General features: G+C 39.1%; 1 protein-coding gene across 1 annotated transcript; it reads right to left on the bottom strand.

The window, feature by feature from the left end:
- Window positions 1-15,173: 15,173 nt before the first annotated feature.
- On the bottom strand, window positions 15,174-31,245 carry CLDN1 (claudin 1). Its single transcript, XM_043594590.1, has 4 exons — window positions 30,788-31,245; window positions 21,768-21,932; window positions 19,196-19,280; window positions 15,174-17,833 (listed from the first exon to the last, which is right to left on the bottom strand). The coding sequence occupies exons 1-4, from the start codon at window positions 31,008-31,010 to the stop codon at window positions 17,671-17,673; spliced, it is 636 nt and encodes a 211-aa protein (XP_043450525.1). The 5' UTR covers window positions 31,011-31,245; the 3' UTR covers window positions 15,174-17,670.
- Between the last annotated feature and the right edge of the window lie 40,844 nt (window positions 31,246-72,089).

Below are 72,089 nucleotides of genomic sequence, written 5' to 3'. Positions count from 1 at the left end.
CGAAAGGTAAATTGAGATTGAGGTCTTTGATTTTGTGGAGGATATTAACATCTAACTTGCATTCTATGTATACAAAAACAATTGAACTACATTGGAAGATAATGAAAAGATTTACAGGTACAACCAGGATTTTGTATAAGATACTTGATACCTACTATCAAGAGTCCAATGAGGAACTTTGACATTCTAAACAAGCAAGAAGCAGGTCCTCAAATTAAAAAGAATTTTTGGACAGTCATTCAGGAAAGGAAATGAGGAAAGGGTGGGGTCCTCAGTAGATTCAGAATAATGTTCAATTCTCCTTCTCTGGAAAGTTCCCTGACTTTTGCCTTGGGTTTTCAGCTTTGTTCAACTCCATAAAAGGCTAAGGGAAATCATTTGTTCCGGAGCTTTGACAAACTGGTCAATGGGAGGAGGAAGATAGCAGAAGGAAAGGTGTAGAATATATTTATGGGGTCAGGAGGAGACTTAAAATGTCCACACTCTTTAAAAACCATTTTCCAATTTGGAGCCCTCTACCTTGTGATGTTTAGGCCAAAGTCTAGCATTTGTGCATCATCCTGTAGATAGCAGTTTGGCAATACGTATGAAGGATTATAAAAGTATTCAGTAATCCCATTTATGTAAACGCAGCAAAGAAAATTTAAAAGTAGGGAAAGGGCCATATGCAAGAAGATGATTACCAAAGTGAAAATGAGAAACAACTGAAATGTACAGCTGTAAGAGAATACTTAAGTAATATGTCCCATTTTTAATGGACAGATATTAGGTGATAAAACAGTAACTATGGAGACTAAGCAGAAGCATGTAAAGTATTAATACAATAAAATGTTGAATGAAATGAGTAGAACACTAAATTAAAGGAATATTCTGGTTATAGCAATGAAAAAAATCATCTGCCGTGGACAGATACTGGACGATGGTAAGCATCTTTCTCTCCGTTGGCTTGCTTTTCTGCAGCAGCTCATAAAAGAACATCTATCATCTTGGAATTTTGGGGGCAGGGGGAAATCTGCCTTCTATTTCCTTCACCAATCCTTGCCTATGAGAGATGGGTGATTTATCTGATTGGTGATTTGGGGAAAAGAGGTCATCGCACATGTATAATCTAACATTTTCTCTTTTTTGGGTCCTGGCCAAGGCTCAGCCTTCAGACATTCTTTCCTCCAGCATCCTCCAGTGGGTAAGCATCTTGGGACAGGCCCTGCCCCTGCAGAGAATTCTTGACATTTTCTAACTCCACTGGCTATGACTAGGTGCATAAATCAATTCTATGGGGTAGAAATAGGATGTTCTTTTGGGCCCAAGATGTTCTTGATTAAGTATTTTCTAATCAAGCTTTACAGAAAAAAGCTGATATTTTTATTTGTATGAGAAGCATGGGATATTACTTTATTTTATGATCTAGGTAGAATGAGGATATTATTATCACCTTCAAGAAAACCAGAAAAGACAGAGATGAAAAAATAATAAAACACTAGCAAACTCAATTCAACAGCACATTAAAATGGTCATATGCTATGGGCAACTAAGATTTCTCTGTGGGATGCAAGGATAATTCAACATATACAAATAAATAAATGTGACCATCACGTTAACAAAATGAAGGCTAAAAATGATATGATAATCTCAATAGATGCAGAAAAAGCATTTGACAAAATTCAATATCCTTTCACGATAAAAAAATTCTCAACAAATTATGTATAGAAGGAATGTACCTCAACATAGTAAAAACCATAAATGACAAGCCTAGAGTGGACATCATACTCAATAGTGAAACACTGAAAACCTTTTCTCTAAAATCAGGAACAAGTTGGGGCGCCTGGGTGGCGCAGTCGGTTAAGCGTCCGACCTCAGCCAGGTCACGATCTCGCGGTCCGGGAGTTCGAGCCCCGCGTCAGGCTCTGGGCTGATGGCTCAGAGCCTGGAGCCTGTTTCGGATTCTGTGTCTCCCTCTCTCTGACCCTCCCCATTCATGCTCTGTCTCTCTCTGTCTCAAATATAAATAAACGTTAAAAAAATAAAATAAAATAAAATCAGGAACAAGTCATGGATATCCATTCTTGCCACTTCTATTTAACATATTACTGGAAGTCCTAGTGCCAGCAATTAGGCAAGAAACGTGGACAAGAGGGAACCTTTTTTGTTGGGAATGTTGGCGGGAATGTAAATTGGCACAGCCAACATGGAAAATACTATGGTTATGTTGATAACTAAGATCGCTAAGTTATGTAGATCTTCCAAAGGGATGGCTCATTTCATTCTACAACATTGACAAATTATCTTTGTTAATACTACCAATCTCATCAGGAAAGTCTAAGTATTGGTGAGCTGTCAAGCTCATGGTGGCAGATACATATTTTACAAATTGCAAATGGCTATACAGTTTTATTTGAAAGTGCAAATGGTATCATTGGCAACAAATACTCTCAGTTGTTTTCCATGAAGTGAGACTGTTGCTTATTTTTTCAAGAAAATGTTTGCCTAATACCCAAGTTCGAATAACCATAGTTTGTCTTTTAATCATTCTTTCAGGTAAAAATGGTGTCCCATGAAAAAAGCAGATGGTTCAGTTTTCAACTCAAATAACCATAAAATTGCTTTTCCTTCAGACAGCTTTCACACTTTGGTATGGAGCAGAGTGCTTTATGCAAACTTCTCATTTCATCACGTAGAATGTGTACTAGGCTTTTAGCTAAAGGTTGAGGTTTAACAAAATCAATAATTCTTAGCACTTCAAGAAGGATATTCTTCGATGAATGAATGGAACTGATGTGGCAGAGAAGAATACAGTGACTACAAATAAAGTTTGATGTCAAAGCATTGGTTCATGCTCATACACCGAAAGTTTTGAACCATCAGTGGAAAAGGCACACTAGTTTTGACTTCAGAAGACTGCTGAACAAGTCCCAGGGTCCTCCAGAAGACTGAACACCAAACTCTGAAAACCTATGAATTTAGGTGATTGTGCTGTAGAACTGGAAAAGATTTTAATTTTATGATTTCCTTTAACACATTGATAGGACCATCCTATTTGTGCAAAGATCCAATCTCATTATATCGGAGAGACCCAGTCTTACCATGGAGAGTAAATGTTGATAACAATACCAAAAGAAGATAAATGTAAATGGAAGTTACCAAGTTGTCTAAATGATTGAATAAAATGTTTTTTTTTGTAATTATGATACTATTTGTTAAGAGGAATGTCTTCAAATACTTGATTACATTTCACTAGAACAATACATTTGCAAAATATTTTATAAAAATTCAATTTGAATGATCAATAATTCAATTTTTTTTTTACAAATTCTGGTAAGTTTTTTTTTAAGTTTTTATTTATTTATTTTGGGAGAGAGAGAGTAAAAGCTGGGGAGGGAGAGAGATTGAGAGTGAGAAAGAGAGACAGAGACAGAGAGAGAGAGGATCCCAAACAGGCTTTGCAATGTCAATGCAGAGCCAACATGGGGCTGAACTTACAAAATGTGACGTCACAACCTAAGCCGAAATCAAGAGTCAGATGCTTACCCAACTGAACCGCCCAGGCATCCCACATTCTGATAAGTCTTACCTTTCAGTTACATATAAGTGAGAACTTTTGCTGAACCAGTCGCAAAGAATATGAGAAGATAAACTAAAATATATGTTTTCCCCATGCCATTATAAAGAAAAGAATAATAGTAGGTAAATTTCCTGAGTGACTATTATGGACAAGAAATATAACTATTTAATACTAACATCAACTCAAAAAAATTTGGTACTCATAATTCCCAGTTGAAGCTGAGGCAATTGAAGCTTTGAGAGGATTAATGACCTCACCAAGGTCACAGAGTAGTAAATGGAAAAGACTTAATCATTAAGCTATATTTAAGTGTCATTGTGGACTCCAGAACTGGTTAGGGAGAGGTAAGAAGGCTCATGTCTAAGTGGGTGCTCCTCATTCTTAGAACTGTAGCTGGCATTACTATTCATTGGCACTGACAAGCCTCACAAAATCTAATGCTTGAGTGTGTTCCCAGCAAAAGTCTCTCCTGAGAGGTTCTCAGGCACCAGTGTGTCTTTGATGTGATCTATGAGATGAGTCACAGTTACAGAAAGACTGATGATGTAGCCATAAGGCCTTGAGGCTGGGCAGAGAGAGAAGGGCCTGATGTGAGCTTTAGAAATGATGACAGCTTTCACACTTGGTTAAGGATCAAGACTGACAGGGGATCTGGAAGGTAGTTTTCTGGGGACTTGGCAGGAAAAAGAAATCTCTAGTGACAAATGGAATATAACCTCATAATGTACTGAAAGATAATTCAGAGAACAGAGCTTACTGGGGAGAAGTTTCTGACTTATGACATCCATGGCCCTGCATTTCAGTGAGCTTCTTGCCTTTGGAGGTAAAAGGGTTGATCACTCGTGCAGGATGCTGGAAGAAGGATTCAACATAGTCTAGATTGCACCATTGACCTCTAGGATCTCATTCAGGCCTACATGGAAGAAAATTTTGAGCAAAGAGAAAATACTGCCTTCCTACTTATCATTTTCATTTCCACAAGTTCCCCTCCTGGTGGTCAGTTCATCCCTGGAATTCTACAAGCATGTAACTAAGCAGGGCATTTCATCTTCTCTCCCATGCCTCTACCATCTCACAATGAGTATCTTAAAACAGAAATATAATACTATATCTTATACAAAGGATGTGGGAAAAACTAGACATAAAAAATTATTACTGTTCTTCTTTGTTAAGAATCCATGGAACAAGGTATAGGACAATGTTAAAGGAAAAGAAGAAAAGTTAATTACTAATTAATTAAGAAGTCATTGAATACCTGCTCTGACACAGTTGTAGCAGCTGGAAATACAGCAATGAACAAAACAGAAAAATTCTCGGGGTGCCTGGGTGGCTCAGTTGGTTAAACAACCAACTTCAACCCAAGTCATGATCTCATGGGTTCAGGCCCTATGTCAGCTCTGTGCTGACAGCTCAGAGCCTGGAGACTGCTTTGGATTCTGTGTCTCCCACTCTCTATACCCTTCCCTGGCTTGTGCTCTGTCTCTCTCTCTCTCTCTCTCTCTCTCTCTCTTTCTCTCTTAAAAATAAATAAATGCTAAAAAAAAAATAAAAACAAAAAAAGAAAAGTTCTCCATTTCTATGAAGTGTGCATTCTGTCAGAGACAAATGATATGCACATGAACAAATAAGCATATACTGTATCTATTGTAGATAAGAATTATGGATAAAAGGCAGATACGATGTTAGACAGTGATGAGGGTCTGGGTTACATGTTGTTGTGTTTAGATTGGTCAAGAAGCGTTTTTGTTTTTTTTTTTTTAAATTTTTTTTTTTCAACGTTTATTTATTTTTGGGACAGAGAGAGACAGAGCATGAACGGGGGAGGGGCAGAGAGAGAGGGAGACACAGAATCGGAAACAGGCTCCAGGCTCTGAGCCATCAGCCCAGAGCCCGACGCGGGGCTCGAACTCCCGGACCGTGAGATCGTGACCTGGCTGAAGTCGGACGCTTAACCGACTGCGCCACCCAGGTGCCCCAAGAAGCGTTTTTGAACAAGGTGACATTTGAGCAAAAACCTGGATGCAATGAGAGATGAATTAACCATGTGGATAGCTGAGGGAAGAGCTATGTCGTCAAATGGTATGGCAAATGCAAATGTCCTAGGTTGGTAATATGGATTTTGTAGGGGAAAAATATTTGTGGTTAACAGAGAATGAGTGAGGGAAAGGAGATGACATCAGAGAGGGAAGCAAGGGTCATATAATACAGAGGTCCTTACAGACAATGGGCCAAGGTATGGGATTGGAATTTTATTCCAAGTAAAATGTAAAAACTGTGGAGGGTGTTAAGCAGAAGAAAGACACTTATGATTTGGGTTTTAAGATAATCATGCTGTTGCCTAGAAATTGGACTCCAAGTAGATGAGGATTAAAGCCCAGTGAACAATGAAAAGGTCTAATAAAACATCAGTAGTCTAAATGAGAGACTGTGGGGCTTGGAGTTAGGCGGTGAGAGTTAGATTTGAGAGGTAGATTTGAGATCAGTTTTGAACTGCAGCTCACAGGATTCAATGATGGATTGGATATAGTGTGTAAACCAAAAAATGCAGTCAAGGATATAGCTAAGACTTTGGCCCATAACACTGAAGAGGCAGTCACACTTAGACTGAGAATGGAGAGACCTTCTTAATTTGGTTTGCTTTGGTATCAGGAATTTGGTTTTGCCCATGTTTTGTTTTGAGATTCCTATTCGACTTATGGTGGAGATGTTGAGTAAAGGCTATATGTCAAGTTTGGGGTTTGGGGGGTGGTGCCTGAATGGCTCAGTGGGCTGAGCATCCGACTCTTGGTTTTGGCTCAGGTCATGATCTCATGGTTTGTTCATAAGTTGGAGCCCCGTGTCAAATGCCTACTCTGTGCCAGTTACTGAGCTCCACACTTTGTTAGATACTCTGACAGTCCCAAGGTTGAACTTGGGGTTGGCAGTTCCACAGCATTTCACAGAAACTATGATTCAGTTACATTCATCCGGATGCAGGGAATTAAAAGATTTGTGAGGTGCAATAAACCCAGGGGAAGAAAAAAAAGCATGAGTGTTACAAGTTTCTGAGGAAAAACAAGTCTTTATAAAAGTGATTTTCCTTTCTTCAGGGAACCTATAGCTTAAGTTTCACTGAGAGGATTAATCCTCATATTTTCTTTAAAGGATTTTTTTTTCTTTTTCCTGAGCTAGACTCCCCCACGGTGAAGTAGCAGTTTAAATTTTAAAAGATTAAATAATACAAGGAACTTCATCTCAATCTACTTAATTTCCTAGGATTCTTGGCCCAAATACTAGGCTGTTTTGTTAATGCCCAACAACCTAAGATCATGGGGTGGTTGAATCTATTTGTGCAGCCAGCTAAGCGATAGAGTAAAAAAAGACCAGGATTTGGATTCAGATGTTCTAAGCGTAAATCTTGGCTCCATCATTAATTTTGTGAATTTGGTGAAAACTCTCCCCCCACCCCCACCATCTTCCCAGATCTCACTTGATCTATTTTTATATGCGGAGATTGGTAATTATATTAGGACTCTTTCAGAAGCAAATGACAAAAATCTAAGTCAAAGGCATTAAGAAAATAAAAGGGGCACCTGGGCGGCTCAGTTGGTTAAGCATCTGACTTCAGCTCAGGTCATGATCTCTCAGTTTGTGAGTTCGAGCCCCATGTCGGGCTCTGTGCTGACAGTTCAGGGTTTGGAGCCTATTTCAGATTCCGTGTCTCCCTCTCCCTCTGCCCCTCCCTTACTCTCCCTGTTTCAAAAATAAATAAACATTAAAGTTTTTAAAGAAAAGAAATAAGTAGTGTACTGGCACCCAAAAGTCTAGAGTTACAGCTATTTTTGGTGTGGCTGCATCTACGGGTTGGCATTACGTTATTAGGCACTGTTCCTCTCCATCCTGCAGTGCTGCGTTTCTTATAGAGATGACCTTATTTATTATTTATTTTTTGGCTTTATGTTTTTCTTTTTTCATCTAAAAAATTATAGAAAAGGAGAGTTTTCCTCACTAATAATTATAATAAAGAATGAACAAAAAGAATGAAATCTCTTTGGCCCAACCTGGTTCATATGTTCTGCCTTAAAATAATCATTCACTTGATTAATGAATTTATTTACTAGCCACTACTTGAGTTATACTACAGGGTAAACTCTATGGTCCTAGACTCTATGATCTAGTGGTGAACAAACATAAAACTTACATAAATATATAAATCTCCTGTCTTCTTTGGGTATTTAATCAGAGGAACAGTCAGGCAATACACTAACACATGAATAAGTATACAGTATAACATTCTGCCCTTGCTGTCATGTTAGGAAAAATGAAGCAGGACAAAGGAATAGAGTGATGGGGCACCATTTCAAATAGGATGATTAGATAAGACTTTTCTGGTATGGTGAAATCTTGCAATTCTGAGAAAAGTGAAGCTCAGAGAAAACCAATAAATTAAAGATGCTTGCTTGTTGCGTTACAAGGATGACAATGAGACAAGAGGCTGGGGCAGAATGATTTAGGAGGATAGTGGTAAGTTACAAGGATGGGAAGACACCTCGGGTCAGATTTTATTTTAAATTGTTTGGAAATTCTGGAGGATTGTGAAGAGCAAAGATAGGAGAATTACCTAACTTATGTTTTCAAAAGATCCATCTTTTTACTATTTGGAGAATAGACTGTAGGGCACAGGACTGGAAGCAGGGAATCATTTGGGAGGTTCTTCTACTGGTCTTGGTAGGAGATGACTATGGTTTGGACTGCAGTAACAGATGGAGAGAAACAACCTGATTCAGGATGAAATTTGAAGGTAAAGTTAACAGGGTTCATTGATGGATTAAATCTCTTTCTTCAAGAGAAATATTAAGAACCATAATGTAGGAAGAATCCATCAGACACACCAATCTTCCTAGTGATGAAATGCAGATGGAAAATTGGATATGCACGTCTAAGGGAGTCTTGGTTATTTTTCCTCTATATTCTATAATAATATTCATAACAATTATTACAGCTTTGCCAGAAATGTGGAAGATACTGATGTTCAAAAACATTGTAGATATTTATACACCTATGTTTCTATCCTGTTGGGTGGTAGGATAGGCCATCTGAACAATACTTACAGAGAGTAATATAGGATATTTATCTGAAACAAACCATAGTGCCATTACTAGGAGGAGTGACTACTGGACATTAAAAAAAAATCACAAGAGATGTCCAGTATCAAAAGATGTCTAGTGCCAAATTTTCTTAAACTCTAGAGCTTGTATCAGATCTTCCCTTTAATTCTCAGAGAAAAAGTTATTTAATCTTTGTAGATAGGGAAGCACCTACTCAAATTTCTTAATCTGAAACTTGAATCTTTGCATATGCCTTATCTTTACTACACTTTCTGTTCACTTTTGCTTTAAGTATGCTGAGTCGCTTAGCATAACTTATGTGTTTTGTTCACCACATTGCTTGCCTTTTCACCTGTGCACATCTTGCCCTCCACTGGGAATGCTTTTCTTTGTTTTGTCCTGACCATGCCTTGGTGCTTCTCTCTCTACCAGCTTTCTCAACTCTCTAAAGTTATTAACTGCTCCCTGCTTCTGGGCTTCCTTTAGCACTCAACACCAACAGTTTCACCTCTTATATGCATGCAATCATGGTATGCCCAGGTATTTGCTATTCAAGGATTTCTATCTCAAGTTAAAATTGCCAGATCACAGTGAAAGGAGCAATTCTCCCAGGTGTTTTGAAATTGGCTTTCTATAGTTAGTGGTTTACCAGTTCACACTTGTAAATGAGATTGAGAACCCATTCCTTCATATCCTAGCCAACACTTGGTGTTTTTAGGTTTTAAGACTTTTACCACTCTGAAGAATAGGAAATAAATGGTTTTTCTCTGGTCGTTAGTGGTCATTCAAGGTTTCTCTCACAACCTGAATTTGTATCCTGGTTGATTAATTTTTTATTTCTCTCATAATTTCTGTTTTTGAAGCCCCTGTGTATGGCCTTCTGTGCTATTCACTGCGCAACCTCTATGGTACATCACTCATGTAGACCACAGTGAGGATGGTATCATTCTGGGTTTTTGCAAAAAGGTGGCCCTGAGGCAAAGGCTATGTTTTCTTCATCTCTATACTTTCTGTTTGGATCAGAATTTGGCACAGAGTAAGCACTAACGTGCAGAGAGGACAGTTTCACTGATAACATTTCAACAAAATTGCTTTGCTTCCAACATCTCATGAGGATGTAAAAGAGTAAAGTTGCTGCATCTAGACATTTTTAATGTTATGTGCATTTTATGTTTTATCATTTTTTTAAGTCACATCATCAGGAAATGTGCTTGTCTTTATGATGTATTATGCTAACCTGGCTTTTTGATTCTGTAATATGGGTCTCTCAATTCTAAGTGGATATATTATTGTGAAAGACAGACACGGGGGTTGGTTAATATATGAAATCAGAGAAAAGACCCTACCCAATCAACTGTGCACTTGAAATTGTGAAGATAATGGCTCAGTTAAGCGTCTGACTTGGGCCCAGGTCATGATATCTCAGTTTGTGAGTCCAAGCCCCAAGTCAGGCTCTGTGTTGACAGGTCAGATCCTGGAGCCTGCTTCAGATTGTGTCTCCCTCTCTCTCTGTGCTCCCTCACTTGCGCTCTCTCTCACTCTTTCTCTCTCTCCCTCTCTCAAAAATAAATAAACATTAAACATTTTTTAAAAATAAATAGATAACGGTTTTCCTTTTTCCAAGAGAATTATGCCTGAAAAGCATAATCCCTTATATTTGTTCAGTGTTTTTGGTTTACAAAGGACATTCACATTATGTAATGTCATTTGATTTCTACTAAAACTCTGTGGGTTAAGTCACACACATGTTATTGCTGAGGTTGAGAGACATTAGTAAATTGGTTGAGGTGATCTAACTAATGAGACAAGCAAAATCTGATACTCAGGGGCAACAATGTGCTCATCTGTGTAACTAAACTTCCCAACTTGCTGTGGAATGTGACCACAGGAATACCATTTTAGCTAATGGGACATAGAAGTGAAAGCCTGTTGACATTTCTTTGTTTTATAACACATTTCTTTATTGTCTTTTCCAATACACTATTTGATACAAACAAAAGAATATATATGTAAGTTTTAAAGAATAATAATTATATATAATGAATACCTGTGAACCCTCTACCAAACCCAGGACTAGAACATAGCTAACAACATCCATGTCTGTAAGCTCTTCACTGATCTCACCACAGGCCTTCTTCCAGATGTAACACTGTATTGAATTTTGTGTCTATCATTCCCAGGATTTTCTTTCTCAATAGGTTGTCTCTTATGTATATATGCCTTAACAATATATTACTTAGTTTTGAGTTTTATAAAAATGGTATTATACTCAGTGTGTCCCTGTAGGACTTTTTTTTTTAATCACTCAAAATCACATTTCTAAATAACATAATCATTGAATACATAAAATACTTTATTTTATGTATGGCTGTACTGTTTTCATTTTCACTGCTACAAGATATTCTATTGTATGAATACACCACAATTTATCACACTCTCACCAGTGAACATTTGAAAGAATTCCAGTTTTCTTTCTATTAAAATTACTACATTGGTCAATTGTATTCATGTTTACTGGTATATATGTGATTTTTTCTAGTAGTTCATTGTTATAGGAGTTTGGATGTTTAAATTTATAATATAACAGTATTTCAAACTTGGTTGGACCAATTGAGAGACTCACCACCGTTGATCAACACTTGTATCATTAGACTTGTAAATTTTGCCAATCTATGGAGTATGCCTATGGCCTAAATTTGCATTTCACTAATTTTATATATAAGGTTTTTTGTTAAGGTTATTAATAAAGTTGGGCGTATTTTCATATCTTTAATGACCTTATATCATTCATCTTTTGTGAAATACCTTTGCATGAGTTTTGGCTATTTTTCTATTGAGTTATATATTTTAAATTGATTTATTGGTGTTCTTTTTATATTCTGGATATAAATTTTTTGTTTATTATATGTTATGTCATGGTTTCTCCTCCCAATTATGGACTATCTTTTTATGTTCCTATCATGTTTTTGATGAACAGAAGTTCTTCATTTTAATGTAGTTGTATATCTCCTTTTAAAATGGTTTCCATTTGTGTTTTATTTAATAAAAAAATTCTGTAATTAATGGTAAAGAATCTGTTCAATTTTTTTTCTTCTGAAATTTTTTAAGTTTTTGTTTTCATATTCAAGTCCTTAACCCATATGGAATTCATTTTTGTGCTAGGTTAAAAGAAAAATATCCATTTTGGGAGAATAAAGTAATTTAATTCAGGTCAACTTAGTTAAGAAATACTTGTCCAGTTTTCAAAATTTACCTTTTCCAAATTATATGTGTGTGTGTGTGTGTGTGTGTTTACTTTTTTCTTTTTGTGGGGAAAGAAAATCAAGACAAAAAGTCATAGAGATGATGAAAAAACTGAAATAAAATAATTAATCAATTAAAAACAAATGAAGTAAAATTATGATTTAGCTAAGGACTTTCTGAAAATTTCCTGTAGCAAAGGAAAATAACTCAGGCTCTGTTTTATAATCATTTATCCTCTTGAGAGAATGTTATTTTTAAGTAGAAGGCTGTTCTTTAATAAATAATTTCTTTTGCATTAATGGCTACTTTGGAAGGTTACTTAAAAATAATAGAAAATGACAAGAAAAGAAGTTATTTTTCTAAAGAAATATGAGAATAACCTCTTAAAACTGCCTCCCTTTAACTCCTTCTCTCCCCTCAGCAAACAAACACACACCACCACCAACCAAAACCCTAAAACTGGAAAATAAAACCACAATATTAGAGAAAGGGTAATTAGACAACAATGTAATCTATGAAGTAGTTGGGTGTGTGTTTAGCCAGAAAAATATTTTGAGCATTATTGCTGAAGGATGACATTGTCCAGTGGTTTACAACCCAGTTCATGCATTGGAGTCTCCTGGAAAGCTACTACCTGGGACTTCCTCTCAGAGGTTCTGATTGCCCTGATCTGGGGTAAGACCCTAGAAATGGGACATTTCAAAACCATAGGTGAATCTGATTTTGTTATGGATAAGAACCATTGCATGGGGCCAAGCTCTTCATTTTACACATTAAAAAAAAAAAAAAATCAATGGAGCTCTCCATAGCTCACTGTGGCTGATCAATGGTGGAACCAGTGCTAGATTTCAAGTTTAGTTCTCTTCCCACGTAATAATTGTTCACCCTGCTCATTATCTGGATAGGGTCTTTTTTTCTTTATTTTATTTTATTTTATTTTATTTTATTTTATTTTATTTATGTTACTTAGTTAACATGCAGTGCAATATTGATTATAGGGACAGAATTCAGCAATTAATCAACCACACTCAACACCCAGTGCTCGTCACAACAAGCACCCTCCCTGATATACATCATCCATCTAGCCCATCTCCGACATCCCCTCATCATCCCTCAGGTTTTTCTCTATCATTAAGAGTCTCCTGTGATTTGTTTCCCTTTCTTCTTTTCCCCTGCCCTTTTCTATATGTTCATCTACTTTGTTTCTTAAATTCCATATATGAGTGAAATCATAAGATATTTGTCTTTCTCTGGTTGACTTATTTTTCACAAAAAATGGGCACATAGATCAATGGAACAGAATAGAAAACCCAGAAATGGACCCACAACTATATGGTCACCTCATCTTTGGCAAAGCAGGAAAGAATATCCAATGGAAAAAAGACAGTCTCTTCAACAAATGGTAATGGGAGAACTGGACAGCAACATGCAGAAGAATGAAACTGTACCACTTCCTTACACCATATACAAAAATAAATTCAAAATGGGTGAAAGACCTAAATATGAGATAGGAAACCATCAATATCCTAGATGAGAACACAGGCAGCAACCTCTTTGACCTCTACCAGAGCTACTTCTTACTAGACACATCGCCGAAGGCAAACGAAACAAAAGCAAACATGAACTATTGGGACTTCATCAAGATAAAAAAGCTTCTGTACAGCAAAGGAAACAATCAACAAAACTAAAAGGCAGTCTTCAGAATGGGATAAGATATTTACAAATGACTTATCTGATAAAGGGTTCATATCCAAAGTCATAAAGAATTTATCAAACTCAACAGCCAAAAAACAACCAAATTAAGAAATGAGCAGAAGACAGGAATAGACATTTTTCCAAATAAGACATTCAGATGGCTGAAACATGAAGAAATACTCAACATCACTCATCATTAGGAAAATACAAATCAAAATCATGATGAGATACCACCAGGACAGGGTCTGTTGGTACCCTACATCACTTAGCCTTGTCTGCATTCACAGACACTGGACTTATCATTGGTGTTCAGTAAGTATTAATTGAGTAAATTCATATCTCAAGTCCAATTGCCAATACTGGCCATATTGGAAAAACCTGTCAATGGAAGTCTAGCATACAAAATGCCATGAGGTTTGCAGAAGTTCAGAACATTGAGAATGTTTTTGATTATTTTTGGACTCAACAAGCTATTCCCCATAACCCTAGAATCTACACTGACTTCTGTCAGTTTCCATGGTACCAGCTAACTGTAGAGATTTTAGGGCATGCTGGGGACACATGGAATATGTCTAGGCTGGGAGAGGAGGATACTACAGAAATCTTACATTTCTGCCACATGCAGAGAGAAGGGAAAGTATCCACTACTGGATTTTATTAGGATATTAGCAACAGGTTTACAAATGGGGAATATAAAAATGGCATGGAGTTTTCCCTGAACCGGACACACATCTACATAGGAAGTGCTAAAAGATGGGGGAAATTGCATGGTTTGCAGAAAAATGGCATCCAACAAGGATGAGCTCACACAGAAGTGGGTGTCTACTCGGTATGATTTACAATCCAGGCTTTTCCCTTCAGAGTTCTTGTCAGGAGCACCTACGCATTTTATCTCCTCTCAAACTGCATGGGCCTGGACCCTACCCCCAGAAATTTAAATTCTACAGAAAGAGTTGGGATTCTGTTGCATCTGCTCAAATAGCTTAGATCAAACTGACTGACAACCTTAGTCTCTCACCCATCCTGTTGATGTCTGAATTTCCACACAGAGCTGCAATCATTTGTTTACAAGCCTATATCTTTAATATGAAAATTGCCCAGGGAGGGGTTACAATTAAGGCTTTATCAATTATTGATATTTTCAGATAATTAGTGACTGTTTCATCACTTGCTTTCCTCAGAGGTAGTTTTGATAATCATCACAAAAACGATAATGAATTTCTAGCCTACTGTCTGTCACTCTTCCACCTTCTGAGGAACACAACCACCTTACGCTTGCACAATGTTGTACAATGGCTATTTTACCATTTAGTCATCTTTTGTAGCATGTCCCCTATTTGTGGATGAGGAAAATAAAGCACCTTCTCTTGGAATTCTCTTCTATCACCAGCCTTGATGAGGTAGAAACTCAGTTTGAGAGAAATAAGCCATTACAGTGGGTAGAGTTACTCAACTACTTGATAGATGGCCCAGAGGCACAATAGCACTTTCCCAGGAACGTACAGTGAGTCAGATCCTATCCTAAACCATAACTTCTTCCAACCATGACGATCTTGAAATAATTAGAAAAAACAAGCTATTTTTTATTAAAAAAACACAGTTTATTGAAAAAGAGTAATGCTTTATACAAATTCCCATTACAAAACTCCAAAATATCTATTTGTCTGTTTCCAGGCACAGAAGAGGAGTACAAAAATAGCAGAATTGGATAAATTCTGGTGTACCAATTCTATTGGCCATTTTAGACTATCAATTTCTCTGTAGAGTTTAGCAACCAGTAGCCACATACATTTACACTCAGACATCATTAGGACGTATGTAAGTAGAAAGTCTCTTTGATTTATACCTTCTAAGAACATAGAGTTTCAGATTTGGAAGACACACTAAAATTTTCTGGTTCATATCCTCATATGATGCAGCCCTTTGGATAACTTCTCCATGTGGTTTCACCATGAATTACCATTCCCAATTCATTATGCCAGCTGATAGCAACACCTTGTATATGCTGGCCAGTTACTATAATTCAAAAAATCTTCCATATTTTGCCTTTGCTAATGCTTACACTCCTGTTTTACCCATTACATCTGCAAACTTGTGCTAAGTCAAGTCTGCATTACTGAAAGGAGAAGAGCTTAGCCACAAAAAGCATCAGGCCATACTGACTGAAGAAACTAAGACTTCCTCAGAATCTTTTCCATTTAGTAAGCTGAATTCCACTTTAGTGTCCCATCATGTGAGAGATTAAGGCAAGAAAGCCATTTCTTAAAATTTCTCTCTTTTCAGTGATTTGAAAAGCAACCCAAAACCTATGCACTCAAATCCTTAATTCTTTTTTCATAGAGTATTTTTCTTTTTACCTTATCAAACCATATTTACATGTATCCCATATTACTGGATCCCCACAACAGCCCTGTGAGGTAGGCAGGTCAGGAGTCACAATCCCCTTTTTACAGATGAGGCAATAAATCTAGGGCAGCAAAGTGCCTTGCCCAAACTCACGTAGTAATTGATAGCACCAAGATTCAAATCAGGTCTCCAGACACCAAAGCCAACACCCTTCCATTACATCATCTTGCTCAAGTGAAGTAGTAATTTCTCAGACAGGAACACGAAGAGCAATTGTTAAAATGGAACAGGGAACCAATAGCATGGCATACACAGCTGATAGAAAGGAAATGGACCAATAGAGAAAGGAAGGTGCTGGGCGATGTAAAGGCATTGTAGAGGTTGGGTTCAGTGACTTCTTAACAGCCAATTGAGCAAATAAAAACACTACTTAGGCATAGTTCATGTTCAAAGCATGAGAATAATATCAACTAATTGATATTCACACTGCCTCTACCAGCTGGTTAAGTATCATTATCTCAATTTGACAGATGGGAAAAAAGGAGAAAGATTAAGTGACTCGCTTACAGCTAGAGAGGGAATATTTGTCATCAGCTTATCACTACAGGAAGTTTAGCACTTCATTCAGACATGTGAGACATTTTTTTCTAGAAAGAAGTAAACTATATGATAATTACATATGAGAAAACAATATGGTTGAGGGGGTGTGGGGAGAAAAAGATAGTTTGGGGGGATATACAACTGTGAATAAGTAGCTTAAAAACTCAATCAATAAAATTGTGTTACAACACCTGGGAAAGTAGCACACAGCAACTCAATCAGACAAATATTTTCAAAGCAAATAAGAGTGTTGTAAGGCAGAGTACAGAAATCATGTGGGAAGGTCAACAGGAATATATCATCTGGTCATACAGAAAGATATTCTCCTAACGCTCTGATTTGTAAGAGATTCTTACTGACTCTAGGCATTAAATTGTAGGCATATAAAATGTGTTATCAGATTCAATATTAAGCTCAACCTAATGAAAAAAAAACAATAAAGACATGAAAAATGACTGATGACAAAGCACATAGTGTAAGACTATAATAAAAATAATATAAAAGAAGCACATGAAAAGGGCACATGTGAAGAAGTGAAAAAAGTCATACTTGATAAAATAGATTAGGGCTTCTGTCAAAGACACTAAAAACTCATGAAAGAGGGAAAATGATACTTGACCTATTATATATGTGTCCATAAAGAAGAAGAGAAATATACCAAATAAACTGCTTTTTTCAATCAATATAGAATTAAATATATTTTTCTTTTTTTCGATATACTTTAAGTATAATGGTACCAATATAATGATAAGAGCTTTTGTTATCGAACTTTTTATAGAAAAACATGTATATATACATATCTATATATATTTATGGAGCGCCCCCTCCCCACATTTGAGGTGATTACTCAGTGGGAAGCAGTAATAAAAATGGAAAAGGCTTCCCTCCTGTATTGAAGGAAAGGAGATAAAATAAGACTGAGCCATTTTTAGCAACAGGTATTTTTTTTTTAAATACCGGGTTATTTGTTTTCCGGTTTTTTTTTGTGTTGTTTTTTTTTTTTTGTTTTTTGGTTTTGTTTGGTTTGGTTTGGTAATACCACAGTTCAGACTACAATAGTCAAAAGTCTAAGGTCAATGACAGTATTACAATGTCCATTTTCTACTTCTTTCGATAGTGCTGTCTCCTTTTGCTTCTGTGTCACACGTAGTCTTTCCCACTGGAAGGTGCAGGTTTTGGATAAGGCCGTGGCGTTGGGTAAGATGTTGTTTTCCGGGGACAGGAACAGCAAAGTAGGGCACCTCCCAGAAGGCAGAGAGAAGCAGCAGCCCAGCCAGTGAAGAGAGCCTGACCAAATTCATACCTAAAAAGAAAAGACAATGCATTTGTTTAATCAATGAACCATTGAAAATTTTTATAATATAATTAAGGATGGAAATCAGTATCATATCCATTTAATATTTTTCCAATTAAAAACAAATCCCCCATGATCCCTTGGGGGAGGTACTCTAAGGTTTATGAATACATACATATAAGAATGTTTACATTACAGTTGTAGACACTTTGCAATAGTAGCTCAGGCAATATGGCATGCAACACCAGGTTAATCACACAAATATTTCCAAAGACTTTACCACATGTAGGAGACCTGTAAAGCATGTTTATGACTTGGACCATGATTCTCAGGCTAAAACTGAACAATTATGCTCTTGCCAAGTAGCAATCGTATCCTGTAAAGAAACTGCTAGAGAGCGATGGAGACTATTAAAATTTCAAAAGTTGATCCTAGATACCTACATACACTGAAGTCAGAAATGTATGGTGATAAAATTTTAGCCTACTGAGACTTTGCAATTTCCGTCCCTATATTGTAAGTCTTAGGGGATGGGCTCCAACAGGATCATGATCACTGCAGTATGTGTTCTCCTAGATGTGGGTGATTACAAGAAGAGAAGCACACCTTATCTCTCCAATCACTGTGATTCTTCATCCATTCATCCTAGCTCTAAACAAACAATAATTATACCTTAACATCCTGACTTTGAATGCAGTTATTAGGCCTTAATGATGTGAACACAGTGAGACAAAGAGCCTTGTCGCTGATCAAAGAGTGTTGTTACATGAGAGCTAAGAATCAGCTCTGTTATTTCTACAACTTGCAATTTTAAGAAAAATGACCTTAGCAAAGCCAATTTTATAGCTGTTATGGAACAGAAAATTTCAAAGTAGTATCTCAACTTATTTTTTTCATAAATAAGTTATATATTTTTTTCTTAAATAAAATTAAACTGTTGGGATTGAAGTACTATTCATTAACCTCTACAGTAGTACTATTTTTTCAACCAATCATAAACAGTGTGTTAACTTACAAATAATCAATCAATCAAGTGCAGTAAGTATTGGGATATACTTCAAAAAGCAAATGTTAAATATGTTAACATCTTTATTGATATTAAAAGAATAAACAAGAAATAAAGGTCCAGTATATACTTGAAAAGTATAAAGCTTGGAAATGTTCTACTTTTAAGCGAATTTTGTCATCAATATAGGCTGTTAAAACTCATTTTAACATCAGTTAGAGGCCTTTTAGATTATTTTCAAGTTTGACTAAAATTTCATAAACCTCCCAGCAAATCTGGGAAGTTACAGCACTAGTTGGACTTTGCAGAACATAAAAAGGGGATTTTCTCAGAGAACAAACTATTTTATGCATGAATAGCATTACCTGGCATTGACCGGGGTCATGGGATCATAAAATTCTTGAACAATTCTATTGCCATACCATGCTGTGGCAACTAAAACAGCCAGACCTACAGAAATTCAAAACAAAAGACTGTTAATCATTGTGGAACAATGAACATAAAATATACACCCATTTCATTTATAAGCATTTTACAAGAATTGAATCTCATCAATAGTGCTGACATTTTTAATTTAGTCAATTTTAATTTAGACAAGTTTAACTGAGGGAGCCTGGAGATTCAGACATGATTTATTCCAAGTATTCTGTTAAGAGAGGCAAAAATATTAAGTTGAAGTTGGGCATGGTTTACACTCTTCATATCATCTTATTCACTTACAGTCCAAGGTCACAGGTACAAATAACACTTCATTGGGAAATAACTCAACAGCTTGGTGTCAGCTAAGATCTCCTTCAAAGATATTGTTACACATTAATGTACTAAACTTTCTGATAAAGCCAATGTCCATATTAGTATAGACAGTCACTTGCAAAAGAGAAGATGAAAACCCTTCTCCATTTTTCTTGACCCAAATTCGAAATTTACATTTCTACAGGACCAAAAGGAAAGTAAACAACTAGATAGCAGGGAAGAGCAGGACCTGTCTCAGTATGGACCAAATCCTACTGCCCCACTGGCCAGACATGACAGATTTTGCCTTGAGAACTGGTGAGGTGCCATATGCTAGATCGATTTACGTAGCATGCCCTCAATTTCTCACACACCTCCTATTTCAGTAATACCAGGGAAACTACTTACTCAACATAATTACTTCTATCATTTATAAGAAGTATAAAATATCTCAGTATTTCTTATCCAAAGAGATTAAGTAGCTTCTTTTTGCAGTAATTCTATAAAACTATCATTATAAACAGATTAAATATGTCCATGCTACTCCCTCCTTCCCCTTCCCCTTCCTACTCCCCGCCAAAATTGGCCCAATCTAATTGTCTCTAATACTTGACAGAAAACACTATTGCTTTTGGCTACCGAGACAAAGGCTACCGATGACAAGGCTCCGGAACCTGCTACCCTCACTACCATAAAACAGAAGCAGGGGTGTTGCACTTACAGAAGTTATAAGAAGGTAAGCGAAGAAGGGGCACTATGCAGTTTATTCATAGCCTTTGGGACCAAACTGTTGGGAATAAAATGCCATCCGTGCTTTTTCTGACAGGAGCTAATTTGAATAAATTCAAAGACTGATCCCTTTAGCCAAATCTTTAGTAAAGCCACAGACACTCTTCCTTCACTATTGGTAAAATCCACATATGATGCTGGGCTAAAGGCCCTACAAAGTCTTTTGTCAAAGAGAAAATGAGAAAAGAAAGTCTAATTCTAGCTCTTCCTAATGGTAGATTATATCACTAGTGTCATTTTAAAAAACTATAATAGACTACTACATATACTATATAAGGTATATACACTGTTTATAATTTATATAGTAGTCTATTATTTTATATACACACATTTATACATATTTATATATGTATACATACATATAAACAATCTTATTTAATATAATTCTTATTATAGGCTTAAAAGTTTGTTTTTAATGTTTATTTATTTTTGAGAGAGAGAGAGAGAGAGAGACAGAGTATGAGCTGGGGAGGAGCAGAGAGAGGGAGACACAGAGCCCAAAGCAGGCTCCAGGCTCTGAGCTGTCAGCACAGAGCCTGATGTGAGGCTTGAACTCACAAACTGTGAGATCATGACCTGAGTTGAAGTTGGACACTTAATGGACTGAGCCACCCAGGCACCCCTTATTATAGAATTTTATAATGGAACTGTCCACGTCTTCTTCTGGTACTCATTTTCTCAAAGGTCACATATGTAACACATCAATCAACACTTGAATGAAGCAACAAATACATGTATGTTGTCTATGGAAAACAGAACTTCATTACTTTATCAAGGCTTTCTCTTTCTTATCTCATCTACCTAATTTCCTGCCATTCCAACGTTCCACCTCTACTCCATTTGGCCTTTCTCTTCACTTCTCTATAGTACATCCTATTTATTCTGGAATCAGATCTGTCTGCCTGGAATGTTGTCCTCATTTTTCTCCAAAAAACCTCAATCCCATCCATTGCTCACAGACATGTACAATTCACACAATCTTCACGTACTCTCTCTGTCATTACTCCCCATCTCTGCTTCATAGTGTCTGTGGAGACACTACAGAAAATTTCTGAATCATATAGAATTGTTCCTTAGTGTTTGCCAAATGGAAAATACCTCTCTTCACCTGAAGACAGGTTGTAGCAAAACAGCCGGCACCTGGGACCTCAATGAACAGACCTGCCCCCCACCCTCCGCCGCCATGAGCACAGATCTCAAATTTTCATTTGGATCCTATTTGAGAGAGTGAAAGTCGACTCAAGGTTTCTGTGTCTTTGAGATCTTAAAGGAACCGAAATACAACCTTCAAGATCTGAAAGGAGCTTAAATAAATCAGTTTAAGTGCAACCAATCCAATAAACTCTCAGGAAACCGAAACCGAGGTCTTCAACTGTGCCAGAGACACGGGGGGCAGGGGGACGGGGCCACTCTTACCTGCAATGAGAAATGTCACACCCCCAATGACAGCCATCCGCATCTTCTGCACCTCATCGTCTTCCATGCACTTCATGCACTTCATGCCAACAGTGGCCACAAAGATGGCTATAAGTCCCAGAAGGATGCCAATCACCATCAAAGCGCGGGTTGCTTGCAAAGTGCCTGGAAGGAAACATTTTACAACATGGAAAAAGGATGCCTAGGCCAACAAGAGGAGAATGAATGAAGGCCAAGTATATTCCAATATTGTAGGGAAGAGATAAAAATGAACTAGGAGTCAGGACAGCCCAGTTCCAGCAATGTTTCTGCAGGTAACCAACAAAGTTTCCTTTCCAGAAAAAGAAACGCCTGGCTGGATGATGAGTAAGAAGTCCTCCAGCTCTCACATTTTATGTTTTCAATATGAACTTCAAATTCTCTAGAAAAATAATTAATGACCTGGTTGAATAGGTTTAGCAGAACTAATACATCTCTAATCCTCACTAGCAGAGTATTTTAATTCGGAAATAACAATCCTATGTATTATCCTTAATGTTAAACCATTTATAATTAACATGGCTTACAATATACTTTGGTAATAGTCAATGGCTTTATACTCCAGTCATCAAGCTTCAGAAAAAAAACAGGTGAATTTAGAAGACAAGTAACGAATTTCTCAAAGATTATCATGGCTGGATAAGTAACATTTGTGTCTCCAGTGATTGGGCTGGGGGTGGGGGATATCAATGGCATTTTCTTAGAACAAAACCAAATAAACTTTGAGATGTTAGTTTGGAACATAGTAGTTTTATATTTTCAGAGATATCACCAGTGTCCAAAACGATTAAACTGTCAGGTTGTAAAATAGCAGACAATAATTTAATATAGCATTTCTCAAGATTCCACTAATTTTCTCATATCCTGTTATTGTCCTTGGTGTACTAAATCATGAGCAAATAGATACAGTCGGCTTTGGGAGATTATACCAGTATGTTACCTAAAGAGTAAAAACCATGATACCATCACTGTGGAATGAAGGCACAGATTGAAAAAAAAAAAGTTTCTCCCCTTCAACTTTTTCACTCACTTATGGGGAAATGACTTTGATTAATTGTAGATTTTTTTCCTCCTTCAGATAAAGATCTTTATCTTATTGACAGTGTTCACATGTGACAATTATTTTTGCAGATATAAATATTATTTACATTGTAACATACCGTGCCATCTTGGGTAAGCTGCTTATTATTCTTTGGGACCATGCTTCTATTATGGAAAGTGTGAATGACGATATCTCTAGCCAAGAAGTTGGAACACCTTACTTCTTGATGGTCTGCAAAAGTGGCTGACATGATGGAAAGGTTTTGTATCTCATTATCAGACTGATACTTAAGCTCAGTCTTATTATGTTCAAGGCTGAAAACTTACATTCCCAGCCGCAGTTAACTCTAAAGATTTCTAAAACATCATTAAATTTTAATGTTTTAATATTTACATCCAATCTCTGATAAAATCACAAGAATCAAAGGTATTTTATTTTACTGTATCTGAGAGATATTTTGGAAGCCAAGATAAATTTTTATTTGATTAAAAAAATTTAATGTTTATTTATTTATTTGAGAGAGAGAGAGAGAGAGAGAGAGAGAGAGAGAGAGAGAGAGTAGGAGCAGGGGAGGGGCAGAGAGAGGGAGACACAGAATCTGAAGCAGGTCCCAGGCTCCAAGCTGTCAGTACAGAGCCTGAGGCGGGGCTCGAACTTGTGAACCACAAGATCATAATCTGAGCTGAAGTCAGATGCTCAACTGACTGAGCCACACAGGCGCCCCATGATTTAATTACATGCCAAAATGGAAACACCTTCCCCCCCTTACATATCCACGTCCTTATAAGCGTGTGTGGGCACACGTGTACCCTACCCACACACTTCGCTTAAGATTCCAGGGTAGTATAAGAACTGCTGAATGAAAACACATGTTCCGTATGCATTTCCCAGGAACTGAAGCTGCTTATAAGATTAACGTAAACCTTCTTCCTTGGAATCACAAACAATCCTGAGGTAAGAGGAGGAAAGTACCAAGGAATCCACAGTTACAGTGTGTCCTTCCTTCTCATTTCCCAACAGTTTTTGCAAGGACAATCATTATGTAATAGGGAAATGAAAAGCAAAATAACTAAGTTCTTATACATAACACAAATTTCAGATTTGGTTCCAAATGCCACTGAGAGCAAAAGAATACCGGAAGAGGAAATACTGAAACTCACAAAGATAATCCATATGCCAGGAGGATAGGATGACTCCTGTCTGTTTGCCTGGCACTGTCTTTTTTTTCCCAAGTTTATTTATTTATTTTGAGAGAGAGAGAGAGAGGGAGAGAGAGAGAGAGAGAGAGAGAGAATCCCAAGCAGGCTCCATGCTGCCAGTGCAGAGCCTGATGTGGGGCCTCAAACCCATGAACTGTGAGATCACGACCTGAGCCAAAATCAAGAGTTGGACACTTAGCCTACTGAGCCTACTCAGGCACCCTACTGTCTTGGTGTTAAAACTACAAGTCCTACCTCCTGAGAAGGACCTGAATCCTGGGCAAATGGGGACAGGGGGTCACTCTACTGGAGGATGACAGAACGTGACAAATAAAATGAGGTGGGTTTAGCATGGTGGTCAGAAGGCATAGATCATGCAGGGCTTTGCAATCTGGAGTACGGGGTTCGGTGTTTATTCTAAGTGTAATCAGAAGTCATTGTAGGGGCTAAAAGAAGGGGTGGCAGGATTTTTACCTTCAATATAGAGAGCACAGTTAGCAAATATTCTTACCATGACAGCCCTTAAATTACATGCAGCCTTCCACATCTCTTAGCCTCTTCTGCCTTTTTCTCTCATAAACAGTTTTCCAACCTTTATTAACCATTTTTATTGTTAAACTATGATGTCTCTCCAAGTTTTCCACTTTGTTTGTCTTGTAGCGCCCCCAACCTGACTCAGAGACTGTAATAATCATCCTGATCTGCACTTCATGTAAAAACACCAGGCCACCAGCCCAGCAGGTCTGAGCACTTGAATCACAAGGTATTCTTCACGGGGAGTCTACTGTGCCTCAGTCTCATGAGTCACACTTGTATAAAACCACCCAGACAGGGAGCACACATAGATAAACTACTCCACGTCTCCATCTGCACTCACCTGGAATGATCGAATATTCACAGTTTTCATCTCTAAGTTTTCCCCCTTCAAGTCGTCCGGGAAAGCACAGTCGGTTCATGCCATACCCATTTTATTCTTTCCCCTTATTTCACAAAGCTTCTAAGGGGGAGGAAACATTTTCTTTGGTTCATTACAAAACCCCCTCTGTTTTATTTCTTCACAGAATAATGAATTATTTGTACAATGCACAAAAAATAATGGCGAAAATAGAAAAAAAATTGCTTGGGAATCATATCAGCTGAATGGAACAGAGATCATGTTTCATTTTTAAAGATCTGATAAAGCAATAGTGTTATTTTGCAAAGCAGTATTTTTCTCCTTCTCTCTTTTCATTTATGTCTCAGCATCCACTGACTTGCACAATTTCTATGGTACAATACTGGATGCACGTCAAACACAAAATCTCATCTTGCTTCATTGGACAGATTTGGATGAATTCTTAACTATATTGATATGTGTGGGGTGGGGGGGTTGTTAAAAAAAAAGGCTGAGAATCATAACAACATGAAAACTCACTAGTTAGGCATATGTAACAATGGATTACAAAGTCAAAGTGAGCAAGTGTTGTGTTACAAGTTATGAGAATTTTATGTAGAGATAGAATCTAAATTGCACAATTTTAAGCTGGAACCAGATGAATCCTTCAAATTAAGGTCTTATGGAAGCCTTTTAAGCCAGAGTTCTAAAATATGTAATTGTGAGCTCCTTGAGGTCTTGGGGCAGATATTTGTTCCATCCAAAACACTACGAACAGTACCTGGCAAGCTACATGGGTTATTCAACCTGTGTTCAACGAATTCAAATTTGAACATGTTTTTATTTTTTCAAATTTGCACTAATACAATAGAGAAAATACTCTGGTGTTTAGCTTAGTCTTTGATATACTCATGAGCAATGCCTCCTTAGTGAGCCTGGGTAGAGTAAAAATTTCCTATATAAAGCTAGACTTAGTTTCAATCATTAAAAGCCAGAAACTTATACAAGGAGGGAACAAATCATATTTTGTGCTTAACTTCTTTATTTTTTTAGCTTTCAAAATTTTAGAATTCTGCATTGAATGAGCTTCTGAGCTCTTTCTTTCTTTCTTTCTTTCTTTCTTTCTTTCTTTCGTTCTTTCTTTTTTTCTTTTCCTAGTAGAATAATGATGAGCAGGATAAAGAAGTTGAGAAATCTTTGAGAGCCACAAAACAGCATTTTAGGCCAGATAGATACAGTATAGCCTTGAACTATTAACTCTGAGCTGGCCTAATTGGATCAACTCTGGAAGCAATCTGTTCCTTTCCTGGCCCTTTAAGTTTGGAGACACCTCTACAATATTCTTATCACTGACTACAGTTGTCTGTGGGGAAAATGGTTAGCAAACATTCAGAAAGTTACACTATTGTTTCTCATCATCATTCAGCAGTAAATAGAGGAGGCAGTCTTTTAATTACACTTACCTAGACCGATAATCTTGAGATTAAAGACCCCCTAAGGGGTTCTCACCACTTTCGACCCGAAAGTATAATTTGAAAAAGTACTTACAAAGACCTCTACTTACAAGACAAGAAATGAGTGAGAAGTTACTGATCGACTACAGTTGGGTTAATCAACATGAGTGTAGAAAGACAAGTATAGACAAGTATGTCCATTTTTTTTCTAAAGGTTTCTTTTTTTTTTTTTTTAAGTCTTACTATACAAGCAGCAAAGTCTCCTGTAGATACTTGGCATTGTATAATTGTGTATGCTATTTACTGGCCATATTGCTATATCACTACCTTACGCAGTATGTATCAAACAAAATTGATTTTCATTAAATCCACACCCTCACGTGGTCCCCCTTTGCATGAGTAGTTGCTTAATAAGTGTTAGGCAAGTAAATGAACCATTGGGTGACTGAAACAAAAACGCTCTCTTCCCTGCAATTAAATGAGGTCATCACAGAACTATATACTCCCATGGCTTTTTCACTTTTACTCAAGTTCAAAGTTTCTCAAGAGTTCTCATTGTTATGATTTCCATTTTATTGACGCCTAAGCTGGTGGCCACTGCGTATGACTTCAGAACACTGCCACAGTCACTGAAGTGGTCTGGGAGGAGTCAGGACTTAGCACTTCTCAGGATGTCCTGAGTAGTCTCGCTATCTTTTTTGTTTGTTTCTTAGAGAAATTGCCTCATGATTGAATGTAAGCTTCCATATTACCAATTACCCATCGCTCCCATCAGGGAAACCTAAACTATGCCACTTGCTTCTTTGCCTTCAATCATGGCAGTCAGTAACAAAGAATGTTGGCACAGGCAGGAATCAACACTGGCACCTTCTAAATCATTTCGGCTGTATCCCTGGGAGCAAGAATAGGCCCTGGCTTACATTTGTTGAGTTGATGAATGAATCATGGATTCATCTCCCCATCCCCCTCGCTCTGCCCTATTTTATAAGTGGGAAAACTACAGCCCAGAGAGATGGAGTGGCTTACCATAATATACATAGCTACTTAGCACAAAACTAGGGTAAGCATTGAGAACTTCTGATTTCAAGCCTAGATTTTTAATTTTTTTTTTTTTTACTTTCATCATTCCAAGAGTCAAAACTAATTCATGAAACAGAGTCGAACACCAGTGGCCCCTTGAACACCCCTCGGTTGCAGCATGCATTATGTAGACTGGGGAAATGTGAGTACCTTCCTCTCTGACTATGCTTTAAAGACTTAAAATCCAAGTCAGTGATTTCGTCTCTTTGATTGAGCCTGACATCATGGGGAGAGTGCTGGGAAACCTCACTGACAACCCATACTCATTAAGCACACCTACACACATGTGGGTTCATGCAAAGCAAGTGGAACAGGCTAGAGGAGCTTATAAACAAATTACAGAATCCCAAAGTTACATGAGACTTAGGAGAGTCTAGCCTAACCTTCCATTTGTCTGGTGCTTGGATCTTCCCTACAACATTCCTACAAAATGCTTACTTCTCTACTTGCACACCTCCCACACTGCAGCCTACTTGGACAGCCCAATCCTTTGGACCACTCTCACTACTAAAATCAAGCAAGAAGAAACAATGAACTAACTACATAAAATAGACACAAGCTCGCCAAAAGCTTGAGAACTGGATCAACACAAGGTGAGATGTACAGTTTAATCAGGAAAAGTCTACTGCAGCTGTATCTGGCACTTCTCATTGTATATGCCAATTCTCAGCTGCAGGAGTCATCTTGTCAATGAGCATCTCATACCTGGGATGGAACTGAAATGGTTTCGGCCATAGTAAAACCACAATACACAGTGTAACATTTCCCCACCCCCACCCCCCCACCCCCCAGGAAGTTTCTCAGTTTACATTTTAATAAACTACTTTGCAAGAACCACATAAAAAAAAAAAAGCCCTGTTGTATCCCATTTCCTATACTGGTTTCAATACCCTATATTCCTTTAGATATTTTATGAATGCCACATGCTTTTTATAGCTGACACTAGTTAGAGCAGGGGATCAAGGGCTTTTAACATGTCTGTTGCTACAAACCTTGATAAATTTCTCTATCTCCACCCTAAGATGCCAAGTGGGCTCGACTGGCAAAGAGAACAAGGTACAATTTCAGGAAACTTCTAGTTAAGCTATAAGCTAAAAGCACTTCCTGGAATGCAACCCTTTACAAGGGACACTACTTACACATAAGATAATCATTCTCTTCTAGATGTTACAAAACTGTATCCAATCCAGCCAATGAATCACCACTACCCCAGGTCTCTACATTAGGTGAGGGTGAGGACCACAGCCCAGGCAGAGAAACAGAGACAGGTTCACTAGGCTTCATTCAAAGGCATCTGGTCAGTCATTGGCAGCTTGGGAAAGTACCTGTGAGTCAAGGCTCCCTCTTCTGGGAATCAGTTTTGAGAGAAAGGCCTCACCTCCACTTTGGATAAATCCTGGTTTCGACCAAAACAAAAAGAGGAATCTGATCTGGACTTAAATCATCAGGAAGCAATCTCTAAAATGTGCAGGGGAGTGTATTTAGTTCTTCCACAATAGCTTCAAAAAACCACAACTGCTATATTAGCAGGGAATAAATGGAAGTAAAACATTTTGACACTTTATCATGTATAGCAATGACCTACCTGTTGGAGTATTTACAACATGGATCAATTTGGTCATGGATTCTATTTGGTGGCTTAAGGAAGTAAAAGGAAACCTAGTTAAATGTGTTGAGAATGAACTGTTTTGATCAGAAGAATCAGAGAGCTCTCTGGAATTGCCCTTAAAACCTTCTCCATCTGCCAAGTCCTTAGCATGACATGCAAAATGCCTGACATCATTTCCTTACACACATTCGTCTTTTCATGGGGAGATTCAATGATTACATAACGGAGCGTACTTAATATACTTCTTATATTTGGTATAAAGGGATCCTAACAATATGGGAACTTTGAAAAGTTGAAACGAGAACACTCAAAACCACCATGCACATTGACGGACCAGGTGCTCAAGCTGTTTGAACAGATTCAGAATGGATTTAATAACTCTAAACTGTATGGTTTCTGACAAAACCACACACAGCAGGTGGACAGGTCAACAGAAGTAAGTTTGCATGATGACAGCGAGGCTTACCCTCAGAACACAAAGGGGACTGACGGGCAGGCTCGTTTGTCCAGGTAAAGACAGAGGAAACTTTTCTTCAAGTTACTCCAAGGGCATACGAGGCACACAGGTGCAGGACAACTAGTGGAGTACCTCAAGGAAGGTACTCCAGCCATGAATTGTTATGACCTAAGTAAGTGGCAATTTAATGCATTTCTGAAAAGGCACTCAAAAGCTTTTACCTAGAAAAATAAAAGTAAAAAGGCCATTCTATCATCCTTCTCCCCATCATCCTTAGAAATACATCTCTCGAAATAGTTCTCTCTGCATAACCCTCTCCCACTTGACCGAAGAACGGACGTGCGTTACACAGACATTCTTTTGAGGAAGACGGAAGCTTGGAGAAGACCTACTGTGTCTCTCACTACCTTCCTCCCCGGCTGAGTTCTGCCTTCCTCAACTGTGTCACCTCTGCCACATTTTCTCCATGCCCTCACTCTTCCCTCCCTGTTATGATGGGAGCTTATTTAGAACTTTTCCTTCTTGTCACCCTTTTCCACCTGCCACCAGCCTACACTTTCCAAAATGACATGACACAATCTGCCTCCTCTGCAGAGTCCAGCTTGAATGCGAACCCCGAGTCAAGGAAGAGAATGCGATGGAGCCTCCCCACACTTAGTGGATCTCAAAACTCAAAAGGATCAGAGCCTTCAAGCTCAAGTGTGGGTAGTACTCACTGGGTTGGGACAGTCCATGTAGGAATGTGACTTTTACTATGGAAACTCATAGTAAAGATAGATTTTAAAACCCTCACAATTCATCTAAAATGTTGGGATTGTCTAGTAAATGTAGAATCTGGAAAAGCTACCAGCCTCTGAACTTTTTAAAGCACAGGGTTTTCTTGCCCAAACCCAACCATTCTTCAATTTACACTGAATCTTATACAATGTCCAGGAAAGGCCTTCGATCTGAAGTTGGAGGTTGGCCTTCACCCACTCAATCTCCACTTCACTCTCAAGGGAATTTAAGATAAAAACACACCTACAGGAGAAACGTGTCACCCAGGGAGTTGGAGGGAAAATCAGAGCTGAGCCCAGGGCGTCTCTTTTCCCAAACCACAGTTCTTTTGCTTCCTCACCACAAAGCACATGATCAGAAGACCTGATCAACTTAAGTTTCATCATGTAATTAGATCACGGAATCAACTGGTAGCCTCTACCCAAAAAAGGAGCCCCTGGGGGCCTGGGGTCTCAGGTTCACGGTCGTGGGGGTGGGGAAGGCACTCACTGTTCAGATTCAGCAAGGAGTCGAAGACTTTGCACTGTATCTGCCCGGTGCTCTGTGACACGCAGGACATCCACAGCCCCTCGTAGATGGCCTGGGCAGTCACGATGTTGTCGCCGGCGTAGGAGTAAATCTTCCATTGGGGCAGTGCCGTGCTGACGATGGAGCCGATCCAGCCCAGGAAGGCCAGGATGAAGCCTAACAGCTGCAGCCCCGCGTTGGCCATGGCTCGCTCCGGTGCCCGCGCCGGCTCGCTGGTGGCAGGTGCAGAAGGCGGAGCTGGCAGGTGCGCACCTGGGACTCCCCGGGGTGACGGAGCCGCGCAGAGAAAGTGATTGCGGGGAGCCTTGCTCCTGGTGCTGCCCCTGGCGAAACTGTGGGTCAGGGTCCGGTCCGGGTCGGCGCTGGAGTTGGGACGCGAAAAGCTGCGCGGCTCTCGGCTCGGGACTGAGACGCCAACCTGCTGGGCGCCGCGATTTAAAGCGGCTCCGCCCCCGGCCCGCCGGCCGCCGCGCAGCGCCCCCTGGCGGTTTCAGGGCGGCTCACTAGGAAAGCTTCGGGGAGCGCAGGAGCCCTCCTCGCTGGCCCCTGCGCCCTGGGCAGGAACGGTGTGGGGACTTACTGGGCAGGCTCAGGGTCCGGTGTGCTCCTGACTCCTTCTCTCTCATTTCTCGCCCCCCCTTTTTCCTCTTGTGAGACTTCTCAGGCTTTCCATCCATTCGATCTACATTTACCCCAAAATGACTATATGCGGAAATGCTAAAAATGCATAAAAGATGAAAAGCAGAGGACTCAAGAGACCCCCCGTTTTCATTTTCAACTTTATTTTACTATCTCATTAAAAGGCATTTTCCGTTTATTCCCACAACAGTTCCCCTCCCTCACACACCCTTGTCTCTCTTTTGTCCATCTTCCTCCGCCTTCTTTCCTCCCTCTGTCCCCTTTTTCCCTTCGTGGTCTCCCCTAGAATCACGTATTTCTGCGTGGGTTGTAGGAAATCTTTATAGTTTATAGGTTGGGAAACTGAGACCCAGAGAGGAAACAAGATTTCCCTATGATCACACAGCAAGTTAGAAGCACTTCCAGTACTTTCCACTACAGAGTGGTCTGATAGCGACCTGAATATATACCCTTTAATCTATTATCACCGTTATGAAAGTGCTGCCTACCCTCCCCATCCCTACACACACACACACACACACACACACACACACCAGTCTCTTTCCCACAGCAGTTTGTCTTAAAGCAGTGATTATTTCTTAGGGGGACCTGGCCAATGGGCACCCCCATCATGGCCCAAAGAGTGTTTCATCAATGAGTTATCAGGCAACTGTTCATCAAAGATGAGAGCATATAAAAGCCTTCCCTCAGGGGCACCTGGGTGGCCTGGTTGGTTAAGCGCCTTGGTCTGACTGGGGTGGTGGCCTCAGGGTTCCGTGGGTTCAAGCCCTGTGTGGCTCTCTGTTTCAGACCCTCTGTCCCCCTCTCTCTCTGCCTCTCTCCTGCGTATGCATGCTCTCTCGCTCGCTCTCTCTCTCAAAAATAAATAAACATGAAAAATAAAGTCTTTCCCCAGAGGAAAAAGAACTGGGCTAGCATTCAGGAAGTCAAGGTCCTGGTTCCGTTTTAGAACCCCCCTCAGGTTTCAGTCTAGCTGAGACTTCAGTTTCCCTCTACAGGTCTCTAAAGCTTCCCTCTTTGTAGTTACTCAGAAGTGACCTTGTGGTTTGGAATAATTAAAATGTTTTCCCAACTGATTTCTGTATGTGGTTTGAGTGTGGTAGGAGGAGAAGCTTCTATGATTTTAGTAAAACCAGAAGCACATCGGAGGCAGAAGTAAACATAGAAAACAAGGATAAAGCAAGAGGAGAAAACAAGGTAGACTTCCGTATTTACCATGGGAGCTGCCAGTTTGTCACAAGGAATGAAGAGTAAAAAAGAAAAGAAAGGCTCAGAGTGTGAATGAGAGGGATGAAAATGACTCTAACACTTGGGAGGTGCTGATATGGGGCTGTGCATGTGTGGGGGCAGGTGGTACCTGAGAATCTCTGTACCTTCTGCTCAATTTTGCTGTGAATGTAAAACTACCCTTAAAAAAAGTTTATACAGGGGCGCCTGGGTGGGTCAGTCAGTTAATCAACTGAGTTGGGCTCAGGTCATGATCTCACGGTTCTCGTGGGTTTGAGCCCCGCATCAGGCTCTGTGCTAACAGCTCAGAGCCTGGAGCCTGCTTCGGATTCTGTGTCTCCCTCTCTCTCTGCCCTTCCCCCTCGCTCTCTGTCTCTCTCTCAAAAATAAACATTAAAAAAATATTTTTTAAGTCTATATGAAAGTGAAACAACAACAACAACAACAACAAACCGAAACCCCATCACCCTCACTTCTCCCTGGCTATCTCCAGACACCTTTTGAAGGTTTAAGTCCAAAGGACAGGTCTGCCCAGAAATTTGGGGACTAGCCATGAAGAGGGTACCACATAAGCTGGATAAAGGATTTCATTTGGAATAAGCCTGATTAACAAGTGAGTGTGAAAGTCTTCCAGACCCCAGGAAGGCTCTCAGTCAGCTCTGAAGGGCGGGACCACATCCATGTTGAGTCCCCAGAGTCTGGGCCTGTAGGTAGTAATTCTTTCTAGGTCCAGGTGGATGTTCTGCGGGCACGTGTGGGTGTAGCTGCAGAAGTATCAATCACACGTGATTTGTCTATCCTCCAGGAGTATTGAGCTCAAAGGAGGTTCTCAGAATTTGCTGTAAGTCTAGACCACTACCATGTGAATCATGATCTGTTTTGTTGTCGTTCCAGTCGATTCAGAATTAAAACTGTTTTTGGAAATGTTTTTTTCTTTGTTGCTCAGATTGGATTAATGAAGACAATATATGTGTTCAATGAATACACTCATGATTGGGTCCTTTTAACCTGCAGGAGGGCCTGTTTCTATCAACCTACAGTTCGCAGGCAACCGGAGGTTTGAATTCTGTGGTCAGTATGGCCCCGTGTTTTTGTTTTCGTTTTGTTTCGGGGCTGTGTGAGGCTGATTACTTCACTGACCGCAGCCTTATTTGTGAGGTTGTGGTAAATGCTGTTTACTGCAGTGTGTCCCATGCCCATCTCTGGTATCCCTAATCCTGTCTAGTTTTCTGTCCTTCCCTCAGTGCACAGAGGTGAGATCATGGCTCAGCATAAATCCATCCGCTTAAGAGGAAAAACAACTCCACTTAAGAGGAAAAACAAACATGGGCCTCTAATATATGAAGCATAAGCAAAAAAGGCATCACTGTGACCAAGAAGTTTCTAGAAAGGTTGGCGATGGCATGGCAAATGTCTTGGCCTGTTGAACAGGAAGATCTCCTTTGTACCCGTAGACAAATTACTTCTTTTCTCCTCTCAATTTTCCTAACAATAATAATTAGGAATTGACTTCCAAAAGGTCACCCAGTATAAAGCTCAATGACCCTAAGTAATAAAAGCTGACCTTTGTGGGTAACACGCTATCATTACTAGACTTTTATATGCTCTGTCCTCTATTACCCAAGATCGTATTTGGTAAATGGAAGCTCTGGGATCCCAAACTACACACCATGGTCTGGAGCACAAGCCTTTAAGCATGCTTCTACAGTAGTTCCCTGTGTAAATGAAATCCATTGAGGACCATTGGCTTTCAGGGCTTAGCCATCCTTACCCTGTATTTCTCCTCCAGTGAGGTGTTCCACACTGTGGCTACCCTCTGACTCCTTCGTGTCCTTTCTCCATCTCTTCTTCTGTCCACTAAGACCCACACCTGGGGGATCAGATCCTGTGGAAGAGGTGTTGCTGCTGAAGACAGAGGTCTGGACGAAAAGACCAAATAGACTGCTGGTTTACTCCATCCATGTCCGTCTGTACTGATGCTTAGGCTCAGCTGTAATCCTGAGGACCGGAAATAAGTTCGAGAGATACACCAAGAGTGGAGAGTAAAGGTGAGACGAAGGGTCATAGAGTGCAGGCAAAGAAACACAGTCCCAAAGGGCAGCATGAGAGGCTCTCAGAAACTAGTGATAAGAGTAAGAAAGCCTTCAGAAGGGACATTTTCCCCTTAGTGGCACCGCATGGTAACACTGGCTTTTTGCACTTCTCGGGTTGTGAAAGCAGAATGGATGGATACATTTCTAGGCAAACAATCTGTTGTGTAATTATTCCGGGCTTGAGAGAGGAACCAGAGTACAAATGTGAAAATTTAGCATGAATTTTAGTGTTAGAACATGAAGGTTCTAAAAACCATTGGTTCATGCCTGTCATAACTGCTGAAAACAGTCCTTTGAAACTTCTTTCAGTTTTTAGAGGGTAGCGAGGTGTAAGTGTTTAAAAGCAAAAACTTTTGGAGCACCTGGGTGGCTCAGTTGGTTAACAGTCCCACTTCAGCTCAGGTCATAATCTCACTGTTCATGGGTTCGAGCCCCGCGTCGGGCTCTCTGCTGACAGTTCTGAGCCTAAAGCCTGCTTAGGATTCTGTGTCTCCCTCTCTCTCTCTGACCCTGCCCCACTCTTGCTCTGTCTGTCTCTTTCTCAAAAATAAGTAAAACGTTAAAAACATTTTTTAAAGCACAAATTTTTGAACCCTGGTTCTATTGCTTACTAATTGAGGAATCTTGGAATATTTGTATAACACACTTGGGCATTACATTTTTTCTCTTTCAATGAGTTAAACTTTACTTTATCATATTATGATCATTAAGCAAGTTTATATGTGTGCATGACTTGGAACAGTAGTTAGTACAGAGCAAGCACTTGAAATAATAGTTGTTATTTCACACAGAACAGACATATCTAATTTGCTGATGCTGCCAATTACAAACGATCTTCACATTTGTTCAGAAACTCTCTTTTCCTTGCCTGGATTCTATTAGAATCCCATTTAATGTCACAGTTAAATCATGGTGACAGGATATGCAGGGTTTCTAGCAGCCAGATGCGATTTTGTATTTAGAAATGGACAAGGCAGCAACGAGAGGGATGGGGGCTTTGAATGAGATGTTCACGCCCCTTCTCCTGGCCCTGGACAGGTCCCCCTTCTGGTAGTTTCTATGGCAGGGACCAAAGGCTGAGGGGCTCTTTCTGAGAAGGGGTGGGCCAAGAGCAGAGGGAGGACGGAGGCTTGGTACCAAGTAAGTGTCTTGCAGATCAGTGTGGCTTATCAGATGTTTGGCAGCGACGGGCGTGGGGGGAGTGGGGGTGAATCCTTGGTTTAAGATTGTTATTAGCTCTCTGCTGCATCATGTGGAGATGAGCTCCTCCTTACGCCTTCCCCTTGCTCACAGCCTGGCAGTTCTATCTCTTCAGAAAAGGGAAAAAAAGATGGTGGAATTTCAGCCATAAAATCTACACTTTGAATTATAAAAAATTTACTTTGAAGCAAGTTAGTGAAGGACTATTTCCTTATTTTATCCCTTTGCTTGAATTTTTTGGGGGAAAGGTTTACTTTTACCCATTAGAGACACTAGAAACCCTCCACCAATTTCATCATCAAGAATCAAGATCAAATTACTAATGATATTTTACTTTTAATCTGCATAATGTAATTCTAACTGTGTTAATTAGGGTTCTCCATAGAAAGAGAACCAATAGAAGATATGTATATATCTATATCTATATCTGTTTCATCTATTTCTCTGTCTCTCTCTTTATTCTCCCTTGATATACATCCCTGCATTAGACAAGATATTAGACATGTTACAGAGAGACAGAGACAGAGAGGTACAGAAAGAGACAAAGAAGTAAAGAGATTAATTTTAAAGAATTGGCACATAGTATTATGTGAAGTGCAAAGTCGGAAACTGGTAGAGCAGGCCAGCAGGCTGGAGACTCAGGTAAGAGTTGATATGGTAGTCTTGAGTCAGACATCTTGCAGTCTTGAGAAAAATTCCTTTCTCCCCAGAAACATTAGTCTTTTTTTTTCTTTTTAAAGTTGATTTCATCATTTGTTTTGACAGAGAGATAATATGAGAGAGCGAGACAGAGAGAGAACATGCACAGGAGGGGCAGAGAGAGAGGGAGAAAGGGAGATCCCAAGCAGGCTCCACGCTATCAGCACAGAGCTCGATGTGGGGTTCAGCTTCATGAACCATGATATCATGACCTGAGCCAAGACCAAGTGTTGGATGCTTAACCAGACTGAGCCACCCAGGTGCCCTACTAGTCTTTGTTCTTAAGGCCTTCAACTGAATGGATGAGGCCCACTCACACTAGGGAAGGTAATTTGCTTTACTCAAAGTCTAGTGATTTAAATGTTAATTATATAGTAAAATATCTTTACAGCAGCATCTAGACAGATGCTTGACTAAACAACTGGCCACTACAGCCTAGTCGTATGGAGACGTAAAATTAATCATCACAGTAAGTAATGCTGACTGATTATTTAGATTCTAAGGGCTTTATTTCTATGACCACACTTAATAATCACAAAAGCCAATGAGCTGGGTAATGATCGCTACAGATGAGGAAACTGAGGGCTAGATAAGTAAAGTAGTTTACCCAAGTAACACAGCTGGACTAGGACAGAATTGACATCCAAATTCAATAGGTCTGGCTCCTGAGGCAAATACTTTATGCAGTGCACTCTACCCACCTGAAGCACATGCTTCTCTTCCACCACCTTTGTGACTTCCCACACCACCCAGCAAGTGCAATGACAGCCACAAGTTGAGCTCTCCACAAGTCCCCAAATCAGAGTCATATCAGAGAGAATAGTAGGCATTTAGTAAGAGTCAGTAATGAAGTGAATGAGTGAACAGATGGATGAAGTCTCCAATCTTTATACTGAGGTATCTGAGGCACTACAACCCGACAGGAAGTAAAAACAGTTTGGGCTCTTCAGGAGATTATGGTTCTTACGGTGGTGATGGTGGTGGGGGGAGATCAAACAAAAAGAAATGACAATGTGATAAAGATGATAATTTTTAATACCTTGGCCTTTAGGATAAGACAGAATTTAAGGTAAGTCACTGCTTTCTCCCTGCCGTAGACATGATGCTAAACAAGGTCGTTAATCTCTCTGTGTCTCTTTTCCCCAGTCTGTAACATAAAATAAATATACATAACTCAGATTGTTATAAAAAGTAAACAAAATCAGTTGGGATAACACCTACGAAGGGCTGAGCTCTGCCCCCAACACATGGGAAGGGTGTGAGAAAGGGTAGCTGCACTGGAAAAACCTAAGTGAGTGTCCTGTGGTCAAAAGTAGGCAAGCTGTGATTTCATCATGCGGAACTAAATATTTGAACTAAACTCCCAGCTGCATGAGGGACATTTTGGGTAGAGGGAAGGATTCATACTACAAATATAGAACAAATGTACGAACATAGGAGCTGCAGCTCATATTTGGCCTCAACATGCATTTTTGTTTGAACTTCCCAGTAATTTTTCAAAAACTAAATTAGCTTTGACTTTGAAAAATTGTGAGATTTCACTGAAAATTTTCTAGATTCTGATCAGAAAGAGATGGAAGTATCTTGCAGCTCTAGATGGGCTCTCTGGTTTCCCATTTCTCCACAGTGTCCACTCTTCCTATTCATTTATGTTATTTCTCTGGATCCTGTAGGCTTTTGGGGTCAATGTACGCATAGGATGCACATGTAGTAAGTGATTAAATTGACAAGACTTGCGTGCCATGCTCAGGAGTGTGGGCTTTATCATGTATGAGGCAATGAGAAGTGATCACTGGATTTTAAGCAAGGACTTGAGTATTGAGAATTTCAAGCAAGGATTTGTGTGTCAGATTTTTCTGGGCTCAGGAGGCAGAGACAGAAGTCAGTTAATGCAAAGGCTGTATTAACAGTATAAGAATAGGTTGGTGAGAGGATTTGAACAATGTCAAAGGCAGCAACGTTGGAGGCAGAGAGCGAGACCTGCCAGAGATGGGTGGGAACGAAGCTTGTATGCCCTTATGAGATTTTACACATTTATACTGAATCAAGATGATAATAACTTTTGGAAATGCTGGATGGTTTTGTCCACCAGCACAGGGCAGAGGCATGTGTGCCCTTGATAGAGAACATTGGGTGAGAAACAGAACTCTCCCTCTCTGTTTTGACCATTTCAGAGATGGAGGAAGAGCTGGGCTTTTGGATTTACACATTTACACATGAGCCACATAATGTGGCTCCTTCCTATGAGCTGTTTAAGGACAATTACATTATGCATGATTGTAGTCTGTGAAATGCAACACTACTATATGGAAGGGAGGAATAATAAGACTTAGGACAAGAAGGGTTGGTGAGGAAGAATGGGCATTAGAGATTATTTCCAACTAATATGCAGGTGTGAAGGATGAGTTCTACCTAGGGATATTCGGATTTTTTTCTTCAGGGCAGTAGGGAGGCACGAAAAAATTTTCGGTAAGAACAAGAGCTAATGAGGTTGATTTGATAATGTTTTTAACAATATTGCTCTAAGGAATGAAGAATGGATTGTGGAGGGGATTGGGCATGGGTACAACACTGTACTCTGGTTAGAAGGATGTGACTATAATCTGGGGGGAGCTGGAGGCCAGGAAAAAGGTGGGGTTCAAATTGAAAGGAAAATGCGAAAAGCCAGTTGAAAAAATATGATGGGATAAGATCAGCATACTGCTGGAGACCAGTTAACTACCTAATTAAGGGATTATTAACAGAGATCTCAATCTTTACCCCCTCAATCATGTGTATACACACACACACACACACACACACACACACAAAAACACACACACACACACACATGTTGCAGAATGCAAGATTATGTGTAATTCTAGTTTCTTGGCCTATAAATGTTTCCCAATTCAAGAATATGATACCTAACATTTATTGATTCTTGGTTATATGTTCACCATTCTAGGTCCTCTGCCTGAGACTTTTAGAAACATAAACTTGATTTCCTTCTATCTTCTGAAAAACTATTCTCTTACTGACAAATCATAGCTCTAAAGAATAAACTACTGGGGCGCCTGGGTGGCTCAGTAGGTTAAGTGTCTGACTTTGGCTCAGGTCATGATCTCGCAGTCTGTGAGTTCGAGCCCTGCGTCAGGCTCTGTGCTGACAGCTCAGAGCCTGGAGCCTGCTTCGAATTCTGTGTCTCCCTCTCTCTCTGCCCCTCCCCTGCTCACTCTGTTTCTGTCTCTGTCTCTCTCTCTCTCTCAAGAATAAATAAACATTAAAAAATAAAAAAGAATAAACTATTAACTTATTATAGTAACTACACTATTTTATGATACTAACAAATTAATTGTCATCCATCTTCTAACTGATGCCCACTGGCTGTGTATCATAATCAAGTTGTTGAAGGCAATGTGGCAAAAATGACAAAGAGCAGGGACTGTATCACCAGATTGCCTCCATTCCAATCCTGACTTCCTTGGTTGCTAGCTGTGTAGCATAAGGCAAATTACTTACTATCTTTTGGATCCTGTCTTTGTCTGCAAAATAAGGATACTAATATTACTGCCATCGTTGGGTGGTAGTAAGGAGAGAGATACTACATGAAACACATGTAGAAAATGTCCTGGCACGTATTAACTATCCAACGAGTCTTATCTCTTATAATAATGGTGTGAGAGGAAGGTGATGAGGATCTGAACCAGAACTTAACAGCGAGGACGGAGAATGGGGTGGAGGTAAGAGATTTCACAATGAGAGAAGCTGCCTTACTCTGCCATAAAATGAAGTATAAATAAATAATTAAGATCCCATAACCCATATAAAAAATCAACACTAACTGAAATTAGTTTGCAAAGGCACGTGTATACGTAGGTACTGTTACGTTCAAGTTAGAAACTAGACTCTCAAAAGGAAATCTACCATTGTTTCAGCCCTCTCTCCCATCCCATCTTTCCCCCACCTGAGAAAGGCTTTGAAAAGATTACTTATTTTAGGAAAGTTGCACAAGGTAGAGGTTAAACCAGGTGGAAGCAGAATCAGGGAGTAAACATGAGAAATTGGAAAAGGACAAAAAATGTGGTATTGCAAAAGTCCCACAGCTAGGAGTGAATTTGAAACTGCTTTCCTGTAACTTTGACCCATAGTAACACACACTTGTGGGGTCAGGACCACTAGATGTGAGCAGTTTACGTTTGCATGGCCCTTGTCTTACCGCTGCACGGGCCTACCCAGATGGACTGTGGCTGCAGATTTGTCTGAATTTTGTCTTCTCTGCCTCCTTAATGTTAATGGTGGTTGCCACCACATTCCCCCAAGCTTTGTTAAATATTTACTGAGTACGTTGTCTGATAAACAGGGCGCCAGTACTTAGAACAGGCAAAGACTTGTTTCCGATTTGCTCCATTATTATTCTGTGAGAACTGCCTTTCAATCCCTTGGCAGGATATAGGGGAGAAGCATTTAATTATAATCCAGATAATAGCCGTGCTGTCCAGTTTGATAGCCAATAGTTCCGTGTGGTTCTTTAAATTTTAATTAATTAAAATGAAAATTAAAAATGCTTTCTCTTTCTTGGTCTTGCCACATTCTGAGAACTCAGAATCATGAACGGCCTCACACTGGACACTTGCACATGTAGAACATCCCATCATCTCAGATTCTTCGACTGTTTAGCACTGTGCTAGAGTGTTCTGGTCACAGTTCTGCAATCCAGTTGGCCAAAAACAGAGGTTCTACCTTTTTTTTTAATGTTTTTGTATCCCTCTAACAGTGAATTATTTTTCTATGGACACTGTAACAAATTACCACTAAATTAATGGCTCAAAACAAGAAATTTATTATCCTTTTTAAAACATTTATTTATTTTTGAGAGCACGCAAGTGGGACATCAGCAGAGAGAGGGGGACAGAGGGTCCGACAGGAGCAAGGAGTCTGATGTGCGGCTCGAACTCACGAACCTCAAGATCATGACCTGAGCAGAAGTCGGAAGCTCAACCGACTGAGCCACCCAGGTGCCCCCAAAAACTTATTATCTTAACAATTCTGTAGTTCAGAAGACTTAAATGGGTCTCACTGGGCTAAAATTAGGTTGTCAGCAGGGCTTGGTACCTTTCTGGAAGTTCTGTTCCTTTCCTTTGCAGATTCTAGAGGCTACCTACACCTTTTGGTTCTTGCCTCTCTTCCTCCCTCTTCAGAGTCAGCAGCTTCGGGCTAAGTTCTTTTCTCCCTGCCACCTCTCTGCTTCCCTCTCTTTGCTCCCTCTGCCACATATAAGGACCCTAGTGATAACATTGGTCCCACTGGGACAATGCAAGTTCATCTCTACATCTGCAGGTCAGCTGATTAGCAACCTTAGTTCCATCTGCATCCTTAATCCTCCTTTTGCCAGGTAATGTGACATACTCCTACGTTTGGGGAATTAAGGTCGAGACATCTTTGGAAAAGGCTATTATTGTACCTACCTGGATAAGTAAATGTTTTTAAAAAGTAACAGTGACTTTCCTTAAAGAGACAGCTGTGTAAATATGTTACAGATATTTATTTATGTTTCTGGTTTAACAAAAATTATCATTACATATAATGAAACAATGTAATGAAGGGATGGTCACAAGATAAATAAGATATTGATAAATATTATGGGCACCATAAGATTCTAAGAGCTTACAGGTATGAACTCATGAATGAATGAGTGAGGAAAGACATGAATAGCACCTTGAGAAGTAGTGTGGACTTCATGAAGAAGACTTGGGGAATATCAGTCAAGAAACCGGGGTTCTCTTCCTAGCATAGCCACCTGACCCACATGTGCAATTTCTCTGGATTTAAGTTTTTCAGGTAGATAGAAGAAGGATACCAGATAAAACTGTCTCTGAGGTCCCTTCCAACTTCTTAACATTTTCCCTTAGGAGTTAAGATAGAAGGAAAGATAAGACTGTAAGAAAGCACAGCATTGAGCAATGTAGAATTGCTTCATGTTACTTCAAAATAAAATAAAACAGTAGGTACAGAAAAAATTAAACACAGGTGATTTATTCGGAGATAGCAGAACATGTTTTTGTTTTGTTACTGGTAAGATATATGAGGACTAGGAGGGAAGGAAATGGGGTAAAAATAGTCAACCTGAGACTGGGAACTGTGATTGCATGCACTTTGTTTATTAAGAACCAAGGTTAGGAGAGGGGGCACCAAGGGAACAGTTGTATTTCCAGTTGTGTTGGACTGACATTAATTATTAGTCTGAAACATGTTGAGACATGGTTTCATTTTCTTGCTTTCTTTGCATCACGTGTTTAGAAAAGCAGATGGATGTTGTTGCCATTAGAAGAGCTCCAATTCTGTCAAAGGCTGTCAGACTTTACAGAAACTTTTGTTCTCATCAGAGTTCATAAATGAGACTGTCTGTGCTGGAGGCATTAACATGTATGTTATGCATGTGCTCGTGGAAAGATCACCCCAAAGAATGATTTGCAAAGGCAATTTTTCCATAAAATTCTGCAAAGAGAAGCTTTTTGAATGAAATTTTGGGTTTGAGAACTCTAAGGAGCCACAACTTTCAGATCAAGGTATTTTCAAACCATTCTGTCTAAAGGGTGTTTATTCTAAAAATTTTTTTTTCAAAGTTTATTTATTTTTGGGACAGAGAGAGACAGAGCATGAACGGGGGAGGGGCAGAGAGAGAGGGAGACACAGAATCGGAAACAGGCTCCAGGGTCTGAGCCATCAGCCCAGAGCCTGACGTGGGGCTCGAACTCGCAGACCGCGAGATCGTGACGTGGCTGAAGTCGGACGCTTAACCGACTGTGCCACCCAGGCGCCCCTAAAGGGTGTTTATTCTAGAGATCAATCAGGTTCTTAGAAATTTTTGAGCCAGCAACACTCTAAATATACTAACAAATTCACAGTGTTGAGTACCTTAAAGCACTCTTAACTGAAATGCATCCTTACTCAAAGACTATAGATAAAATTACATATACTATCATTTGGAAAATTTCCCTTATAAGCATTGAAAACTAATTAGATAAAACTACAGTATCCTCATCACCTCTATCTCTATCTCTCTTTCTACCTAATGTATCATCTGTCTATGATATTCAGTCAAATATTGTGCAGCCTGCTGAACATGCCACACTCATTAAAATCCCACTATAATTTGTAATTCTTCCTCTGATTCTGAAAAAGAAAAATAAGAGGAGCCTCACCAGGGGCCTGTATGGTTCCTCACTGTCTGTTATACTCATTCAATCATTTATTCATCTTTTATGTTTTTCAAGGACCTGTTATTTGTCAGGCACTAGAATTATACTGATGAAAGGCCCATATTCCAGTGTGGGTGACAGGCACCTGACCAAACCACTGTAATGCCATAATGTAAATTCTATAAAAGATCTAAGCAAAGGGTGATGGAAATAGAGTGGAGGGGTATCTAAAATTCAATACAGGAGGGAGAGGAGTCATTAAAAAGAGGTTCGTTAAAACTGAATATCGAGGGCTATGAATAAATAATCATTATTTATTCCATTCACTCACTCATTGCTACTCTGTCCCAAAACAATGGAAAAACAAAGTCATCCCTTTCTTCAAGTAATTTAAAATCTACCTCAGAGAGGTTAGAGTGGGAGAGAGCCAAAGCATAAGAGACTCTTAAAAACCGAGAACAAACTGAGGGTCGATGGGAGGTGGGAGGGAGAGGAGAGTGGGTGATGGGTATTGAGGAGGGCACCTTTTGGGATGAGCATTGGGTGTTGTATGGAAACCAATTTGACAATAAATGTCATATATTGAAAAAATAAAATAAAATAAAATAAAATAAAATAAAATAAAATATAATCTACCTGAGAAATGGATTGATAAGAAGTACTTTATAAAATGGTTGTTGTTAGGATAAAGTTATGTATGTGTGTGGGGGGGGTCACAGTAGTGGTAGCGTGGCAGGGAGGTGTACAGAGATTGGGAAGGGGACTATCAGGCAAGAATAAAATTATTTCAGAAATAGAAGTCAGAGAAATTTGGGGGTGCCCAGGTGGCTCAGTTGATTAAGCACTCGACTTCAGCTCAGGTCCCGATCTCACAGTTCATGGGTTTGAGCCCCACATCGGGCTCTGTGCTGACAGCTCAGAGCCTGGATCCTGCTTCAGATTCTGTGTCTCCCTCTCCCTCTGCCCCTCACCCGCTCACACTTTGTCTCTCTCTCTCTCTCTCTCTCTCTCTCTCTCTCTCAGAAATAAATAAATATTAAAAAAAAAAGAGAAATTTTGGCCAGAGCATACATTGTATTAGGTAGGGAACCATGAAATATAAAGCCTCAAGGCAGGCGAGAAGGAGACACGTGAAGATCCCGCCAGGCTGAGGACTTTGGGCTTTATCTGTCAGATTATGTGGACATCCGGAATGATTTTATGGATAAGCACCTTTTCTGTGCACTCCTCTACATCCATTCTGCAGTCATCTCCACCCGGCTCTGTGTACCAGGAAATGCATCTTTATAGGTGCATCAATGGTCTCTCTTGCCCTCTGGCTTTGATGGTGAGAAGCAGCTTTAGGAAATCAGAGAGCTAGAGGAGAGTGGGGCTGCTATGGCAGATGCGATTGGTGCCCTGCTTCTTCTTCTTTGTCACCATGGTACACTCATCCCCCCAGATCCTACAGGTGTTGGCCGCCAACAACATATTTTAGCAGCCATGAGGAGAATCCTAGGCTCGTGAGGGCTCTTTTACTAAAAGATGTCTAGGAAAGCATGCAGCCCTCCACTTTAGCAGTGGCCGGTAACCCGTGGTTGGCTAATGTCAGGATATTATACAGCTCAGCACCCTTGGATCTAGGTAGTACAACCTCTGTAAACAACTGACACTCCAGAGCTCTTTGTGGGTTCAGGCTGAGGATGAATTTCTCCTGAAACGATGCCTTTGTCCAGCTTCTTCCCTTACCCTGACCCGTTTCCACTGCCCCTTTACAGTTTATCCTGACAGCATTTCCAAAAAAAAAAAAAAAAAATCATTTGCATAAGACTCTCTGCCTCAGATTCTGCTTCCAGGGCACATGAATTAAGAGAATTAGTACCAGAAATTGTCTTGGAAAGGAAATTCTAAACTTTTAAATTTGGAGTTGGATCATACACTAGCTGGATGGCAGTGACGACCCTGCCCCTAGTGAGAAGTGAAGTGTTGATAATTCCTTGGACGTTGTAGCAATACAATTACTAAGATGACAGAGATACATTAGCTTTTACAGTGTCTCTGGCATTTGAGAGATGCGGACAAAATAATAAAATTAAGGAATGTGGAATTAAGTGGCAATTGGTGGTTGCCTGCTGGCACATTCCGGAGAGAAAACAACGAATCATCGATTTAAAACTAACTGCGAAGGTCACAGGTGCTCTGGCAGTTTTTAAAGAGATTCTTATCATCTGCAGCTGGAAGATATACTGAGCTGGTGGACAGAAGCAGGACTTAACTGTGAGAATAACAGAACTTCAGAGAAGGCTGAATTCACAGCCAAAGTAGACTCTGGAAGCATGATAAAACGCGTGTGCTTTAGAGAGGGGGAGAGATGAGCCATACAAAAATTGAGTGGCTTGTCACATCTGTGACACTTTTAGGGATCCAGTGGTCTAGGGCACAGTGGAACATCCCCTCGAAGGTAAAGGGGAAATCATTGCACCTTATCCATCTGCCCCTTAAAAAGAAGCAAAGTGTGTGTGTGTGTGTGGAGGAGGGGTGCCTGGGTGGCTCAGACTCTTGATTTTGGCTCATGTCATGATCTCATGGCTCCAGAGTTTGAGTCCTGTGTGTGTCAGGCTCTGTGATGACAGTGCGGAGCCTGCTTAAGCTTCTCTCTTTCCTTCTCTCTGCTTCTTCCCCACTTGCGTTCTCTCTCTCTCACTTGCTCTCTCTCTCCCTTTCTCTCTCAAAAATAAATAAGCATTAAAAAAGAAGCAAAGTGCAGCAAATACAACACTTGGGAATACATCATTGAATGATGCATCAACTGATGTGGAAAGTTGCCAGTTTTCAGTGAGAGCCCTGGACAAGAAAGGACACATCCAAGGTATGAAGCAAGCAGTCCTACCACTTGGATCATGTGATCCAGAAGATCCTACAGTGGTGCAAGAGTTGTCTGCAGGATACAAAATGTATGTGGAGTCTCTGGCAAGACCCAACGGGAGAATTTCAAAGCAGGCGCCTGAGATTCTGGAGCAAGATTATGTCATCTGCAGTAGAGAACACCATTCAAAACGCAGCTGTTGGAATGTTACTGGGCATGGTGTATTAGTCAGGGTTCTTCAGAGAAACAGACCAATACTATATAAAACTTATTTATTTGTAAAATATATTAATTTTATTTATATTTATCATAGGACTTGGCTCACACGATTATGGAAGCAGAGAAGTCTTATGATCTGCCAACGGTAAGCTGGAGACCCAGGATATCTGGTACTATACTCCAGTCTAAGTCCAGTGACCAGAGAATCATAAGGACCAGTGTCCTAGGTGCAAAAAGGAAACTCACCCTTTCTTTGCTTTTTTGTTCTATTTAGGCCCTCAGTGTATTGGATGGTGCCCACTTGCACTGGTGAGGGAGATCTTCGTTTCTCAGTTTACCAATCAAAATCTAAATTCTTCCAGAGCCATCCTCGCAGTCGTACCCATAAATAATGTTTTATCAGCTATCTGGGCATCCCTTAGCCCAGTCAAGTTGACACAAGCACCCTCAAAGCTCCCCACCACATATTAAACCCCAATGATATTTCTTATTTGCATACGCAATCCTTCAATCCATTCCTAATAAATTAGGAGGGTTGACCAAGCTCGGCTCAGATTAGGAGACTAAGAGCAGTCCCCTCCATACCAGCTCAGGCAAAGAATAGGAGATAAAGAGTGCCGATATCTTTGTGGTTTGTTGAAAATAGTCAGCGGTTTATGAACATGGGTAAAATGGCTAAGTTAAGCATTAGACTGTAAATCTAAAGACAGAGGTTCAAGCCCTCTTTTTGCCAAGCTCTGTAGTGACTAACATATTGAATTGCAAATTCAAAGAAGCAGCTTCAAGGCTGCCAGGGTTTTTCACGCCTTTTTTTTCTAGACGGTGGGAGAAGTAGATTGAAGCCAGTTGATAAACCATCACAAGTCCACTCCTTGTCAACCTGGCATTTGTATGGATCTTCAACTATACTTAATCTCCAAATAAAGACATTAACATGGTCATACCTCCAATCTTACATGATATAACTAACTATTCTGCATACAACCGAAAATGTCTAATCCCTTCTCCAGAACAGGTGGGAAAGTCCTTGAGTGATATATACTTTTCTTCTGATATCTCATAACTTAAATACTGTAAAATAAAATGAACAATACTTAAATACTAATATAAAGTTAATAAATCTATGTTTTATGACACAGAAATGTGAGAGGAAAGAAAACAAAGATATTTGCTTTATCTATCTATCTATCTATCTATCTATCTATTATCTATTTCTCTCTCTCTCTCTCTCTCTCTCTATATATATATATATATATATATATTCATAACAAAATTAGGAGGAAATTCGCATGACAGTTCTACTCCTTGTTTCTGACTACCTTCTTCTACTACACATTCTGTATTCCCTTTCTTTCGGCAAACACTTCAGGTGGTCATGGTTCTTTACCTGACAGGGTGACACAAACCTTCATTCCTCAGGTGTCTGGGCTATTAATAGTTCTACCTGAAATGGCTTGTAATTTTCCATTGACCTTATTCAAGGGGCATGTTAATACTAAGAGATGCCATAAAGAATCTCCTATATTCTGGGCATACTTCTCCTTACCCCATTGTGTAGTAGTCCAATTTCCATTTGGTGGTAGGGATCACAGTGGTAAAATACCTGCCCAAAGGACATCAAAGAACCATGGCATCAGAGCTGCTCATTGTGACCTGGTAGCTGTCGGCCTCACCAAGACACACATTTTAGCAGCTCCAGAAAAAAATTACTTTTAAAATGGAAGGATTACATCTTGGATGAGCCTTCAGCAGGTCCAAAGGGCATAAGTAAGCTGGATAAACAAATGTCCCACACTTTCATGTCACCTAGCATAGTCTCAATAGACACTAGTCATGCAGCTCAGAATTTTGACCTCTTGGGGGAATGCTTAGAAGAAAACTGCTCAGACTTGTTCCCTAGATGGTTCAGCTTTGTATTTTAGTGTGGACCCCACATCAGCTGCTGTTACAATACAGCCCTACTCAGGGGTAGCCTTGACAAAGAGTAGTGATGAAAAAAAGTAGATGGAGCTTTGTTCAGTATTACTCATCATCCGATTTTGTTGAGCGACACATCCTTCAAAGTAAAAATATACACAGATGCATGGACAGTGGTGAATGGCTTGGCTCATTGGTTGGAGGGATGTAAGGAATGAAATTGGCATAGTTGGGACATGGAGGCCCAGGGAAAAGGAAAGCAGATGAACATATGGGAACAAACACAAAGTAAGAGGAATTTACCACCTTATATTAACACTCATCAGAAAGCATCCACTTTTGAAGAGAAACAAAACCACCAGCTATGGAGGATGACTGGTCTTATACATTATAAATCAACCTCTTGTTGTTCAAAGGACTCATAAATAGAGTACCCATGGTGGACAGAGATGGAGACTATTTATGAACTCAAAAGCATAGACTCCATTTTCTCACTGAAGCTGATCCAGTTAGTGTCACAGCCAAATGCTGAACCTATCCAGAAACAAATTCTGATTCTGAGCCCCTGATATGATATCATCCTTTGAGATAATCAAGCAGACACTCAATGGCAAGTTGATAATATTGGATCCTTCTCACCATGACAGAGGCAATAATTTTTCATGAACAGAGTGACACATATTCTAAGCATGTATTTAACTTTACCTATCAGCAATATCTCAGTCAGCATCACATGCACGAGCTCATGCAGTGATCTATTGGTTGGGATTCTGCATAATATCACCTCAGACCAAGACATTCCCTGTACTGCAAAAGAGGTGTGGAGGTAGAGGAACATGGCAAAGGATCCTCTGGTACTATCATATATTCAATCATTTAGAGGCTGCTGATATGAAAGAGCATGGAAATGCCAATTTTAGGGCACAGCTTTCAGTACCAGAGATGATACCCTGTAATAGGGACACGAGTCTTCAGAAAGCACTCTATTTATCCTAACCCAATGGCTGTTACACCATATTCCAAATAACTAGAATACATGAGTTCAGAAATCAAGAGAAGGAGGAAAGCATGACCCTACTTCATGGGCTTACCTGGAAGAATTTGTATTTCCTGTCTCCTCTACTTTACATGCTATGGATCTAGAGATTTTTTTTTTTCCACAAGGAGGGATGCTTCCACTCAGAGATATGCAGAAGTTCCACTAAACTTAAGCCATGGCCGATACCTGATCACTCCGAGTTCTTCAAGTAGACCAACAAGTAAAGAAAGTAGTTACTATAGTGGCACAATTGTATTCGCTGGGATATTTTAATACACACTAGGGTCTTGTAGCCTGATAATCCTATGGAGATAGGGTTGCTGCAATTAATAAGGGGAATATGTTTGGTACTCAGGTGGACAACAGGGTATCTCTTAGTACTTCCATGACCAACTTGAATTATAAATGAAAGAATAGCAACCACGGTAAAGGAATGGTAACCAGGGCATCAACTCTCTGGGATAAGAGTCTGAGTCATCTCACCAAACAAGCTACCTTAGGCCATTTGAAGCTCTAGGTGAGAATAAGAGGAATTTAGAAGGCTAGGAGAAGGAGATGATGAGTGTCGCTTACAAACTTGAAACCAGTATCAGCAAAGAAGGTAGTAATTCATCCTACCAATGCTCCTCTTAGAAGTTTTCCTGGAAATTGAGACCTACACAAACCCTGACGAGGCTGAGAAGAAATGGGAAGTGTTTATTGTGAGAAGTAAATGGACCTGAGAAGTACAAGTGGTAGACTGGAGCAGAAGCAATGGACCCCTCCAGATGCCCTTTGCCGAGCCGGTACACCCACACCCCAGTGGCTGCATATCTTGGCTGAACTGCTCAAGCTGGCATATTATTCTGGGATATTGTCATAGGCCTATTGAAGCCGATACCCCCAGAGATTTCTGGGAAGTTAAACAGTCTCCTCCCCCTTGGGTCAACCAATAGCTAATGACTGACTCATGCACACATATGACAATGCAGTCTTCCTTTCTCTGGGGAGGAAAACCTCTGGCTACAATCAATGTTCTGGAGTTTCCTACGGGATTAAATTAACCTTAACCCTGTCCTGAAGTCATATTTTTGACTAATTCTGTTCTTAGCCTTCTCTGGCTCCCTTTACTACCTTGCAGATTTCAGTTGAGTACTCCCTCATCAATAACTTGCACAAGACTACCTGTCTTACCTCTCCTTCTAGGCTCCCAGATCTAAATCAGTTGGGTGTGCTGATGGCTGAGTTTCCTCAGTTTCCTCTGGCCGTTTCCTGTGGCTATCTTTTCCTATAGAGGCAGCCTCTTGGGTTTTACTAAACGCTCTTTCCCCCTTTCCTTTAGGATGCCTCATGATAGTGGCTTTCTGCTGCTGATAATCCTGGGTTCTTCCCTTTAATCTTCCTCACCAATTTGAAAACAGTCCCTTCATTTAATTCTTCTCAACATCCTCCCCCCCCCCTTTTTTGACATTGATTTCTTGTCACAATCCTGACTAATAAAGTAAGGACAAGCAGGAAGTGTGATCTGATTAAATTTACATTGGAAAGATCAATCTGGCCGTAGTGTAGGAGAGAGATTGTAAGAAAGGCAAGTTAAAGGTTATTGTAATAATCCAGAAAATAATGGAAACGGTTTTAACTTCAATATTTATGGACATAGCATTTTGGGGGAAAATTTGAGAGATAGGCAGGCCATAAAATTGGGTTAAGGATAAAAATGTCCTAGCTTACTGAAACACCATATATGTTGTCTTATGAATTCATTAACAATAATTTTGTTCCTATATATAAATTTATTCTTACCTCTAGGAGCTTATGGTCTTAATGGAAAATCATGCCTATTTTGAGAATTATTATAAAAACAAATTAAATACTATACTAGAGTTATAAGTAAATGACTATGAAAGCCCATAACAAGGAGTAACCATCGCTCTAATGTTATAAAGTACAGAATTGCCTAATTTCTTTTTCTTATTAAAAATTTGTTTTTAGCGTCTATTTATTTTTGAGACAGAGAGAGACAGAGCATGAGCAGGGGAGGGGCAGAGAGAGAGCGAGACACAGAATCTGAAGCAGGCTCCAGGCTCTGAGCTGTCCGCACAGAGTCCGACGCGAGGCTGCAACTCAGGAACCATGAGATCACGATCTGAGCCGAAGTCGGACGCTTAACCCACTGAGCCACCCAGGCGCCCCCAGAATTGCCTAATTTCTGTAACTAAATACATGTTTGCAAAGAAATTGTTACATTACCCAAACAGCTCTAAGTAACTTCTTAAAATTTCCGGAATATGTGGATTTTTAGGCATTCATCTCCCCGGGGGCTCTGTTTAATTATCTTAATCATCGTCACTATTGCTGTTAAAAGAATTACAAAGAAGTTGCTATTAAATATTATTTAAACGGTCATTGGCATTTGATGAGATTAATGTGCATATAATTGCTAACTCTAAATTCTCATGTAAGTATAGCAGAGTAATGAATACATGTTATGTATATAGACTTCATAATTATACATGTTATACACTTAGAACATAACATATATTCTCTATGTGAAAATATATTAAAATTGTATAATATATTGAAATTCTTCATGAGTATATCATTTTAGCTCAAATATTTATTTTGGAAAGACATTCAAAATTGAATGACAAAGTTATCCCTTGCTCCTCTAGAAATGAGTAACAAATAAAAGTGTGAAAATGTGAAAATTACCTAAAGATTTCAGAGAACAGTGTGGCTAAGGTATAGCGTGTATGAGGAAGAAGTTCTGCAGAGAGGGTAGTGAGTTAGCTAACCCAAATTATAAAAGGTCTTCTTGTCCATGCCAGAAATTTGGTTGGGATTTAGGGACTGATTGAATGTAGCAGAGGAGAATCAGGAAAGGAAGTATTCCAGATTGGTTTACTGATTGGGTATAATTCTATTTACCCAGAATTGTAAATAGAGGGCATAGGAAGATCAGCTTTTGCTCAGAGAAGAATATAGGAAAAATAGGCAGAGTTCTGGGACAGAGGAAAAGTTACCCTGACACCAGTGCTGACCCAGGACTTTGTGGTTTTAGTGGGTAAAGGAATCTGACTAAAGATGTCCCTCCTTACCCTGGCACACACAATGCTGTTATCTGTGTGAAACTGCTTTGTTAGTTCCTGGCTCTTGTTCTCCTACAGACTCTGAGGGCAACCAGGATGGTTACTGCTAGATAATAGGTCTTTCATAAATTCTCTGTTCCTTCTGTGGTGCATCTCAATTTAGGGAATTTCTCTCCTCCTCCTCCCCAGATTACATACTCACTGCACTGCAGGAATTTAATTTCTCCTCCCTTAGTTACACATTCTCTCACTGCACTTAAGGAATTTGAGTTACTTCCTATCATTTTTTAATCACCCTATTTGGCAATTCTGGAGTCTTTTGAACATACTCTCATATCATCACTATTCCTGTCCTCTGTAAACAAGTCTAGTGTTTTCCCCAGATCCATTCCTTCAGCTGTGTTAACTCTCATTCATTTATTTTTCAGTTGTCCTGGCCCCATCTTTCTTTAGTGAAAGCAGCATAATGCTATGGAAGAACTCTTTGGAGAAGAAAAAGAATTTCAGTTCTAGTTTTGTCATTGGTGTCTGTTGGGCAAATGCTTCACCTCTCTGGGCTTCTGGTTATTCATTTATGAAATATAGGAAGAGACTGAAATAAGCACACTTTAGCAACTTCCCTATCCATAAAATTCTGTGACTCTTAGTTTGTTCTAGGTGATCTGATAGCTAACCTGTCTGTTCTCCCTTTATGGGTCACTATTGTGTATTTATTATTGTATTTGTGACATTGTATAAAAATAAGATAAAAACACAGAGAGAGGCAAACCATAAGAGACTCTTAAATACAGAGAACAGACTGGGGGTTGCTAGAGGGGAGGTGAGGGGGGGATGGGCTAAATGGGTGATGGGCATTAAGGAGGACGCTTGTTGGGATGAGCACCGGGTCTTATATGTAAGTGATGAATCACTGGGTTCTACTCTTGAAGCCAATACTACACTGTATGTTAACTAACTTAAATTAAAAAAAAATAAATTTAGGGGCGCCTCGGTGGCTTAGTAGGTTAAGCGTCTGACTTCAGCTCAGATCATGACCTCACACTCTGTGAGTTTGAGCCCCAGCTCAAACCCTGGAGCCCACTTCAGATTCTGGGTCTCCCCCTCTCTCTGCCCCTCCTCTGCTCATGCTCTGTCTCTCTGTGTCTCAAAAAATAAATAAAAACATTAAAAAATTTAAAAAAGATAAATTTAATGTCAAATAGGTAAATTAATAAATAAATAACCTTATTTATGTAACATATATTTATTAAGGTAGTACTGACTATACATCAGGTATTGGCTAAGCACAAAGAATAAGACAATTGTAGCCAGTCCTTTCAGAGCTTACTGTATAACTAGGAATACAAATGAACATTCACAAGTGTGATGAAAGTAGCAGAAGATAGAAGTAGAGTGTACTCAGGGATGCAAGACAGAGGAGTGTCTCCTAATCAGGAAAGCCTCCCTTAAAGGACTTCAGACAGAGACCCAAAGGAGAGTGTCCTGGGAAGGGAAAGGAAGAGTACTCCAGAAGGGAATAGCATCTTAGAAAGCCTGCAGACGGGAGAGAACAAGGATTTGGAAGAAAGTGTGTATAGCTGGAGAAGAAAGAATATAGGAGAAAGAAGTAAACAGAGGTGGGTACATGGTTAGATTTTTGTTCAGGGCATTTTGAACTTTTGTTCAGGGCTTAAGGTTGTGGACTCTTTCCTGTAGGCAGTGAAAAGCCTCTGAAAAGTTTTAAGTAGGCAGGTTCCTTGCTTATATCTACATTTTAAGAGTTTCAATCTAGGTTCATAATGATGATGAAAATAAAATAACTTTTACTGCCTGCTTACTATGGGCATAGCTATAAATGATCCTACTTAATCTTCAGAACAACCATATTAGTTTCCTACAGCTGCTGCAACAAATTGTCACAAAAGGAATGGCTTTGAAGAACAGAAATTTATCCTCTTACAGTTCTGAAATTTATTCTCTTATAGGCTCAAAATCTGAAAGGAAGATGTTGACATGGTCATGCTCTCTCTGCAGGCTCCAGGGGAGAATCTTTCCCTGCTTCTTCCTGGCTTTTGGTGGTTGTTGACAGTCGTTGGTGCTCCTTGGCTTGGAAATTCACCAATTCAATATCTGCCTTCTTCTTCACATGGCCTTGTCTCATGGGTCTTCAATATTCTTCCCTCTGTCTATCTCTGTGTCTAGATTTCCCTCTTGTTATCAGGCCCACCCTGATGCAGTGTGACCTGATCTTAACTTGATTGCATTTGCAAAGACTATTTCCCAAAGATTGTACTCTGAGGATCAATATGAATTTTTCAGAGAGGGGGGATACTATTTAACCTGCCACAATAGCTGTAAGAGATTAACCCAATTTGAGAAATGAGGAAACTGAGTCACTGTGAAGTTAAGAAATGTGTACAAGATCACACAGCTAATATGTGACCCAGGTTTGTGGACAGAGATCAGTGAGAAAACCATTGCAGAGTGATGGCGGTGGCAGTGAGACTAGAAACATGGATGGTTCTGATAAATATTTTTAAATCAGAATAAATAACATTTATTAACAATTGAGATGTGAAGAGTAACTGAGAGGAAGGAGTCAAGAAAAACTATCTGACTTTCTGACATGAGCAACTGGGTGGACGTTCTACCATTTACCAGCATAGAGAGCACTGGCCAAAGCCTGGGTTTGGAGACAAAATGGGTAGATTCAGCATTGTCAATGTTGAGTGTGGTACCCATGGAACATCTGATTAGAGACAGATATAATAGACTAGCACCTAAGAGAAAGGTTTGGGCTAGATCATCAGGAACTTGAATCATTCATTCATCATTTACCAAATATTTGTGAGTGCCTACCATGTGTAGTAACCATCAAGGACACAGCTAGGAACAAGACAGGGAAAGTTCCTGCTCTCATGGAAATGCCATTCTTAAAAAGGGGGGTCAGACAATAAACAACAAAAATAAATAAGACTATTTCAAAGAGAGAAGTGATATGTAGACAATAAAAACAGGTAATGTGAAAATGAATGATTGTTACAGATTACCTTCTTCAGTTTAGATGGTAAGAGTAGGTTTCCCTGAGGAGGTGATGTTTGAACTAGGACCTGCATAGCATAGTAGCTAACTTCGTGAGTCTAAGTGTACAAAAACCCGGAGTTTTTTGTAGTTGGTGAGGAACAGAAAAAAGGCCAGCATGGCCAGATTCCATAGGGAACCTAGGGAGTGGGGGTGGGTGAGGATAGTAGGGGATGAGACCAGTATGTCAAGGTCCTTGGGAAGCCTTAAAATGTGTGTGTGTGTGTGTGTGTGTGTGTGTGTGTGTGTGTGTTTGGAAGTAATGAAGTTTTTCTTTTGTTTTTGTTTGTGTGTTTGTTTTGTTTTGTTTTAAACCATGAGAATGGAAGATACCTCCTTGGGAGAGAGGGGGAGAGAACAGAGTGAGGCAAAAGAAAGGCCTACCATTACATAAGTCTCATGAAGATGTGGTGGCCAGACCATAGAGCAGAAAATAATATGCTTTTGTGTCTACTTCCCCTATTAAATTGAAATATGTCTACTCAATTGCCAGAAAAAGGCATCTTGCACAAAGCTGTATCAGTAAATATTCAACACATTAATTTCAAATAGATAGGACAACAGTAGAACAAAGACAAGGTAGGATCCCTATTTGTGGTATTGTTCACCAATGGCACCAAGTTCTTATTTTTTTTTTTCCTGAGTCCACATCCTTGGCTATGTGACTTTACTGTTTTGTTTCCATGAAAATAATATGGTATGATTTTCCAACCCTTGACTTTCATAGGGCTTGTTTGGGTGACTAGCTTTGGCCAGTGGCATGAGGTAAAGCAGGAGTGTGCCAGTCTTCTTAGACTCTTGCACATCTGCCATCACCTGAGGAAGACATGTCCCAGCTAGACCCAGGAAGAAGAGAAAGATGCATAGAGAGCAGCTGCCCTGTTCCCCAGCCCCATCGAGCCCACCATAGAGCAGAGGCCCCTGGCTAAGCTGCAGGTGTATAAAGGAGTCCAGCCCAGATTAGCCTAAATCAGCCCCGTCAACCTCACAACCATAGAGGTTAGAAAATGAAGGTTTGCTGTCAAAACTGTTGAGTTTTGGCATGGTTTGATTCACCACGATTCCCAATTCACCAATATTTAAAGGGGGTGACCTTCAAGCCATAGGATAATGGTTGAACGAGCCATAGGATAATGTGGTACTGATGGGTGTATCAAGGAAGGGCATGGAAAAAGCAGTTAGTCATCTCCCACATCTACGTCCCAATATTTCACAAAGGTTCTAGGAGTCTGATAGAAATATCTGCAGATTTGGTTTAGAAAGGAATATGTTTGTGAGACATGATTCATTTTATTCCCTGTATAAAGCCTGCTAAATTGACCCAAAACCCAGGGTAAAATTATAAAGGTTTTCTACAGGAGAGCAGGGTTTGGGGTTTAAGAATCACAATTTATGGTAACAAACTACATTCTAGATATTGGATTACATTATCAAATTACTTATCATCTTAAAGATATTGAAAATGATTTACTCAATGTTAAAAAAGAAAAATGGCAAAGCATATTTTTTAAAAAAATTTTTTTTTCAACGTTTATTTATTTTTGGGACAGAGAGACAGAGCATGAACGGGGGAGGGGCAGAGAGAGAGGCAGACACAGAATCGGAAACAGGCTCCAGGCTCTGAGCCATCAGCCCAGAGCCCGTAGCAGGGCTCGAACTCACGGACGGTGAGATCATGACCTGGCTGAAGTCGGATGCTTAACCAACTGCGCCACCCAGGCGCCCCGGCAAAGCATATTTTTAAAAGCAGCCAAGAATTGTTAATTCCAGTTGTAAAATATTGAATAGTACCAAAATTGAGAGAATATGCAAAGGTCATGAAGAAAATAATAAACCTAACAGCGAAGGGGATGGTGTCTGTAGTCATGGATATACTGGGTTGAATTTTCGCTTCACTACTTATTTAGCTGTGGCTGCCATGAGAACCCATCTCCCAGAACTATAGGGAGTGCAACTGACTGATGTCTCTGGCTGCTGGATTTGAAAACATTTCCTGTGTTTCGCTTGAAGCCATCCTTTCCATGGGCTGCTCAGGCCAATGACTGAGAGTGGCAAACATATTTGGCTGACCCATTCTCTTTTGTCAATGACTTTCGCTCAAGGGCTCCCAACAATTTTGCCAAAACTTTCTTAGACTTCAGGCAGTCTAGGACGCTTACACCCAACCCCCTAAACCCTCACCTCCTTCATTTTGGGTCCGAATTGTATTGTGGTCTGTCTCCTTCACCTCCATCCATATTTTCTTCCACACAGTTGTTTCCTCTAATACATTTTTTTTTTGCACATTTAATACCATCTTGGCAGCTGCTTCTTTTTTTTTTCTTAATGTTTATTTTTGAGAAAGGGAGAGAGAGAGAGAGAGAGAGAACAGGAGGGGGAAGGGCAGAGAGAGAGGGAGACAGAGGATCCAAAGCAGTCTCTAAGCTGACAGCAGAAAGCTCTATATGGTGCTTGAACTTACGAACTTCAAGATCATGACCTGAGCTGAAGTTGGACTCTTAACCAACTGAGCAACCCAGGTGCCCCAGCAGCTGCTTCTTGAGTACTTAGAATAATACCCTAGTCTCCCTGAATCTTCAGTTTCCTCATGTGAAAAAGACAACCTATTCCGTAGGATTATAATGAACCAATGAACTTAAAGCCAAATTGTACAGTGACTGGCATTTATGAAGTTTGAATTAATTAATGGAACCTTTCATAATTGTTGTTGTTATTATTACTCCTTAAAAGGTTGTTGTTGTTGTTGTTGTTGTTGTTGTTTGAGTCAAAAACATGCAACACATTAGCAGATCCTGAGCTGAAGACTGTTAGGAAGAAATAGATGTAGAATCAATGAAAAATGAAATAATAACTAAGAAATAAACTATATACACAAGTAATGCAAATATGAACTAAAAAAAATTACTGAGAGTCCAGGTTATTTTATCTATTAGCCATCTAAAGTGAAAGTTGGTATTTGATCCCCCGGTGAAGTAAGCTGGCCTTGGTGTTATAGAGCCACTGGGGACACAGTTCTCTTTGATTATGGAAAAATTCAAGAGCATTCAGGTTAAACTGGGCCATCTTTTCCCAAACATAAATCAGAATGTCAGGGAGAGGTCTCACAAATGCAGCAAAATGTTTTCCTTGGCTTGAATTATCCCAGTAATTACATACATTCTATATTTTGCTTAGGTTGAGAGCACACAGGTAATTAATGACCTTCATTTGATAGTGATTATAATTTGGGATCATGATTTACTTAACATTATTTGTCTGAAACTGAAAATGGAGGGCAACTGAAGGAGTGAAGGGTTTTTTTTTGTTTTGTTTTTGTTTTTTTAAGAAAAATAATAAAACTTAATAAAAGAGTTCAGGATCACTTCTTTCTAAAGTCAAACATAATTAAATATTTTTAAAGAAAAATAATTACAGAGGGAATTTAATTTTTCTCTTTTTAGACATTGTGCCTAGTACATAAATTCTCAATCAATATATTATATTTAATTATGTTGGAATATTTCCTACATAAGGTGCAGGGTTGGGATCATCTTTATGTAGATATGCCCTACAGACCTATGGTAGAAAGATTAAAGTAGAATGATGAACAAATGAACATTCAAGGTCATTTCCAGCTTTAGGAATATTTATGACACTATTTTGGAATGTTTAATCCAACAGTAAATTCCACTTTATGTAGCAAAGTGGAGTTTAAATTACTTATCCCAGAAAGAGCTAATCAGGTTCGCTTCTAATCATATAATTAGAAATCAAATTAGCTATGGTTGAGAAAAGTTGCACAAAAAATTGCTGTATTTGAATGTGATGGCTTTCTTTTTCTTCCTCTTTTTTATCTTGATTTTTTAGTGGCTCATTAGTATAAGTCAAAGCTATAATTCCAGGACAATCCAAGGACCTTGGAATGCTGCTGTTGCTTTCACAATAGTTTAGGACCCCCAGTGAGGAACTTTTAGAGTTTATCAGGGCTTTGTTGCTTTTCTCATATCAACTGCCTCCAGGCAATAGGTAGATCACTGGTTTTAAGCAGTTATGATAATGCTGTTATCTCATGATTTGCCCTCCTCTTTCTTCTACCTTTCTCTCTGCCCTTCAAAAATAGGTGCCAGGCAGACCTGAATGTGGTCCCAACTCAGCATCTACAAGTTGTGTTGTCTAGGAAAGTTCCGTGACCCCCAACTTAATTTAATCCTCAACCTTTAATAAAGTACTAAGCCTATAGTAATGCTCAATAATATTTTTTGAGTAAGTGATTTTATGCAATGAGATCAACAGTTTCGACTCCAGAGAGGTACTATAAGGATTCATACAAAGCCATAGAGATCGCCACATGCTTGCAACCCCATATGTTGCTGATTATTATATTATTAACTATCTTAAACATAGGATGTTCTACCTTTATCCATAACATTCTGAGTGATGTAGAGGAAGTCTCCCTGCTTTTAATCTTCAACCCCCATTTTCCACACTTGTACCATGTTATTTTTCTAAAATATAAACTTTACCCCGACAAGCCAACGATCTCCAGGAGCTTCTCATTTTTTATGAATATGTCCTTCAAACTCCTAACAGCAAAAATAAATAAACAAATAAATAAATAAATATTTAAAAATTAAAATACCCCAGAAAGATGTATATTTAATTATTTATTTATAATATACATGGACCACTAAGTTGTTATATTATTTGCATTATAAACACCTAATAATAAACCTTTAAAAAAAGTTGTGATCAAGGTTAAACACCAGTTTAAAGGTGTTGCAACTCAGGGACACCTGGGTGGCTCAGTCAGTTCAGCATCTCTTGATTTTGGCTCAGCTCATGATCTCACAGGTTTGTGGGTTCCAGCACCACATCGGTCTCCATGCTGACAGTGTGGAGCCTGCTTGAGATTCTCTCTCCCTTTATCTCCCTCTCTCTCCCCCTTCCCTGCTCACTTTCTCTCTCTTTTTCTAAAAATAAATAAATAAACATTTTTTAAAAAGTTTTACGGAGAGACTGGGTGGCTCAATCAGTTAAGCTTCTGACTTTGGGTCAGGTCATGATCTCATGGTTCATGAGTTTGAGCCCTGCATTGGGTTCTGTACTGACAGCTCTAAGCCTGGAACCTGCATTGGATTCTGTGTCTCCCTCTCTCTGACCATTCCCTGCTCATGCTCTGTCTCTCTGTCTCTCTCTGTCAAAAATAAATAAACATTTAAAAAATTTAAAAAAGGAAGAAAAGAAAGCCCTCTTGAAAATAATTGACTTTACAAAATAAAAAAAATAAAATAAAGGTTTTGTTAATCATATATTCGGTGTCTTTTAATATTCTTGCCACAATATACACTCAGGACTTAGGAAAAGGTCCATTTTAATAATTGAGGTATCAAATAGTCCTCTTGATATATGTATATACCTTCTTGATACGTATATATATATATATATATATACACACCTTCTTGATATATGTATATACCTTCTTGATATATATATATATATATATGTATATACCTCATATATATGCACATATATATATGTGTGTGTGTATATATATATATATATACACACACACACACATATATATATCTGACTCCACCAGACCTGCTTGTGATCATCATCTTAACTTACAAAGTTGGTGACAAAGAGTTGGTGACTAAGAGTAAAGTGACAGCCCTGCTGTGTTAGTTTCCTATGGCCACTGCAATAAACTAGCACAGATTTGGTGTTTTAAAAGAACAGGAATTTATTTCTCACAGTTCTGGAGGTCAGATGTCTGAGAATATTTTCACTGGGCAGAAGTCAAGGTGTTGGCAAGTGCTGTGTTCCCTCTGGGGGCGTGCTCTGGAGGATAGTCCTTTCCTAGCCTCTCCTAGCTTCTGTTGGCTGCTCGCAATACTTGGCTTGTGATCACAAAACCCAGTCTCTGCTTTCATAATGATGTTGTCTTATCTTCTGTATCAAATTTTCTTTCATCTCTTTTTTATTAGAATACATGTGATTGCATTTAGGGTTCAACCTGATAATCTTAGATAATTTACTTATTTCAAATCATTAATTCAATCATGGCAGCAAAGTCCTTTTTTTTTTTTTTTTTTTTTTTTTTTTTGGTTGCCATATAAAGTAACATTCACAAGTTTCAGAGATTGGGACATAGATATCTTGGTGGTGGGGAGGGAGAACATTATTCAGTCTACCACTGTTTCTTTGCAGGAATGTTTAATAAGCCCGGGGAGGCAAGAACTTTGAAATGGGTCCCCAAATGCCCACTCCATGGTGTGCATGTCTTGTATAAATCCCTCCCTTCGAGGGTGAGTGAAATTTTGACATGATGGATTTCATTTCTGTGATGATGTTCTGTTATGTGGCAAATGGATTTTGAAGCTGCAGCTAAAGCCCCAAATCAGATTATTTTGAGTTAATCAAAAGGAAGACTATCCAGGAGGTTCTGACTTAATCAGGCAGTACTTCGAAGGAAGCACTTCGAGGCTTGAGAGATTTTTGTCTGGCTGGTCTTGAGGAAGATGGAAGCTGCCACGAGTTCTACAACCAAAAGGACCTGAATTCTGCGCACAACTTGAATGAGTCGGGAAGAAGACAGCAAGGCAGTCTCAGGATGTAAGCCCCAGTTACTACTTTGTTGGCAGTCATTTGAGACCCGTGGAAAAGACCCATCTACCCCATGCACAGACTCCTGACCTGTGAAAACTGTGAGGAAATGAGAAATAAGCAAGCGTGGTATGAAACCACCTACTTGGTGGCACATTGTTAGCCAGCAACAAGAACTCTTAATAGAATAGCAATACCAAAGCCTTGTGAGAGTCAGAGTAGCTAAAACTGCACAAAATTGTCCGCTGATAAAGATACACAGAAATTGCAATATGTGGCCGTATTCTGATTGTGAACAAATGAAAGGAAGTGCCACTGTGACCCCTCAGCCTGTAGGCTTTCCAATTGATTTGTCTTAGGGTGCTTTTCTTACCACATGTTTGACACCTGACTAGTTGACCCAAAGCCAGAATATCTGGCAGGTCTAACAGTTTCTGAAATCACCACCATGACATTTAAGGACCTCTGCAATGTGATTTCAATTGATTTCTTGATCTCTCTCCCTCAATTCACCTCCATGTTGGTGGCCCATTTATTCATACAGTGCTAGAACACTCCCTGATCTCCAAATGTGCAGTTGAATTTCCCATACTTTCTAAAACTCTAGTTCCACGGCTTCACTAAGAATGCTCTTATTTCCCTTCACTTGCTAAGTTCCCTTTTATTATTCAAGATCCATTTCTGACCTTCCCAGCCAAGTGCCATTTTCAGGACAGCTGTTATTTGTCATATTTTTGTCCAATTCTTGATTTTGCACAAACCTTTCATTTAACGCTCATCTCACATTATCACAGTTCATTTTTATTGAATTTAGTACTCAATTGTGAATGCCTTGAGAACACTACATTTTATCATTGTTTCGTTTCCCCATTGTGGTGGGCATCTTCGCTTCTGATAATAATGCACATTTTTCTTTGGGAAACGATTCTTTCTCCATGTGTTTTGTGTTGACCATCACAGTCTTCTTGTTCCCAGGATGGCAAGATAGGGGGACCAATCATTGTACCCTGATGCCGAGACCATAGTCTGTGATGGCATGTGACTAAACTGGGAAGCCAGAAGCATGTCTCTACTTGCTAAATAGGATGCTACCCAATTCATGAATTGCTTAATAAAACCAATTATATCTTCAAAAACAAATACATAAAACTGAGAAAAAAGAGCCCTTTTTACTTTTTAAAAATGAAGCCAATAGAGAAGAATTCTATTCTATTTGATTGTGAGATTGTAGAGAATGTAAGCCTAGGACTACTTGAAACAATGAGTCAAGCCTAGTGGACTTTCTGCTGTTAAAGAATGAAGCCAGTAGATAGGGAGAAACACAGAGACGAGAAGGGAAATCGTCAAGGGTTTAATACCCTGGATTTGGATGTCTCCGAGACTAGATCTATCCCTGCCCCTTATGATATCCCTATATTTTCATGTCAGCTAATTAAGTCTTCTCTTTGGCTTGGGTAATTGGATTTCTATTCACTTTACAGAGTTCTGCCTAACATATCTGCAGTGTCACAAGTGGACTGGCTCACAGAAGGTGTTCAAAGTAGTTCAATAAATAAACATTATTCTAAATGTCTTTGATTTGGGGGGAGTACACTCATATTTTTACCTGCAGAAAAGAAACTCAAAGAATCTCAAACACATATAAAATATGATGAAGTTATTTTTAGAACTCTTTTGTGTTAACCTTACTCTTCCACACAATAGACCCCCAGTAATCTGACTTCTCTTTCTCACACCATCATTACATGTTTAAGGTAATTACATGTCTATGATAAATAGGGATTGCCATGGCTAGACTTGGACTCATTTACTTTTGACTTGTTTATACCTTTAATTTTGTTGTTTTGATATTTTTATTCTTACCAACAAATTGATTTCTGTGATCTGTCTTTACCTCACTTCAGCCAAACACTTAAAGAGTTACAGACTTATTGAAAATTTCCAAGTCCTAATTCTTTCTCTTTTAACTTTTGATTTAGTGATAGAGGGGAAATGTGTGATGTGTTTCTCTTTAATTATTGTTTTTGAAATTTTTCTAATAAATGCTACTCAAGAAATAATTTTATAGAAAGCGACCCCCTTTTTCTGGGATGATTTTAAGATGATATGAATTTAAAGGAAAGCATCACATCTCAGGTTATTAGAAAAACGTGTAAGTTGTGGAATTTACATGTCATTATCCAGTAACTATAATAGTAAGCATGTGTACTGTTATCATTTTTTAAAGAAAATTTTCTGTACAATCCTGTGAGAATCCATATAGACCATTTCAACGTAGTGTTCATCCTCACTAATATTCCAGTGGCATGCATATGTTGGATATAAGAACTTGTTTAAAAAAAAGATTTCACATGAAGAAGGTCACTCACACAGAGGGAAAATTGCAATAAAACAAATCATTGCTGTTGCTTAGGTATGAAAACAAAGAGTGGAACAATATCCAGATTCATAGTTATATTTCCAATTCAGAATTTTTTTTTACTTTTTGTATTTGAGAGACATCAGAAGTTTTCAATTTTTACTTTTTAGGATCTTTCATATGAAGACCTTTAGGTTCATTAAATTAAACTGAGCCTAGGAGCACCTGGGTGACCCAGTGGGTTGAGTGTCTGACTTCACCTCAGATCATGATCTCGAGACTCATGAGTTTGAGCCCTGCATCAGATCTTCTGTCCTCCTCTCTGTCTGCCCCACCCCCTCTGGCACTCTCTATCTCAAAAAAGAAATAAACATTTAAAAATAAATAAATTAGGGGTGCCCGGGTGTCTCAGTTGGTTAAGCATCCGACTTCAGCTCAGGTCATGATCTCATTGCTTATGGGTTCAAGCCCCTTGTCGGGGTCAGTGCTGACAGTTTGGATCCTGCTTTGGATTCTGTGTCTCCCTCTCTCTCTCTGTTCCTCCCCTGCTCATGCTTTCTCTCTCTCTCTCTCTCTCTCTCTCTCTAAAATATAAAATAAAAAAAATTACATAAATAAATTAAATTAAACTGAGTCTAAAAGAAATCAGGAGGAAAACCAATAAGGTTTTTGCAGAAAATAATAAAAACCATCATCTTAGTGTGCTAGGCATGTGAAATTGTTTTTAAAGAAAGTCTTGTATCCAACAAGTGCAAACAATATATTAATTACATCTTTAGGTTATTGTCATAACTGTAGCTTATGAAATTAACAAACAACAGGCTTGAATGTATCTCTTCCTTTTTTCAAAAATTTCTCCTTTAATTGCTGATAAAATACTGCTATAGTAAACATACTATGATCTTGAAAGTATAATAACTTTCAAATTTAGATGACTATATTTGTAACAGAATGTTTGCACACACAGAGCATGAGCTACATCATGTCTGTAAATCTGTAAATTTTCAGACTAATGTGCCTGTTGATGGAAATTTTTGAACTGCCACACACAAATAACATTGTAGCAAATTACCTATCTGTGGTAAGCCAGCGGCATGTTTAGTGAGACTATCCCTAGTCTCATTAAACTCAACATTATTCATACTCAAACATATAAAATAATTTATTCTGTAACAGAGCTGGCATTTGAAAGCAGCAGGGATATGACATTCAATAAGTGGTATTGAAATGGCTATTTTGAATAAAATAGTTATATCTTTCTCTTACACCACAAAGTCTTGCTGAAATAAAGATTCAGTGCTATAAAAGAAAACAGTAATTATCATTACAACTATGAAGCATTTATATAATTTTGAATTTTAACGATTGCAGATAACATTCATCATTTAGGTTGAAAATATTTTATCATTCGATCATGGAGCAGAGTTCAAATTGAGAATTTATCATATGTGGATTAATATACAAGGATTTTACTGTAGCCAGTATATGATTCTCTATGCTAGGTTATACACAGTCTTGTATTTTTATTCTCAAAAGATAAAATGGCTCACATATGAAAACGCCTACTGACTATTATCAAATATATGCAAAGTCATTTTTAATGTACCCACTTTAAAGGGATTCAACCTAATCATAGTCCTCATTATTTTTTTTTAATTTAAAAAGAAGTTGCTTCTGTTTTTACAGAGGATGTTCATATGAAGTGAGAATCCTTTCATGGAGTATGTCCCAACACCAAATTCTGGCAGAATTCTGGAAATGTACTTCTGAGACATGAAACTTTTCCAAGACTATATAGCTAGTAAATATCAGAATTGGGATTAGAACCAAGGTAACATTGACTCTACTTAATCATTAAGCAGGTTTTTCCTTGAGAACTCTGAATTCTGTTTATAAACAATTTTTCACATTCATTGCCTCTTCTTTAACCTCACAACCAATGCTTTGCTTCAAGTGCTCTTTATCTTAAAAAATATTTTAATTGTGGGGGGGCCCGGGTGGCTCAGTTGGTTAAGCGGCCGACTTCAGCTCGGGTCATGATCTTGCGGTCCGTGAGTTCGAGCCCCGCATCAGGCTCTGTGCTGACAGCTCAGAGCCTGGAGCCTGTTTCAGATTCTGTGTCTCCCTCTCTCTGACCCTCCCCCATTCATGCTCTGTCTCTCTCTGTCTCAAAAATAAATAAACGTTAAAAAAATTAAAAATATTTTAATTGTGATAAAATACGTGAAACATAAAATTTACCATCTTAACCATTTTTAAGTGTACAGTTCAATCACATTAAATACATTCATAATATTGTGCAACCATCACCACGGTCCGTTTCCAGAACTCTTTTCATCTTGTAAAACTGAAACTATCCCCACTAAACAATAACTCACCATGTCCCCTTCCCCCCAGTCCCTGGCAGCCACCATTCTACTTTCTGTCTCCATGATTTTGAAGACTCTAAGTACCTCACATAAGTGAAGACATGTTATGTAAAGGTTCTAAGATGGAATTACAATGTGGGGGTGGGGGGGGAGGTTTCCCCACACATCCACTAAGTCTCTGTGATGCCAGCTGAGTGCCCTACAATTTAACTCAATTCTCACACTACCTACCTGGAGATAGCATCAGATCTCGCAGGTTAAGGGCACAGTTCCTCAGGACTCCCCCCCCCCAAAAAAAAAAACACACGCACATACTTCAGATACCTGTGCTTGTCGACTGTGCTTCTAACCAACCACATAGATTGGAGGTTCCAATGACCCCCCTCCTTGGATTTAACTGATTTGCCAGAGCACCTCGCAAAACATACGTACCAGTTTATTAAAGGTTCTGCTAAAGGATACAGATGAACAGCCAGATGAAGTGTTACATAGAGCAAGGTTTAGGAGGGTGCCCAGTACCAGAGCTTCTGTCTGCATTGAGCTTCATTGAGTGTTCATCACATGGAGGTGAATGTGTTCACCCACCTGGAAGCTCCCTGAACCCTGCACTAATGAGATTTTACAGGCTTTTTCATGTAGACATGATCAATTATTAATTCCAATTTCAGCCCCTCTTCTGTCTCTGGAAAATGGAAGATGGAGCTGAAAATTCCATTCATCTAATCATGGCTTGGTCTTCGTGATGATAAGTGCCATTCAGGAACCCTCCATCAGTGCACCTAGAGTCAACCCACTAAAACAAAAGATGCTGCTAGATGCTTTTACCACTAAAGAATTTACAAGGCTTGGGGCACCTGGGTGGCTCAGTTGGTTAAGCATCCAACTTCAGTTCAGGTCATGATCTCACAGAATGTGAGTTCAAGTCCTTCATCAGGCTCCCTGTTGTCAGCACTGAGCCTGCTTTAGATCCTTTGTCCCCTGATTTCTCTGGCCCTTCCCTACTGGTTCGCTCTATCTCAAAATAAATAAATAAAGTTAAAAAATAAAAGGAATTTACAGGGTTCTTAGGAATCCTGTGTCAAAGATGGGGTCAAAGACAAATATCATAAAACCTTGAATTGTGAGTAACTTGTTCTGTGAGTGTTCCACAAGATGAGCAAACATTTCTAATAAATTTTAGCTTGATAAATGAGTGGTATCTTACAATACAAGTCGTACGTTATGCTGAATGCCACATGATCACAACTGAGCCAATGGTTCCTCTCTCTTTCTTTCTTGCTATGGGATTGTGGGTCATGGTTTCCCATGCTTGGATGCTTAGTCTCAGGCCATGGTATTTGGAAAAAATCATTGATTTTTCAGGATGTTGAAAGGTGTCCACAACTGACACTAGTATATTTTTTGTCACTTCAGAGCAACTATGGACAGTCCTCTGCTTTTCCATCCAAGAGTAAGCTTAGGAATGCTTTGTTCATTCTAGGCCAGGCTGGCTGCAGATATAGACCCTTTCCTCTGCTGCCTTATTGGCAGTTACATTAAATACAGTATATGACAAGAGTTTATTAGTACTGTACGGTAGTTGATATCCACGTGAGCATATACAATGCCCCCCGTGCAGAAAAAGGTTGAAAAGAAAGGTGGTAAGAAGAAGGAATGATTATCGTGGAAGTTAAGAATGAAATCATGAAGTAAGAACAAGATATTCAAGTGGCTGAAATTGCAAGATTTTATAAGAAGTCTATGCATCTCGTCTGCAGAGGAGGAGGAGAAAAAGGTGGAGAAATCCTTCACTTCAAATGAGATTAGGGAGATGTGTAAAAAAACAAATGTGGGAAACATTGCAAAATTTTATAGAAGAGCATCATCTGAATAAAGCTGTAGCTGTGTGAGCGATAAATCTGTTTAATGACAATGCAATGTCACATTTCCATGAAATCTTCAAAAAGGAGGCAAAGGCAAGTATCACTGGATAGGTTCCTTGTTAAAGTTGTGTGAAAAGAAAAAGATTCCATTGAGCCAATAGATAGCAGCGACTCCATTAGTGATAGTGAAATTCATTCTACACAGTAACCCTCCTCTCTCCTGTCTCCCTCACACCAGCCACAAAGGTTTTCAAATGTAAGTGAAGGTTAATTTGCTTATTTGTCTTTATATTTTGTATTTTCTTTATGACCTTGCATTGTATTACAGTATTGTAATCATTTTATATGAATATTTTTGGGTTGTGGAATGAATCATCTGAGTTTCCATTATTTATTATGGGGAAATTCACTTTGTTATACAATTGCTTTGGATTACAAGCATGTTTCCAGAGCGAATTATGCTTGCAAACCAGGGTTTTACTGTATTAGAACAAGAGGTGCCCTTAGTGTTCTTATCACTTAGGAATTTACAAAGGTTTTAGGGGCCCTGTGCCAGGAACAACAAAGACCAATGTGTATATACTTTGTTATCTCACATACAGTACCTGTCTTTTGTGACTGGCTTGTTTCATTCAGCATAATGTCCTCAAGGTTCATTTATGTTGTAGCATGTCTCAATGTTTCCCCCTTTTTTAGGTTGAATAATATTTCATTGGATGTATACACTACATTTTACTTATCTGTTCATCCCTCAATGGGCATTTAAATTTCTTCCATGTTTCCAATACTGTGAATAATGATGCTCTGAACATGGGTGAACAAATATTCTTCGAGACCCTGATTTAAATTACTTGGGGCATATACTCAGAAGTAAAATTGGTGGATAATATGGTAATTCTATTTTTAATGTTTTGAGGAATGCCTATACTATTTTCCCAGGTGAAGGTATCATTTTACATTCCCACTAATAGCGCATGAGGGTTCCAATTTTTCTACATCCTTGCCAACACTGTTTTCTATTTTTTTGATAGTAGCCATCTAATTGGTAAGAGGTGGTATATCATTGTAGTTTTGATTTGCATTTCCCTAATGATTAGGACATCAATCGTTTTTTTGTGTGATTATCAGCCATTTGTGTATCTTTTTTTTGGAGAAAAGTATATTCAAGTCATTTGCCCATTTTTGAATTGGGTTGTTTTTGTTGAGTTCTAGGAGTTCTGTATATATTCTGGATGTTAATCCCTTATCAGATATGTGATTTACAAATGTTTTCTCCCATTCTGTGGTTTGCCTTTTTACTCTGATAGTATCTTTTGATGCACAAATTTTTAAAATATTCATGAGGTCCAATTTAACTGATTTTTCTTTTGTTACCTATGCCTTCAGTGTCATATCCAAGAAATCATTGCCAAATTCAATGTATGAAGTTTTTGTCTTATGTTTGTTCCAGAGATATTTACTGCTTTAGGTCTGAGATTATGACTTATAACCATTTTGAGGTAATTTTTGTATATGGTGTTAGGTAAGGTTTTGACTTCATCTTTCCACATGGATATCTAGTTTTTCCACACCATTTGTTGAAAAGACTGCTTTATCCCCATTGAATGGTCCTGGAATCCTTGTCAAAAATCATTTGACTGTATGATTTTAGAAGAAGGTTTATCTATGGGCTCTCTGTTCTATTCCATCAGTCTGTATGTCTGTCTTTATGCCACTATCACACTGTTTTGGTTACTGTAGCTTTGTAGTAAATTTTGATATCAGAAGTGTGAGTCCTCCAGTATTCTTCTTTTTCAGGACTGTTTTGACTATTTGGGGTCCCTTGAGATTCTATATGAATTTTAGGATTTTTTTCTATTTACACAAAAAATATCAGGGGCGTCTGGGTGGCTCAGTTGGTTCAGTGTCCGACTTCGGCTCAGGTCATGATCTGGACGTCCATGAGTTTGAGCCCCGCATCAGGCTCTGTGCTGACAGTTCAGAGCCTGGAGCCTGTTGCGGATTCTGTGTCTCCCTCTCTCTCTGACCCTCCCCCATTCATGCTCTCTCTCTGTCTCAAAAATAAATAAACGTTAAAAAATTTTAAAATATATATCATTGGGATTTTGATAGGGATTGCATTGAATCTGTAGGTAATTTGGGGTAGTATTGACATTTTAACAATATCAAGTTTTCCAATCTATGAACATAAGATGTTTCCATTTATTTATATTTTATTTAATTTCTTTCAACAATGTTTGCAATATACAAATCTTTCACCTCCTTAGTTTCTAAGTATTATATTCTTTTTGGTGCTATTGTAAATGGAATTATTTTTATAATTTTCTCTTTCAGATTGTTCACTTTGAGTATATAGAAATGCACCTCATTTTTAGGTATTGACTGTGTGTCCTGCTACTTTAGTGAAATTATTTATTAGTTCTAGTTGTGTGTGTGTGTGTGTGTGTGTGTGTGTGTGTAATCATTAAGGCTTTCTACATATAAGGTCATATCACCTGCAAGCAGATGATTTTACTTCTTTCCTTCTAATTTCATTGCTTTCATTATTTGCTTTTCTTGCCTAATTTCTCTGACTAGAAGTTCCAATGCTATGCAAGTGCTCTTTATCTTTGCCTACTAAAACAACAAGCCCTTATTTTCCTTGCCCTCATTTTTTCCCCCTTTTCTCATCCCAGTCATTTTTCCACACTACTCAGTTCTAGAGGAATCTTTTAAAGTTCCAAGCATGAACTTTAAGGGCCTCTGATTTCCCAAAGGCTAAAGTTCAATTTCTTCACTTTACAATCAAAGTTCTTCACGAAATGATCAGAACTTACTTTTTCTGGTATGCAAACTACATTTTTCATTTCCCTACTTTGCTGTTTTACTCACGGTTTTCTCTCAGCCCAGATTGCAAGTCTG

This window comes from Prionailurus bengalensis, chromosome C2 (genome assembly GCF_016509475.1).
Source record: "Prionailurus bengalensis isolate Pbe53 chromosome C2, Fcat_Pben_1.1_paternal_pri, whole genome shotgun sequence".
NCBI classification, from domain to species: domain Eukaryota; kingdom Metazoa; phylum Chordata; class Mammalia; order Carnivora; family Felidae; genus Prionailurus; species Prionailurus bengalensis.
This window is presented reverse-complemented; position numbering and strand designations above follow the sequence as displayed.

What these genes read in the sequence shown, in the direction of transcription:
- CLDN1 (XM_043594590.1), bottom strand. Translation starts at nt 31,010, where the DNA reads ATGGCCAACGCGGGGCTGCAGCTGTTAGGCTTCATCCTGGCCTTCCTG. An exon ending in CTCCTTGCTGAATCTGAACA is followed by an intron (nt 21,933 to 30,787) that starts GTGAGTGCCTTC and finishes GTTTCCTTCCAG; the next exon opens with GCACTTTGCAAGCAACCCGC. An exon ending in TGTGACATTTCTCATTGCAG is followed by an intron (nt 19,281 to 21,767) that starts GTAAGAGTGGCC and finishes GAATTTCTGTAG; the next exon opens with GTCTGGCTGTTTTAGTTGCC.